General features: G+C 40.6%; 1 protein-coding gene and 2 pseudogenes across 1 annotated transcript; 1 reads left to right on the top strand and 2 right to left on the bottom strand.

The window, feature by feature from the left end:
- Gm45931 (predicted gene, 45931) lies at positions 3,620–4,146 on the bottom strand (annotated as a pseudogene).
- Positions 6,033–50,414, top strand: Gm31255 (predicted gene, 31255). Its single transcript, XM_030254963.1, has 4 exons — positions 6,033–11,642; positions 37,943–38,069; positions 38,312–38,372; positions 39,623–50,414. The coding sequence occupies exons 1-4, from the start codon at positions 11,613–11,615 to the stop codon at positions 41,094–41,096; spliced, it is 1,692 nt and encodes a 563-aa protein (XP_030110823.1). The 5' UTR covers positions 6,033–11,612; the 3' UTR covers positions 41,097–50,414.
- On the bottom strand, positions 49,231–49,773 carry Gm31345 (predicted gene, 31345; annotated as a pseudogene).
- Positions 50,415–63,252: the final 12,838 nt, after the last annotated feature.

A 63,252-nucleotide genomic window follows, 5' to 3' on the forward strand; every position in this document is an offset into this window, starting at 1 on the left:
GAAAGAAATTAAAGAAGATTTCAGAAGATGGAAAGATCTCCCATGCTCATGGATAGGCAGGATCAATATAGTAAAAATGGCTATCTTGCCAAAAGCAATCTACAGATTCAATTAAATCCCCATCAAAATTCCAACTCAATTCTTCAACGAATTAGAAAGGGCAATCTCCAAATTCATCTGGAATAACAAAAAACAAAGGGTAGCAAAAACTCTTCTCAAGGATAAAAGAACCTCTGGTTGAATCACCATGCCTGTCCTAAAGCTGTACTATAGAACAATTGTCATTAAAAACTGCATGGTACTGGTATAGCGACAGAAAAGTAGACCAATGGAATAGAATTGAAGACCCAGAAATGAACCCACACACCTGTGGTCACTTGATCTTTGACAAGGGAGCTAAAACCATCCAGTGGAAAAAAGACAGCATTTTCAACAAATGGTGCTGGCACAACTGGCGGTTATCATGTAGAAGAATGGGAATTGATCCATTCCTATCTCCTTGTACTAAGGTCAAATCTAAGTGGATAAAGGAACTTCACATAAAACCAGAGACATTGAAACTTACAGAGGAGAAAGTAGGGAAAAGCCTCAAAGATATTGGTACAGGGGAAAAATTCCTGAATAGAACAGCAATGGCTTGTGCTGTAAGATCGAGAATGGACAAAGGGGACCTCATAAAATTGCATAGCTTCTGCAAGGCAAAAGACACCGTCAATAAGACAAAAAGGCCACCAACAGATTGGGAAAGGATCTTTACCTATCCTAAATCAGATAGGGGACTAATATCCAATATATATAAGAACTCAAGAAGGTGGACTCCAGAAAAGCAAATAACTCCATTAAAAAATGGGGCTCAGAGCTGAACAAAGAATTCTCACCTGAGGAATACCGAATGGCAGAGAAGCACCTAGAAAAATGTTCACCATCCTTAACCATCAGGGAAATGCAAATCAAAACAACCCTGAGATTCCACCTCACACCAGTCAGAATGGCTAAGATCAAAAATTCAGGTGACAGCAGATGCTGGTGAGGATGTGGAGAAAGAGGAACACTCCTTCACTGCTGGTGGGATTGCAAGCTTGTACAACCACTCTGGAAATCAGTCTGGCGGTTCCTCAGAAAATTGGACATAGTACTACCAGAGGATTCTGCAATACCTCTCCTGGGCATATATCCAGAAGATATCCCAACCGATAAGAAGGACACATGCTCCACTATGTTCTTAGTAGCCTTATTTATAATAGCCAGAAGCTGGAAAGAACCCAGATGCCCCTCTACAGAGGAATGGATACAGAAAATGTGGTACATTTAAACAATGGAGTACTACTCAGCTATTAAAAAGAATGAATTTATGAAATTCCTAGGCAAATAGATGAACCTGGAGAACATCATCCTGAGTGAGGTAACCCAATCACAAAGGAACTCACACAATATGTACTCACTGATAAGTGGATATTAGCCCAGAAACTTAGGATACCCAAGATATAAGATGCCATTTGCTAAACGCATGAAACTCAAGAAGAATGAAGACCAAAGTGTGGACACTTTGTCCCTTCTTAGAATTGGGAACAAAACACCCATGGAAGGAGTTACAGAGACAAAGTTTGGAGCTGTGACGAAAGGATGGACCATCTAGAGACTACCATATCCGGGGACCCATCCCATAATCAGCTTCCAAACGCTCACACCATTGCTTACACTAGCAAGATTTTGCTGAAAGGACCCAGATAGAGCTGTCTCTTGTGAGACTATGCCGGGGCCTAGCAAACACAGAAGTGGATGCTCACAGTCAGCTATTGGATGGATCACAAGGCCCCCAATGGAGGAGCTAGAGAAAGTACCCAAGGAGCTAAAGGGATCTGCAACCCTATAGGTGGAACAACAATATGAACTAGCCAGTACCTCCCGGAGCTTGTGTCTCTAGCTGCATATGTATCAGAAGATAGCCTAGTAGGCCATCAGTGGAAAGAGAGGCCCATTGGTCGTGCAAATTTTATATGCCTCAGTACAGGGGAATGCCAGGGCCAAGAAGTGGGAGTGGGTGGGTGGGGGAGTGAGTAGGGGAGCATGTGGGGGACTTTTGGGACAGCATTGGAAATGTAAATGAAATAAATACCTATTAAAAATTATTTTCTATAACCATTTATTTCCTTTATCAGTACACTGTAGTTGTCTTCAGACACATGAGAAGAGGGCATCATATTCTATTACAGGTGGTGTGAGCCACCATGTGGTTGCTGGGAATTTAACTTTGGAAGCGCAGTCAGTTTTCTTTTTATTTATTTTTATTTTCTATTCATTTATTTTTGTAGAACATGTTTCTAATATTTTCAATTATTAATATTCAATGAACAGAATAGGTATTTTAAGGTATAGTTCCTTGTTATGTCTCCCTTCTCAATTCTGATTTTATTAATTTGGATACTGCCTCTGTGCCCTCTGCTTAGTCTTGTTGAGGAATTATCTATCTTGTTGATTTTCTCAAAGAACCAGCTCCTGGTTTTGTTGATTCTTTGTATGGTTCGTCTTGTTTATATTTGGTTGATTTCAGCCATGAGTTTGCTTATTTCCCATGGTCTACTCCTCTTGAATTTGCTTCTTTTTGTTGTAGAGCTCTTTTTCCTTCCTTCCTTCCTTCCTTCCTTCCTTCCTTCCTTCCTTCCTTCCTTCCTTCCTTCCTTCCTTCCCTCCCTCCCTCCCTCCCTCCCTCCCTCCCTCTCTCTCTCTCTCTTTCTTTCTTTCTTATTTATTTTTTTATTTTTATGTTTTTTTTTTTTTTTTTTGGGGGGGGTTTTGAGACGAGGTTTCTCTGTAGCCCTGTCTGTCCTGGAACTCACTCTATAGACCAGTCTCTCCTCCAACTCAGAAATTTACCTGCCTCTGCCTCCCAAGTGCTGGAATTAAAGGCGTGAACCACTATGCCCAGCATTCTAGAGCTTTGAGATGTGCTGTCAAGGCTGCTATTGTAAGCTATCTCCAGTTTCTATTTGGAGGCACTTAGAGCTATGAGTTTTCCTCTTAGCTAGCACTGCTTTCATTGTTTCTAGTGCTTCCTGCCATGGCTATATCTGACTGGAGCCTGTTCTACCTGTGATCTTGGTTGTGTTAGAACTCCTCAGAGTTCAGCTGTCTTTAGCAGCCTGTGATCTGGCATATTCTGACCCTGAGTTCCTGGGTCTGTAATGTTCTTGGGAGTCTAGCTGCCTCTGGGTCCCTGAGATCCTGGTGTCACCAAGCTCCTGGGATCCTGGGATCCTGTGTTCCTGAGCATATTAGCACCTGGGAGTGGAGCTTCTTCAGGGTGTTGTAGGACTGGCTGCAGAGTTTGAGCCCCAGATGTACTCAGGGCATCACCCCAGTCCAGAAGGAACCTGGGCACCTCCGCAGACCAGAAGGAACCTGGGCACCTCCGCAGACCAGAAGGAACCTGTGCTACTGCTCAGGTGGAGCTTCTGGGTGCCTGGGTCCCACTGGTGCCCTAAATCAGTGCTCTTAATCACTGAGCCATCTCTCTAGCCCTGGTGAAGAGTTCTTTATGATCCAGGTCGTTAGACTCTCATTGTGAGTCTTATGGGAAAGTCACCTGTCTTTAGCTTGTATAATGATTGTCCTTTTTTTTTTTTTTTTTAAATTTTATTTAGTAGTTACGAAAACGACAGTTTTGTTTACTTTATCAAACCATACTAATATTCTTTCAAGGACAAACATACATTCAAGGATGCTACAGTGAGAGAATCTTATTTTTACGAAAGAGACTTCTCAAGGTGCTGCTTCTTATCATTGTTCTGGGAATCTAGGAAACATTCATCCCTCAAGCTACCACAAATGCTGCAAACCCCCATTTGAATCTATTTAATATTACACTCGTGTAGGTGATGTTGCCTTCAAAGCCACCCATGTATCTCCAGCCCTCATTGTGAGCCTATGGATCCCTCAGCCCCCAGGAAGCAAGCTTCTTCCTCATCGTTTATAATGGCGTTCCTTCAATTTTTTGCTGTCTGTAATCTGGAAGTTCAATTTTACTATGGCCATGGCCAAGTTCATGTCCATGTCCATGTCCTTACCCAGCATCCATGTCTTACATCGATGTGAACTCCCGGGACACTCAATATTTAACCTTCCAGCTGGAGCCAACTGGAAACTGACAAATCAATTACCTATGTGCAGTTATTACAGCTTAAGATATTAGAAGTTCTTAGTTCCTGGGTAGGAACTTTTGACAGTTGTTTAAGAAGATGTGATTCCAAACTATCCACTGAATGTTTGTAATTATTCTCATGGACAAATGTTACAGACAGCATTAGCCAGAGAGGTTGCCTGTGCTGTCAACTGTGGTGAATGCAGAGACTCATGTCAGCTCACAGTATCAGGCTACAGAACACCCAATTGCTTAACTCCAAACCAGAAACCTAAAAGACCCCCTCTACAGCTCAGTGTGCATTATGGAATATAGGGAGAAAGGGTGCAGGGGCCAGAAGATGAGAAGAAGCAATGGAAATGCAATATAGTGCTCATGCACAGGCAAGGAAACCATGGTCTGTCTCTCAGCTCCGCAGCTCTCTGCACAAGAGTGGAGACCTCACCAGCACAGTAAGGAACAGTGAGGGGCTCAGTGGGCCCACCCCCCATTCTATTGAACTTTTGGCTACTGGCAGATCTTTGGACAGAGGTCAGCATGGATTGGACTCAAGTGGAAAGACTGAATCCCAGGATCTCGCAGACAACCTCTTTTAAACTCTGTGGGTCACAAGACAAGACCAAAGATGTGACTGTAAGAAAGATCCTTGTAAAGAAGAATATTTGAGGGGATTGTAAGGGAAATGAGAGAGGAGGGATGTAGGGGAAATCACAGAAATACATTATACATGTGTCTTAGTTAGAGTTTTACTGCTGTGAACAGACACCATGACCAGGGCTACCCTTAAAAGGTCAGCATTTTATTGGGGTTGGCTTATAGGTGCATAGGTTATCTGTTATCATCAAGGCAGAAACATGTCACCATCCAGGCAGGCATGATTCAGGAAGAGCTGAGAGTTCTAAATCTTCATCTGAAAGCTGCTAGCAGAATACTGGCTTTCAGGAAGGTATATTGAGGGTCTTAAAGCCCACATTCACAGTGACTCACCTATTCCAACAAGGCCACACCTCTAAATAGTGTCAATGCTTGGGCCAAGCATATACGAACCATCACATTCCACTCCCTGTCTTTTATAGGCTCATTCAAACCTATGTGTAGGGCCATGCCTACACATAGCATGATAAAAATATGCATTTAGTCAAACTTCCAAAGCACACAAAGTCTAAACTATGTTGTATCAACAATGTTAAAAGTCCAGTGATAAAGATCTCTTCTGAAACGCACTCAGTCACTTAACTGTAATCCCCAAAGCAAGACAGGAAACCATCTGTACAAATCCAAACTCTGCATTTTCATGTCTGAAGTCAAAGCTATCATATTCAGATCTCCAACTCCATTTTCATCTTTGTTGACAACAATACACTTCTTTCTCCTGGGCAGGTTCTTCTTGCTGTTAGCAGCTGTCTTCAGCAGGTATCCCATGGCCTTGACATCTTTAATATTTTTGGGTCTCCAAGGCACCTTCAACCTCACAGCTTCATGCTCCAGTGTCTTAGATCTACACATGATTTTCTGGGAACCTCCAAAGGGCTGGCATCAGTTTTTTGTTTCTCTGCCCTGTAGCACTCTAAGCTCAGGTTGATCCACTGCTACTGCCGTTCTTGGTATTCATCCCATGGTACTGGTATCTCCAATACACTGGGGTCTTCTGCTACACCATGCATTCACCAAATTTCCTCTCTTCATGGTGCCAAGCCTCAACCCTTTTTCTTTTTCTTTATTTCTTTTTTTACTTTTTTTTTTTTGGTTTTTTTGAGACAAGTTTTCGCTGTATAGGACTAGCTGTCCTGAATCTCAGTCTGTAGACCAGGCTGACCTCGAACTCAGAAACCTGTCTGCCTCTGCCTCCTGAGTGCTGGGTTTAAAGTTGTGCACTACCATGCCAGGCTTTTTTTTTTTTCTTTTTTTTTTTTTTTTTGCCTCAACTCTTTTTAATGACCCCTTCAGTCCTGGGCCATTAACTGCAACTGAGGCTGTACTTTTTACCAATGGCCTTCCATGGTCTCTCACAGTGACAAGCCTCAGCTGTTCGTCATGATGTCTTCATGCCTTCAAAACCAATATCACCTTGGCGACTCTTTCACCTTACCATGTACAGCTGTAGGACAAGGTACTATCTTGGCTATCTCTGGAACAGAGTATCTTTTTGCTCTTACCAAACACTTCCCAGAAGCTTTCACCTCAGTGATACCAGTCTCTTCTTAATCACCACTAAGTTCTTAGCTCCAGCTAACCAGCATCAATTGTCTCAGTAGTTCTTTCTGTTCTTGACTCTATAGACTGAGCCACGTGGCCAAAGCTGTTGAGTTTTGCTGCTTATGTGGGCTGGACATGGCCCCTTTTTCTATTACATTATCACCAGCTTTCTGTTTTCCAACTCTGTCCCTGAGTAAGTTTGGATTTCCTACAATTTACAGAGTAGATTGACCTTGAACTCAGAGATCTGCATGGATCTGTCTCCTGTAATGCTGGCATTAAATGTGTGTACCACTATGCTTGGATTTAAGCATTTCTTTCCCTAGAACCTGCTTTGTTCCAGATTGGCCTTGAACCCAGAGAACTGTTTGGCTTGGTTTTCTGGGATTAACGGTGTGTCCCACCATGCCTGGATGTAAATTTAGCTGGATGGAATCTTACTCCAATATCTCTTAATCTCTTAACAGTCTCCTAGAATGTAGGATTCAGTTCCAATTTACTTCCTGGTGCAGCTTTAATACTTGTATCATATATTTTATATTTTTCCTTTCTAAGTTTGCTATGCTTGTTTAAAATGCTCTTTGTGGTACTTAACCAGAGAACAATGACTCTGCTGAGATGTTTTTTGAGACTTTGTTTGTGAAACCATTTAATATAAATCTAAGGGTCAGGAGATACCACACATGAGAAGGTGAGGAATAGAGAGCATAGCCACCATGTAGGAGACAGAGAATAGTGGCCCTGAAAGGACTGTATGACTGTGTAAAGGACAGCAAAGTTGGAATATAGAGTTTTGGTAAGCAATAACTTAGGAAGATCAAAGGGAGATGGATTGGCCATATAGGGGCCAGGAAGTGGCCCTGCCATTGAGTTGTTTTAGGCATATAAAATATAACTGCTCTGTGTTTGTGTGTGTGTGTGTGTGTTTCATTCAGGAATGTAGAACACTGGGGCTGGTAGATAGTAACTCAGAGCAGCTGCTGCCACTGTGGTCAATTTGAGTAGTTTAATTGGGAACGGCTATAGTCCTTAACCTCTCCAACATGTTTAAAATTAGAAAAAAATAAGACTGCAACTCATCCTGGACCTGACATACTTCTTACTGGGGTAATGAGAAATCATCAACTCATCACAACTACAAAAACAAAGATCAAATGAGTATGTTATTGTTACTAATTAAGAGATTGTTTTTTATTTTTCGGTATCCTGATACTAAGGAAATAGTTGCAGTTTTAGCTTCATGCTCTCAATGGTCAAACATCAATGTCCCTTGGAATCTTAAAAATGTAAGTTGAAAAATTATAAGAATGTAAACATAAGGCTTGGAAATAAGGGGCAAGTCTTTAATCTGACCACCTCTGGAGCAGAAGCGGGAGGATCATAGAGTTCAAAGTCAACCTGGTCTGTGTAGTAATGAATTCCAGGACAGCCTGGGCTACATGGAGGAACCCTGTCTCAATAATAAAAAACAAAAACGAGGAGGAGGAGGAGGAAGAGAAGGCAATGATTGAGTTTTTTAATAAATAAAGTTTTATCTATGAAGTTTAGGATGGCTGTATGTTTCCAGAATGGAAAGAGAAATTAGAAATTTTATGAAAGTTGCAAGTGTCCAAGTAAGTTATTAAAGATATGTAAATGATAAACCTTAGAGATGATAGACAGGAACCGGGCATGGTGGCCCACGCCTTTAATCCCAGCACTTGGAAGGCAGAGGCAGGTGGATTTGTGAGTTCAAGGCAAGCCTGGTATAAAGAGTTCCAGGACAGCCAGGGCTATATAAAGAAACCCTGTCTCAAAAAACCAGGAAAAAAAAAAAGATGATAGACAGGATATTTTAATTTGTAAGCCAAGTACCAATGAATTTATGTCAAGCCTCTACTTAAATCAACAGAGTTCTCGTTAGCTTTGACCAATCCTGGTAACAGTTATAAACACTTGCTTCTAAAGCTTTATGTGAGCTGTTTCAATTATCACAGATACAAAACAAAGATACATGCAAACAAGATAATTATTGTGTTTTAAACTTTGTTATATTAAACGACTCTAAAAACAAAACCTGACCCGTCCAGCAGGTCCAGTTATTCGAGGGTCTGGAGGGGACCTTCTCCTAATAACCAAATGGGGGGGTAGAGAGAGATGAGGAACCGTTCTGATTTGCATTGAAGCCCCAAATGTATTGAGAAAGGCCCAAGACTTAAATGCACAAGCAAAAGGGGAAGTACAGACACTTATCAGTGGGAGGGGTGAGGCAATACAAGCAAAAGGAGAAGTACTTATCAGTGGGAAGGGGGGCAATAGAAATTCTTTATTTTGGCAGCTACACGGGGAAGCAGGAACTTGGTGGTATCAGGGTGTGGTCAGGACTTCGGAGAGGACTTAGGACTGGAACATCCCGTGGTTGTTCTCAGAATCAATGTGTCGGTGGCAAGCTTTTGACCCCCTTTTCTTCTCGGGGGGAGAGGCCCAATTTAGAGATCAAGAGTTGTCTTAATAGCTCCCAACAAAAACCAACCCAACATTCATTTTAAAATGTCTGAGCTTCATCTGCATGTTGCCCAGAGTTTAAGTGACAACACTGGGAAAGCTGCTATGGTATTTCTTTTTTGTTTGTTTGTTTTGGGTGTTTGTTTGTTTGGTTTGGTTTGGTTTTTGGTTTTTCGAGACAGGGTTTCTCTGTGTACCCCTGGCTGTCCTGGCACTCACTTTGTAGACCAGGCTGGCCTCGAACTCAGAAATCTGCCAGTCTCTGCCTCCTGAGTGCTGGGATTAAAGGTATGCACCACCATGTCCGGCTTGCTATTGTATTTCTAACAAACCTTGAAAACTACAGCAAAGAGGACATAATGTTCAGAGAAGACATGTAGTGTTTTGTCTTCCTAGGTCAGTCATGATGAAGGACAATGAAACCCTTCTGGTAAATGGTCGCTTTTAGAGAGGCCATGGAGAATAAACTCTAAATATCCTATACTTTACAGGAATTCAACTGTGGATCTGGCGCTATGTATGGGTGATACAATACATAGTTTATAATTGTGTGGGGTTTGTGCTGGGTACCTTATTGTCAACTTGACACATAGTCACTTCAGACTTTGTATAGGAGCAGACAGGAATTCACTGTCTCCTGGCTGAATGAAGTTCTTGTTTTCCTCTGGTCTCAGGTCTATAATTCACTGCTTCTGTTCTTGTACATGAGTGTGTACAGAATAAGCAAAATGCTGACACCACGTTTATCTCCTTGAAACATCTGTGTCATTAGGAAGCTGGGGTTTTCTTCTACAGGAGTAGCAATATTCTATCCATACTTTTCCCCTTTGTAGAGAGCAGCATTATAGATTTAGAAATGAACAACATTGTTGTGTCTACATAGTTGGATCATAGTGTTGCTCTGAGAACTTGCCAAGCTTATTAAGACTATTTCCAGTATGCTTTTGAGTAGATGTTGCAGCTATCTCGATTTTTATTGTTTTTGAAATAAACTAAAATACAAGATTCAAGACAATTGATGGATTGGCATAATGTATAACAAAATTGTAATCATATTGGGACTACTGTCAATTAAATAACAGGAAATGCTTGATAATGTGTTTTAACTATGTGTTTGTAAATGGAAGCAACAGTAAATATCCTGAATTAACTTTGACATTACCTTTGAGTGTGTTGTCTTACAGATGTGCTGGTGAAGATTTCTTGGAGACCCAGGGTTTCCATCTCTCATCATGGGGCTCCATGTCTCATCATGGGGTTTGTGAGAGAATCACCTGTCTTTAGCTTGTATAATGATTATCCTCTTAGCAATTAATTATGTACAATTGCTACCTCTTCAGAAAAGGATTCATTGTTAAATTACCATTTTTGATGTTTTCATATTTAAATTTCTGATTTGTTTGAAATATCCTGACAAGAGAGAGAAACTATCTTCTTTTTTCTCCTTCTTTATTTTGTACTCTAAATCCAGCAAATAAACCTGCAACTGACATGTACAATGGTGGGAATTGTCTAAAATTATTTAAAGAGTTGTGATTCCACAGTATCTTCTGAGCATTTATATTCATACTCACAGAAACTTTCTTGGTACCAATGAGCATGGGGGGAGGGAATTAAAGGAGCTTGCAGCAGTGTTTAGAGACCTTGCCCTGTCTTTCTACTCTGCTCCAGAAGTCTGTGTCCTTGACTCTCTGTCACCTCATGTCTAACACACAATGGCAGGTAAGGTCAGCCAGGAGTTGCAGGGGACAGGAAACAATGGTAGTGTCTTTGGATATGTCTTTTGAAATGGCCTTTAGTTGTTTCTTTTTTGTTTTCTCCTTTCAATTGTTCCTTCCTGTTTTAATTATGGTTTTACTGCTGTGAACAGATGTCATGACAAAGGCTACTCTCACAAGAACAACATTTAATTGGGGTTCGATTACAATTCACTGGTCCACTCCATTATCATCAATGCTGGTGCATGGCAAAGCCCAGGATGGCAGGGGGCCAGAGGAGCTGGGAGTTCTATATCTTGTTTCAAGGGCTGTCAGGAGAAGACTGGCGTCTAGGCAGCTAGGACAAGGATCTTAAAGCACTGTCATTCATGGAACAGAAAAACTTCATGTCATCCTCATATAATAAAGAGCTTCACCAAGGGAAGGCAGCAAGAAATTAACAGCGGCCTTGAAATACGTTTATGATGGATTGAGACCCAAAAAGAATAGATTTGCGTTTGTAAAAAGGCTTTAGAATTTATTCTTTACGAGGCTAAAATATTGTCAATACAATATGGTTACATAATTAAAAATCATATCACACAGGTATGTGCCCCAAGGGCCCTGACTCAGTTCTTGGCTCTTCTGGGACTCCCAGCTGTGTCTGAATGACCAAGAGTCAGAACCTCACCCCCACCCTTCAGCCCAGGTCGGGGACATATCACAGCCCAGGAACCCCCAACCAGCTCTGACCTACCCCTCATCATGGACTGCATTTCCCATCCCTGAGCAGAGTCTTGGCTTTCCCTGAAGCCCAGCACCAATCATGCTGCAGAAAGGAGAAAAAACTGTCATATATCCCCCGGTTTGGAGCCCAAAGAGGCTGAAACCAGCGGAAGTGAATAAATGAATTGACAGATTCACTGACCAATCAGAGCCTCCATACGCGCTTGCCAGTCAGAATAGGAGGAGGGTTCTTTCTGAAATCATGTGGCAGGTTCCATGCTACTGTGAGAGTTTAAGTGAATTGGTGTGTTGTGCTTCGACCTCAACTGCTGAGTAGTAAGGGAAGCCTAAGCAAGCTCTGAAGGTGCAGCATGGCCAGCATATGCTCACTGCCCACAAAGGTGAGGAGCGGGAGCCGTTGTGGTGGGTCCTACTCGGGGCTGGGCGGGAACCGGCAGGTTTATGCAGCCGCGTGTGAGGTCTCTTAGTGTAAGCCATTCCTGGACCCAGCAGTGGCATCTGAATAACTTCCCTCTCTGGGCTGAATCTGCACAAAGCATTTGAAGCAGGGCCTTGTGTATAGAAACATCCTTGACAGGATGCCAGTGGCAGGCAGGCTTGGTTCCTCTAGTAGAGTCTACAAGCTCTTCTCTAACATTTAACATTTTGTTTGTGATTCATTTGGAGTTATTTTTTTTTTCTAGGTTGTAAAAGGCATCCCAAATGTTGAGTGACTGAAAGCAGGTTCTTTCAATATGTCTCTGTTTTTAAAGAACAAAAATAGATGCAATGTTAATTTTTGTACATCTGTACCTTTAGCCTTTTAGAAAAAATGTTTCTGAGAGAAGCTATGTTGTCAAATGGATCCCAGTCTCTTTCTTCCCAGGGCAATGATCCTGCTTCCCTTTTTCATTAAACTTCTTTTTTTTTTTTTCCATTTTTTATTAGGTATTTAGCTCATTTACATTACCAATGCTATACCAAACGTCCCCCATACCCACCCACCCCCACTCCCCTACCCACCCACTCCCCCTTTTTGGCCCTGGCGTTCCCCTGTACTGGGGCATACAAAGTTTGCGTGTCCAATGGACCTCTCTTTCCAGTGATGGCCGATTAGGCCATCTTTTGATACATATGCAGCTAGAGTCAAGAGCTCCGGGGTACTGGTTGGTTCATAATGTTGTTCCACCTATAGGGTTGCAGATCCCTTTACTCCTTGGGTTCTTTCTCTAGCTCTTCCATTGGGAGCCCTGTGATCCATCCATTAGCTGACTGTGAGCATCCACTTCTGTGTTTGCTAGGCCCCGGCATAGTCTCACAAGAGATAGCTACATCTGGGTCCTTTCAATAAAATCTTTCTAGGGTATGCAATGGTGTCAGCGTTTGGATGCTGATTATGGGGTGGATCCCTTGATATGGCAGTCTCTACATGGTCCATCCTTTCATCTCAGCTCCAAACTTTGTCTCTGTAACTCCTTCCATGGGTGTTTTGTTCCCAATTCTAAGGAGGGGGATAGTGTCCACACTTCAGTCTTCATTCTTCTTGAGTTTCATGTGTTTAGCAAATTGTACCTTATATCTTGAGAATCCTAGGTTTGGGGCTAATATCCACTTATCAGTGAGTACATATTGTGTGAGTTCCTTTGTGAATGTGTTACCTCACTCAGGATGATGCTCTCCAGGTCCATCCATTTGGCTAGGAATTTCATAAATTCATTCTTTTTAATAGCTGAGTAGTACTCCATTGTGTAGATGTACCACATTTTCTGTATCCATTCCTCTGTTGAGGGGCATCTGGGTTCTTTCCAGCTTCTGGCTATTATAAATAAGGCTGCTATGAACATAGTGGAGCATGTGTCCTTCTTACCAGTTGGGGCATCTTCTGGATAAATGCCCAGTAGAGGTATTGCTGGATCCTCCGGTAGTACTATGTCCAATTTTCTGAGGAACCGCCGGACTGATTTCCAGAGTGGTTGTACAAGCCTGCAATCCCACCAACAATGGAGGAGTGTTCCTCTTTCTCCACATCCACGCCAGCATCTGCTGTCACCTGAATTTTTGATCTTAGCCATTCTGACTGGTGTGAGGTGGAATCTCAGGGTTGTTTTGATTTGCATTTCCCTGATGATTAAGGATGTTGAACATTTTTTCAGGTGCTTCTCTGCCATTCGGTATTCCTCAGGTGAGAATTCTTTGTTCAGTTCTGAGCCCCATTTTTTAATGGGGTTGTTCGATTTTCTGAAGTCCACCTTCTTGAGTTCTTTATATATGTTGGATATTAGCCCCCTATCTGATTTAGGATAGGTAAAGATCCTTTCCCAATCTGTTGGTGGTCTTTTTGTCTTATTGACGGTGTCTTTTGCCTTGCAGAAACTTTGGAGTTTCATTAGGTCCCATTTGTCAATTCTCGATCTTACAGCACATGCCATTGCTGTTCTGTTCAGGAATTTTTCTCCTGTGCCCATATCTTCAAGGCTTTTCCCCACTTTCTCCTCTATAAGTTTCAGTGTCTCTGGTTTTATGTGAAGTTCTTTGATCCACTTAGATTTGAGCTTAGTACAAGGAGATAAGTATGGATCGATTCGCATTCTTCTACATGATAACAACCAGTTGTGCCAGCACCAGTTGTTGAAAATGCTGTCTTTCTTCCACTGGATGGTTTTAGCTCCCTTGTCGAAGATCAAGTGACCATAGGTGTGTGGGTTCATTTCTGGGTCTTCAATTCTATTCCATTGGTCTGCTTGTCTGTTTCTATACCAGTACCATGCAGTTTTTATCACAATTGCTCTATAGTAAAGCTTTAGGTCAGGCATGGTGATTCCACCAGAGGTTCTTTTATCCTTGAGAAGACTTTTTGCTATCCTAGGTTTTTTGTTATTCCAGATGAATTTGCAAATTGCTCCTTCTAATTCGTTGAAGAATTGAGTTGGAATTTTGATGGGGATTGCATTGAATCTGTAGATTGCTTTTGGCAAGATAGCCATTTTTACAATGTTGATCCTGCCAATCCATGAGCATGGGAGATCTTTCCATCTTCTGAGATCTTCTTTAATTTCTTTCTTCAGAGATTTGAAGTTTTTATCATATAGATCTTTCACCTCCTTAGTTAGAGTCACGCCAAGATATTTTATATTATTTGTGACTATTGAGAAGGGTGTTGTTTCCCTAATTTCTTTCTCAGCCTGTTTATTCTTTGTGTAGAGAAAGGCCATTGACTTGTTTGAGTTTATTTTATATCCAGCTACTTCACCGAAGCTGCTTATCAGGTTTAGGAGTTCTCTGTTAGAATTTTTAGGGTCACTTATATATACTATCATATCATCTGCAAAAAGTGATATTTTGACTTCCTCTTTTCCAATTTGTATCCCCTTGATCTCCTTTTGTTGTCGAATTGCTCTGGCTAATACTTCAAGTACTATGTTGAAAAGGTAGGGAGAAAGTGGGCAGCCTTGTCTAGTCCCTGATTTTAGTGGGATTGCTTCCAGCTTCTCTCCATTTACTTTGATGTTGGCTACTGGTTTGCTGTAGATTGCTTTTATCATGTTTAGGTATGGGCCTTGAATTCCTGATCTTTCCAAAACTTTTATCATGAATGGGTGTTGAATCTTGTCAAATGCTTTTTCTGCATCTAACGAGATGATCATGTGGTTTTTGTCTTTCAGTTTGTTTATATAATGGATTACATTGATGGATTTTCGAATATTAAACCATCCCTGCATTCCTGGAATAAAACCTACTTGGTCAGGATGGATGATTGCTTTAATATGTTCTTGGATTCGGTTAGCAAGAATTTTATTGAGGATTTTTGCATCGATATTCATAAGAGAAATTGGTCTGAAGTTCTCTATCTTTGTTGAATCTTTCTGTGGTTTAGGTATCAGAGTAATAGTGGCTTCATAAAATGAGTTGGGTAGAGTACCTTCTACTTCTATTTCGTGAAATAGTTTGTGCAGAACTGGAATTAGATCTTCTTGAAGGTCTGATAGAACTCTGCACTAAACCCGTCTGGTCCTGGGCTTTTTTTGGCTGGGAGACTATTAATAACTGCTTCTATTTCTTTAGGTGATATGGGACTGTTTAGATGGTCAACTTGATCCTGACTTAACTTTGGTACCTGGTATCTGTCCAGAAATTTGTCCATTTCGTCCAGGTTTTCCAGTTTTGTTGAGTATAACCTTTTGTAGAAGGATCTGATGGTGTTTTGGATTTCTTCAGGATCTGTTGTTATGTCTCCCTTTTCATTTCTGATTTTGTTAATTAGGATTTTGTCCCTGTGCCCTTTAGTGAGTCTAGCTAAGGGTTTATCTATCTTGTTGATTTTCTCAAAGAACCAACTCCTCGTTTGGTTAATTCTTTGAATAGTTCTTCTTGTTTCCACTTGGTTGATTTCACCCCTGAGTTTGATTATTTCCTGCCGTCTACTCCTCTTGGGTGAATTTGCTTCCTTTTTTTCTAGAGCTTTTAGATGTGTTGTCAAGCTGCTAGTATGTGCTCTCTCGCGTTTCTTCTTGGAGGCACTCAGAGCTATGAGTTTCCCTCTTAGAAATGCTTTCATTGTGTCCCAAAGGTTTGGGTACGTTGTGGCTTCATTTTCATTAAACTCTAAAAAGTCTTTAATTTCTTTCTTTATTCCTTCCTTGACCAAGGTATCATTGAGGAGAGTGTTGTTCAGTTTCCACGTGAATGTCGGCTTTCCATTATTTATGTTGTTATTGAAGATCAGTCTTAGGCCATGATGGTCTGATAGGATACATGGGACAATTTCAATATTTTTGTATCTGTTGAGGCCTGTTTTGTGACCAATTATATGGTCAGTTTTGGAGAAGGTCCCGTGAGGTGCTGAAAAGAAGGTATATCCTTTTGTTTTAGGATAAAATGTTCTGTAGATATCTGTTAGGTCCATTTGTTTCATAACTTCTGTTAGTTTCACTGTGTCCCTGTTTAGTTTCTGTTTCCACGATCTGTCCCTTGATGAAAGTGGTGTGTTGAAGTCTCCCACTATTATTGTGTGAGGTGCAATGTGTGCTTTGAGCTTTACTAAAATGTCTTTAATGAATGTGGCTGCCCTTGCATTTGGAGCGTAGATATTCAGAATTGAGAGGTCCTCTTGGAGGATTTTACCTTTGATGAGTATGAAGTGTCCCTCCTTGTCTTTTTTGATAACTTTGTGTTGGAAGTCGATTTTATCCGATATTAGAATGGCTACTCCAGCTTGTTTCTTCAGACCATTTGCTTGGAAAATTGTTTTCCAGCCTTTCACTCTGAGGTAGTGTCTGTCTTTTTCCCTGAGATGGGTTTCCTGTAAGCAGCAGAATGTTGGGTCCTGTTTGTGTAGCCAGTCTGTTAGTCTATGTCTTTTTATTGGGGAATTGAGTCCATTAATATTAAGAGATATTAAGGAAAAGCAATTGTTGCTTCCTTTTATTTTTGTTGTTAGAGTTGGCATTCTGTTCTTGTGGCTGTCTTCTTTTTGGTTTGTTGAGGGATTACTTTCTTGTTTGTTCTAGGGCGTGATTTCCGTCCTTGTATTGCTTCTTTTCTGTTACTATCCTTTGAAGGGCTGGATTCGTGGAAAGATATTGTGTGAATTTGGTTTTGTCGTGGAATACTTTGGTTTCTCCATCTATGGTAATTGAGAGTTTGGCCGGGTATAGTAGCCTGGGCTGGCATTTGTGTTCTCTTAGTGTCTGTATAACATCTGTCCAGGCTCTTCTGGCTTTCATAGTCTCTGGTGAAAAGTCTGGTGTAATTCTGATAGGCCTTCCTTTATATGTTACTTGACCTTTCTCCCTTACTGCTTTTAATATTCTATTTTTATTTAGTGCATTTGTTGTTCTGATTATTATGTGTCGGGAGGAATTTCTTTTCTGGTCCAGTCTATTTGGAGTTCTGTAGGCTTCTTGTATGATCATGGGCATCTCTTTCTTTATGTTTGGGAAGTTTTCTTCAATTATTTTGTTGAAGATATTAGCTGGCCCTTTAAGTTGAAAATCTTCATTCTCATCAATTCCTATTATCCGTAGGTTTGGCCTTCTCATTGTGTCCTGGATTTCCTGGATGTTTTGAGTTAGGATCCTTTTGCATTTTGTATTTTCTTTGACTGTTGTGTCGATGTTCTCTATGGAATCTTCTGCACCTGAGATTCTCTCTTCAATTTCTTGTATTCTGTTGCTGATGCTCGCATCTATGGTTCCAGATCTCTTTCCTAGGGTTTCTATCTCCAGCGTTGCCTCGCTTTGGGTTTTCTTTACTGTGTCTACTTCCCTTTTTAGTTCTAGTATTGTTTTGTTCATTTCCATTACCTGTTTGGATGTGTTTTCCTGTTTTTCTTTAAGGACTTCTACCTGTTTGGCTGTGTTTTCCTGCTTTTCTTTAAGGGCCTGTAACTCTTTAGCAGTGCTCTCCTGTAATTCTTTATGTGACTTATGAAAGTCCTTCTTGATGTCCTCTATCATCATCATGAAAAATGTTTTTAAATCTGGGTCTAGATTTTCGGTTGTGTTGGGGTGCCCAGGACTATGTGGGGTGGGAGTGCTGCGTTCTGATGATGGTGAGTGGTCTTTATTTCTGTTAGTAGGATTCTTACGTTTGCCTTTCGCCATCTGGTAATCTCTGAAGCTAGCTGTTATAGTTGTCTCTGTTAAGAGCTTGTACTTCAGGTGACTCTGTTAGCCTCTATAAGCAGACCTGGGAGGATAGCACTCTCCTTGGTTTCAGTGGGTAGAGTATTCTCTGCAGGAAAGCTCTCTTCTTGCAGGGAAGGTACCCAGATATCTGGTGTTCGAACAGGACTCCTGGCAGAAGTTGTGTTCCACTCACTAGAGGTCTTAGGATCCCGTGGAGAATCCTATGTGGGCCCTTGCGGGTGTCAGGCAACTCCGCTGGCCAGGAAGCCCGCGGCTCGAGTGGAGCGGAAGGGGCTTTTGTCCCGGGTCAGGCCCGGGCAGTGTGCTTCCCTATGTACCGCAGTCTCAGGTTCTGCGCGATTGGATTGGGGCCGGCGCTGTGTTCCACTCACCAGAGGTCTTAGGATCCCGTGGAAAATCCTGTGTGGGCCCTTGCGGGTGTCAGGCAACTCCGCTGGCCAGGAAGCCCGCGGCTCGAGTCTCATTAAACTTCTTAAGTCCGTATGTTAAATGTATGTACAAGAGTGTTTTTAAAATTACTCATATACACCGTGTAATTAACGGTCCTTTTCAGTGAAAGGAGAAGTGCTTTCATGTGGAACATGTCTTCTGCCTTCAGACTAGAACAGAAGGAATAGTTTACTGTGTATACAGTAGGGTGAAACAATGTAGACAAGAGCTAGCTCACAGACTAAAGTTTAAGGGAGTCATCTGCAGGAGTCACCATTAGGAAGGAGGGGGCAAAGTGAGTGATTGCTTTAAATTCCTCAGCATTTATTAATTCATGCATGTTTATAGAAATTGTTCAGATTGGTGGGTATAAAAGTTGGGGAGGTTCTGTGGGATCAAACTTTGTTGATGTAATTATGTCAGCTGAGAAGCTGTGTGTGTGTCAGGTTATAGATCAGCAGCTAATATTACACATAAGGACAAGATCATACATCATCTTATTGATGGCATTTCCTCAGCAGGGAATGGCCTGCTCTTCTTTTTGTTTGGTTGTTTTTTTGTTTGTTTGTTTGTTTTTTTGAGACAGGGTTTCTCTGTATGGCTCTGGCTGTCCTGGAATTCACTTTGTAGACCAGCCTGGCCTCAAACTCAGAAATCCACCTGCTTCTGCCTAGGCATGTGCCACCACCCCCAGTTTAGGCCTGCTCTTCTTGAAAGTCCCTATTGTTATGCATTTTTCTCTTGTTCATGTACCACCAGCCACAACCCCTGGTTCCTGGAAATTAACTCCAGGGTGCTAAAGTAACTTTGAGTTTCAGAATTTTTTCATGTGTTCATGGTGCTTGGCAGGAAGCAGACATTAAATTGTTCTTCCAAGTAGTTTTCATTGTGGGTTTCAGAGTGCATGTTTTTTTTCTGAATTCACAAAGAAGCGTGACAGACTGCAGAGCCATAGCCACCATTCTGATCATCTCTATGCAGAGAGATCTGTAGAACATGGGGCCTCACTGTTTGAAGGATTGTGGATTGAAAGCAAGAGATATAACAGTTAAAGTCACTTTGAGTTATTTTTGTGGGAGTTTGTGGGCTTTGTTTTGTTTTGTTTTAAGTTTCAATACACATGCACTCATAGGTAACATTGTTCAAGTTAACATTTAAGGGACTCTTCCCTTATAAATTATCCCTACAATCAGAGCCCTATTTGTCATGAAAGAGCACACAATGACAGCTTAAGCAATGTCCTCTTGACCCTTTCTCCTATCTGATTTTAATCTTTTATAACATTGCCATTTGTCAGATGGATTTGAGAGCTTCAGCCATCTTGTTTACAGTATAGGTTGAAATTGAAAATGTGGTGGTGGGGGAGCACAGAATCTAGCATAAGCTTTCACATTCAAAGTGTTTTTATAATGTCTTGTAGTTGGTGTTTGGGGAAGCAAAAGTGAGTGTCAAGCTTTTACACCAGAGTGGCCAGATTGATGAGAAGCAAATAGCTAGTACAGCAGACTGTAAGACTCCAGAAAGTTGTTCTATTTGGATGCAAGGAGAACTTTCTGCCCATGAGTCACAGTGGATCAAAAAGTAAAGATGAGGTTAAGAAACAGACTGAATTGATTTTGTTTAAATTTAAATAATGGCAATAAATGATCATTGAGAAAAATGTAACACTTTAGACAAGTGACCCATTTCAATTCTTCTAAATAAGTAACCAGGCTTAGGTCATCACACATTTTTGATTTGGAGAATATGTTTATTATTGTTTAAGAATTGTTTTTTTTTTAAGATGTCATTTTATTTATTTATTTATTTAATTTATTTTTTATGTATGCAGTGTTTTGCCTGCATGTATGCCTGCAAGCCAGTAGAGGGCACCTAATCTTATTATACATGACTGTGACCCACCATGTGGTTACTAGAAATTGAACTCAGGACATTTGGAAGAGCATCCAGTTCTCTTCACCTCTGAGGCATCTCTCCAGCCCAACATTTAAGATTTTTACACTGGAGTTCCTGTTTAATGTTTGGTATAATTGTAATATCAATACCCTATAATATTATCTATGCATTTTTATTTTTGAATAGTTAATCAAACATTAATTTTTCTTAAAGAGAAGCAAGAGTGGTTGTTTAGAATTAAGTGTGCATTTTCTCTTCTCATTCCACAGTCCAACATAATGGAAGACATCACAAGACAATAACCTGTGTCTGTTTCCTGATATATATATATTTCAAATTGTTGAATAAAAATATGATTTTACAGGTCTACACAGTGTGTAGGAGTGGATTTGGCATGAATGCTTCTGTGATGGTCATCCTCTTCAGAAAGAGCATGAGAAATGTATCTGTCAAAAGTCATGGTTTCATAGTCTTCATTATTCTGGTTTTATTTCTTCATTACTGTTTCCCTTCTTTGCAGATTCTGTTTTCGCTTCTTCTTCTTCTTTTCTACTTCTTCTTCTTTTCTTCTTCTTCTTCTTTTCTTCTTCTTCTTCTTCTTCTTTTCTTCTTCTTCTTTTCTTCTTCTTCTTCTTCTTTTCTTCTTCTTCTTTTCTTCTTCTTCTTCTTCTTCTTCTTCTTCTTCTTCTTCTTCTTCTTCTTCCTCCTCCTCCTCCTCCTCCTTCTTCTTCTTCTTCCTCTTCCTCTTCTTCCTCTTCTTCTTCCTCTTCCTCTTCCTCTTCCTCCTCCTCTTCCTCTTCCTCTTCCTCTTCCTCTTCCTCTTCTTCTTCTTCTTCTTCTTCTTCTTCTTCTTCTTCTTCTTCTTCTTCTTCCTTTTCCTCTTTTCTTCTTCTTCTGCTTCTTTTTTTTTTTTTTTCAGTTTCATGAGACATTGTTTCCCTCTATAGCCCCAGCTGTCCTAAACTCACTCTGTAGATCAGGCTGGCCTGGAACTCAGAAATCCATGTGCCTCTGCCTCTCAAGTGCTAGGATTAAATAGCATATGCAACCACTGCCCAGCTCTTTGCATTTTCATTCAAGCAATAATTGAATTAATTTTCATTGAAACTAGATTCTTCTCTCATATAGTATATTAGGTCTACAGTTTTTTGTCCCTCCATTCCTTCCAGTTACACTGCCACCTCTTCTATCCTCCTCTCCCACAGATTTCCTCTCATTCTGTTTTCTCTTTAGAGGAGAGCAGGTTGCAAGGAGAGGAGAGCCAAGCAGATCAAAACAAGACCGAGAAGGCTTGTTAAAAGCCCTCAATTTGGGGTTGTCCATGGCAAGCCAATAGGAAGAAAAGAACATCAAGATCAAGCAAAGGAGTCAGAGCCATACTTCCTCCCAGTGTTAGGGTTACCACACATCACCAAGTTAACCACCATAACACAGAAGCAGAGGACCTGGCTGAGCCCCAAGCAATCCATTTTTGCTATTTAAGTCTTTGTGGGGTTTCTGAAAACCTTGGCCATGTAAGAATTGGGTTCCTGCTGATGTCCAGCTCCTCAAATTAAACCACATATTGGTTGGCCACTCAAAAAGGGTCATTAGCAAGTTTGCTCAGCACATTTTACAGACAGGAATGTGTATGTAGAGGTTTTATACCTTGTATTTTTTTCACGATTTTCTTTTCTTTCTGTGTCCTACTGACTACCTTCTCTCTGCAAAGAGACTAGAACATAGGAATTAAGGCTCCAAACAAGCACAAAGTTGATTTTGAGATTTAGTGAGTTGTGTGAAAGTTGTCCAAAAAATTAGTCCCTGTGCTTGGGTTGCTGAGAGCAAGATGTTTTCCACGGAATCAGCATGGGTAGTTTTGAGCCATCCTTGGCTAACAACTCAATGAAATGTAACCTGTTCCCAACACTGAATCCACACTGCTTATAAAGGACGAGCAGTTAAGACCCTGTCCTCCATTAGTAGGAGTGGTCACCAGGGTCACCCTCAGAGTGTCCTGAAAGTTCCCACGGCACTTTGTTCCTTTACAAACGTGCAGTTGCCCACTACTTGCAGCTCTTTCTCCCTGAACTATACTTTCTTCCTACATCCCTCCTCCAAATGACCCCTACCACTTCTTTCCTCATTTATCTCAGTCTACCCAGAGAGTCTATTCTATTTCTGCTTTGCAGAAAGATGTCTGTGTCACCTCTCCATCTCTTCTCTTTACATAACCTCTCTGGGCCTGTAGGGGATAGCTTCATTAAAATTTACCTAAGAGCTAATATCCACTTATGGGGGAATGTATAACATTACATCATTCTAAGTCTGGGTTACCTCAGGTAGGGTGCTTTTACTCTAGCTGCAGTCATCAGCCTGTTGTGCTGCAGTCATTTCATGTTGTCATATTTTTAGCAGCTGAGTGGTACTCATTGTACAGACATACCACATTTGTTTCTGCAGTTTTCAGCTGTGGAACATCTATGTGTTTTTACCTTCTGTCTAATACAAATAAAGCTATTGTGAACATAGGTGAGCATGTGTCCTGGGTTGCTGGATGGAGTACCTTTTTCATTTATGCCCAAGACTGATATAGCTTGGTCCTGAGGTGGATGCATTCCCAGTCTCCTGAGGAATCATGATACTGGTTCCCTTATTGGCTATATTTGTCTGCACTCCTACAAGCAGTAGAAGGTGTCACACTTGCTTTATATTCTCACTAATATGAAAATCATTTGTGTTAGTTATCTTCACCATTGTGACATGTAACATGGACTCACAAAGTAGTTTTCAATTGCAATTCCATAATGGCTAAGGATGGTGAACATTTCTTTAAGAGTTTCTCAGCCATTTGAGATTGTCTGTTGAGAATTCATGGTTTAAATCTCTACCCTATTTTTTATCTGGAGTTTTTGATTTTAGATCATCTAGTTTTGTGAGGTCTGTATATATTTTTGTATATTACAAGTTTATCAGGTATGTTTAAATTGTACAAATACTTTTCTCATTCCTTAGACTGTCTATTTGTCCAATTGTCTGGGCTTTGGCCTTAGAAAAACCTCACTGTTCCATGAGGTCCAATTTATGAATTTATCTTAGTTTCTGCACTATTAGTATTCTGTTCAGAAGGTTGTCTCCTGTGACATTGAATTCAGTGAGGTTCTCCCATTATCCTTCTGTCAGGATCAATGTGTCTGGTTTTATTTTAAATCTTTGGAAATCTATTTGGAAATGAGTTTAGTGCAGGGCAAAGAAGATAGACCTCTTTCCATACATCTCCATGTAGAACTACAGTGTAACAAGCACCACTTTGCTAAGCCAAGTGTGGTCCTGATAGGCCCAGGTAGACATGGTTCCTGCCCCTGGGACACTGGTGTGAGCCTTCCTGAGTGTTGATGGCTGTTGTAGGTATAAGTAAGGCTTGTTTATGTAATCATGTACAAATTTTCTGGACCCACTAACAGAGGACTCTTTTCTCTGAAAACAGGGGATTTCATTTTCAGAGGAACTTCTTCCCTGTGAATGTTAATGCCTCCATGCTGGTTAGAAACTGCTGGAGTCCTGGAATTGAGGGTGTAGCTATGTCACATCGAAGTTATAAAAACTGAGATTTCAGGTAAAAAACAGATTTCAGGACAGCTTTTAAGGCTACATGAGTTTGAAAATATATAATTTTGCAACTCTGCAAAAAGAAGGATGCAAGAGGAATCACATCAGGGGCTCCTTAAGGAATCTAAAGTAACCAAGTCAGTTACCCTGTGAGCCAGCAAGTGAAATAGATGCAAAGGCAGGGAGATATAAAGGCATGCACATTCCAGAGTTCAAGGTCAGTTTGAACAGGGGCAAGGCCATTGCCTGGAGTGGTAAAAATGGTAATTTGATGACCTTGTGCAATGGAACTGGCTTCTAAAGTATGCTTAAGAAAGGCTAATGGATCCCTGAATTCTTTTGCATTGTTAAGAAAAAAAATGTATGTTTCCTGTGTCTTAAGAATCTAAAGACTTGTGCCTGGGGATGGTGATTCCTGAAATGCTCAAAAGGAAATTTGAATAAATGATTGGATTGATATGTACAATAATGATTGGATCTGGGTTTTATGAGTTGATGCATCTAGAAACATTTTAAGGATAAAAGAGAAATACTTGGATATCTCTCTCTCTCTCTCTCCTCTCTCCCTCCTTCCCTCCCCATGGACAGAGAGAGATCTCCAGGGAAGAAGCAGAACATAGAGAGCAGCAGACTGAAAAAGCTGCCCCAAGCAGAACACAGGTCATCAGCTAGAATCCACAGTTTGACTTCTTGTCTTGTTTTTTTTTTTTTTTTTTTTTTTTTTTTTTTTTTTTTTTTTTTTTTTTTTTTTGCTATTCCCATGCACCCCTTGTCTCAGAACCCCTTTAAGGTCTTGTTTTTTTCAATGTGTCTAGGTGAATTCCCTAAGAAACTCCAGGTGTACATATGTGGTTTGATTTGTCTATGGTTCTTTAACTCTATTCCATTGATCAAGCTGTGTGTCTGTATGCCAGTACCAATGAAAAAGTATGATGTAAAAGCAAAATTCTAGGCCTTTAGGCCCAGGCTTGCGAATGTGACCTCTGTGACTCAATGCTGGAAGGTATACTAATTATAAAACAGATAGAGGCATTCCTCCACCCACCTGCTTCCTGGGTTCAAGGAGTGTTCATTCAAAGAAAGTCATCCTGACCCACGCTGACCATTGCTGGAACCCGCTATGCAAATGTGCTAGTGTTAGGGGCTCTGAGAAACTGTCTTGAGAAATAACCCACACAATTACCTGGTATTCCTTGTGACTCTTGTGACTTTGCACTTCCTTGTGACTCTTAACTGGTATTTTTGGTATTTTCCAACAATGCCCTTCCCACCCCCTTGAGTTGTGGTTTCTTCCTTTAAATACCCCCTTACACAGCTACTCAGGGTGCCAAGGTCCTCACATTTTGGGTCTTTCACATGTAGTTATTTTCCTACTATTTTCCTACTAGCTCTCCTGGGTTTTTGTCCTGGGAGCTGGAAATTGTCATTTCAAGGTCTGTAAACGTTTTTGGCATTTTGTCAGGGATTGTGTTGAATTTGTAGATTACTTTTGTGAAGATTTGTGTTTTGACTGCATCAATCCTACCAATTCGTGAGCATTAGAAAGTTTCCCATCTTCTTAGGTCTACTTCAATTTTTTAAAATGATTTAACTTGTCATACAAATATTTCATATGCTTTTTTAAAAAATGACTTGCTTTTTTAATTTATTTTTTCCCAATTTTTTTATTAGGTATTTTCTTCATTTATATTTCAAATGCTATCCCGAAAGTCCCCTATACCCTCCCCCCATCCTGCTCCCCTACACACCCACCCACTCCCACTTCTTGGCTCTGGTATTCCCCTGTACCTGGGTCATATAACGTTTGCAAGACCAAGAGACCTCTCTTCCCAATGATGGCTGACTAGGCCATCTTCTGCTACATATGCAGCTAGAGACAGGAGCTCAGAGGTTACTGGTTAGTTCATATTGTTGTTCCACCTATAGCGTTGCAGAACCCTTCAGCTTTTTGGGAGACTTTCTCTATCTCCTCCATTGGGGGCCCTGTGTTCCATCCAATAGATGACTGAGGGCATCCACTTCTGTGTTTGCCAGGCATGGCATGGCCTCACAAGAGACAGCTATATCAGGGTCCTTTCAGTAAAACCTGACTGGCATATGCAATAGTGTCTGTTTTTGGTGGCTTATTATGGGATGGATCCCCGGGTGGGGCAGTTTCTGGATGGTCGATCCTCTCATCTCAGCTCCAAACTTTGTCTCTGTAACTCCTTCCATGGGTATTTTGTTCCCTATTCTAAGGAGGGACAAAGTAGCCACACTTTGATCTTCATCCTTGTTGAGTTTCATGTGTTTGCAAATTGTATCTTGGGTATTCTAAGTTTCTGGAATAATGTCCACTTATCAATGAGGGCATATCATGTGAGTTCTTTTGTGACTGGGTTACCTTACTCAGGATGATAACCTCCAGAACCATCCCTTTGCCTAGGAATTTCATAAATTAATTGTTTTTAAAAGCTGAGTAGTACTCCATTGTGTAAATGTACCACATTTTCTGTATCCATTCCTCTATTGAGGGACATCTGGGTTCTTTCGAACTTCTGGCTATTATAAATAAGGCTGCTATGAACATAATGGAACATGTGTTTGTATTACCAGTTGGGATATCTTCTGGATATATGCCAAGGAGAGATATTGCTGGATCTTCCGGTAGCACTATGCCCAATTTTCTGAGGAACCGCCAGACTGATTTCCAGAGTGGAGTACAAGCTTGAAATCAATGGAGGAGTGTTTCTCTTTCTTCATATCCTCGCCAGCATCTGCTGTCACATGAATTTTTGATCTTAGCCATTCTGACTGGTATGAGGTGGAATCTCAGGGTTGTTTTCATTTGCATTTCTCTGATAATTAAAGATGTTGAACATTTCAGGTGCTTCTTAGCCATTCGATATTCCTCAGTTGAGAATTCTTTGTTTAGCTCTGTGCCCCATTTTTTAATGGGGTTATTTGATATTCTGGAGCCCATCTTCATCAGTTCTGTATATATATTGGATATTAGTCCCCTATATGATTTTGGATTGGTAAAGAACCTTTTCCAATCTGTTGGTGGCCCTTTTGTCTTATTGACAGTGTCTTTTGCCTTACAGAAGCTTTGCAATTTTATGAGGTCCCATTTGTCAATTCTCGATCTTACAGCACAAGCCACTGCTGTTCTATTCAGGAATTTTTCCCCTGTGCCCATATCTTCGAGGCTTTTCCCCTCTTTCTCCTCTATAAGTTTCATTGTCTCTGGTTTTATGTGGAGTTCCTTGATCCACTTAGATTTGACCTTAGTACAAGGAGATAGGAATGGATCAATTCACATTCTTCTACATGATAATCGCCAGTTGTGCCAGCACCATTTGTTGAAAATGCTGTCTTTTTTACACTGGATGGTTTTAGCTCCCTTGTCAAGGATCAAGTTTCCATAGCTGTGTGGGTTCATTTCTGGGTCTTCAATTCTGTTCCATTGGTCTACTTGTCTGTCACTGTACCAGCACCATGCAGTTTTTATCACAATTGCTCTGTAGTACAGCTTTAGGTCAGGCTGGTGAGTCCACCAGAGGTTCTTTTATCATTGAGAAGAGTTTTTGCTATCTTATGTTTTTTTGTTATCCCAGATGAATTTGCAAATTGCCCTTTCTAACTCGGTGAAAAATTGAGTTGGAATTTTGATGAGGATTTCATTGAACCTGTAGATTGCTTTCAGCAAGATAGCTGTTTTGACTCTATTAGTCCTGCCAATTCATGAGTAGTGGAGATCTTTCCATCTTCTGAGATCTACTTCGAATTCTTCAAAGACGTGAAGTTCTTATCATATATATCTTTCACTTCCTTAGTTAGAGTCGCACCAAGGTATTTTATATTATTTGTGACTATTGTGAAGGGTGTTGTTTCCCTAATTTCTTCCTCAGCCTGTTTATCCTTTGTGTAGAGAAAGGCCACTGATTTGTTTGAGTTAATTTTATTTAAATATTTATTTATTTATTTTTATTATATACACTGTAGCTGTCTTCAGACACTCCAGAAGAGGGCATCAGATCTCATTACGGATGGTTGTGAGCCACCATGTGGTTGCTGGGATTTGAACTCAGGACCTTTGGAAGAGCAGTCGGCGCTCCTAACCGCTGAGCCATCTCACCAGCCCCCTTGAGTTAATTTTATATCCAGTTACTTCACTGAAGCTATCTATCAGGTTTAAGAGTTCCCTGGTGGAATTTTTAGGATCACTTATATATACTATTATATCACCTGCAAATAGTGGTATTTTGACTTCTTTCTTTCCCATTTGTATCCCCTTGACCTCCTTTTATTGTCTAATTGCTCTGACTAGGACTTTGAGTACTATATTGAATAGGTAGGGAGAGAGTGGGCAGCCTGGTCTAGTCCCGGATTTTAGTGGGATTGCTTCAAGTTTCTCTCCATTTAGTTTGATATTTGCTACTGGTTTGCTGTATATTGTTTTTACTATGTTTAGGTATGTGCTTTGTATTCCTGAGCTTTCTAAGACTTTTATTATGGAATGTTGGATTTTTTCAAATATTTTCTCAGCATCTAAGGAGTTGATCTTGTGGTTTTTGTCTTTGAGTTTTTTTATATAGTGGATTATGTTGATGTATTACTGTATATTAAACCATCCCTGCATCCCTGGAATGAAGCCTACTTGATCAGGATGGATGATCATTTTGATGTGTTCTTGGATTCAGTTAGCAAGAATTTTATTGAGTATTTTTGCATTGCTATTCATAAGGGAAATTGGTCTGAATTTCTCTTTCTTTGTAGGGTCTTTCTGTGGTTTAGATGTGAGCATAATTGTGGCTTCATATAATGAATTTGGTAAAGTACCTTCTATTTTTATTTGGTGGAATAGTTTGAGGAGAATTGAAATTAGGTCTTCTTTGGAGGTCTGATAGAACTGTGTACTAAACCCATATGTTCCTGGGCTTTTTTTGGTTGTTGTTGGAAGACTATTAATAACTACTTTTATTTCTTTAGGGGATATGGGCCTTTTTATATCATAAATCTGATCCTGATTTAATTTTGGTACCTGGTATCTGTCTAGAAATTTATCCATTTCATCCAGGTTTTCCAGTTTTGTTGAGTATAGCCTTTTGTAATAGGATCTGATGATGTTTTGGATTTTCTCAGGTTCTGTTGTTATGTCTCACTTTTCATTTCTGATTTTATTAATTAGGATACTGCCCCTGTGCCCTCTAGTGAGTCTGGCTAAGGGTTTTTCTATCTTGTTGATTTTCTCAACGAATCAGCTCCTGGTTTGGTGGATTCTTTGAATAGTTCTTTTTGTTTCCACTTGCTTGATTTCAGCCCTGAGTTTGATTATTTCCTGCAAGCTACTGCTCTTGGGTGAATTTGCTTCTCTTTTTTCTAGAGCTTTTAGGTGTGCTGTCAAGCTGCTAGTGTATGCTCTCTGTAGTTTCTTTTTGGAGGCACTCAGAGCTATGAGTTTTCCTCTTAGGACTGCCATCATTGTGTCCCATAAGTTTCAGTATGTTGTGGCTTCATTTTTATTATACCCTAAAAAGTCTTTAATTTCTTTATTTTTTCCTTGGCCAAGGTATCATTGAGTAGAGTGTTGTTCAGCTTCCACATCAACTTTGGTTTTCTTTTATTTATATTGTTATTAAAGATCAGCCTTAGTCCATGGTGATCTGATAGGGTGCATGGGATAATTTCAATATTTTTGTATCTGTTGATCAATTTTGGAGAGGTACCATGAGGTGCTGAGAAGAAGGTATATCCTTTAGTTTTCAGATAAAATGTTCTGTAGATATATGTTAAATCTGTTTCCTTCATAATTCTGTTAGTTTCAATGTGTCTCTGTTTAGCTTATCTTTCCCAGTCCATTGATGATGTGTGGTGCTGAAGTCTCCCACTATTATTGTGTGAGGTGAAATGTGTGCTTTGAGCTTTACTAAGGTTTCTTTAATGAATGTGGCAGCCCTTGCATTTGGAGCATAGATATTCAGAATTGAGAGTTCATCTTGGAAATTTTACCTTTGATGAGTATGAAGTGCCCCTTCTTGTCTTGTTTGATAACTTTGGATTGGAAGTGAATTTTATTGGATGTTAGAATGGCTACTCCAGCTTGTTTCTTGATAACATTTGCTTGGAAAATTGTTTTCTATCCTTTCTCTCTGAGGTAGTTGTCTGTCTTTTTCCCTGAGCTGGGTTTCCTGTAAGCAGTAAAATGTTGGGTCCTGTTTGTGTAGCCAATCTGTTAGTCTGTGTCTTTTTATTGGGGAGTTGAGTCCATTGACATTAAGAGATATTAAGGAAAAGTAATTGTTGCTTCCTGTTATTTTTGTTGTTAGAGTTGGGATTCTTTTCTTGCGGCTGTCTTCTTTTAGATTTGCTGAAGGATTACTTTCTTGCTTTTTCTAGGACGTAATTTCCCTCCTTGTGTTGGTGTTTTCCCTTTACTATCCTTTGAAGGGCTGGATTTGTGGAAAAATCTTGCCCGAGCTAGTATCTCGCCGGCAAGAATTCACTTGGACAACCGGATCCTTCTATGGCAAAGCTTTTATTGCTTCAACATAAGGAAGACCCCGAACCCAGAAAATGGTGCTGCTTATATAGCCCGCAGCGTGACGTTTCAGCACCTGATGTGGCGTGACAGCACCTGATTAGTTGCTCGCCCATCACCCCAGTACTACGCCCTGAGATGGGCAGTGACTGGGCGTGAATTCACTCTTGCACTTGCGCATAAGGCTTGTTTACTAGTTAGGCGCAGAGGAAGCCAGCACCATCTTATAATGGCGATTGCTCATGGCACAGCTCTCCACAGAAAAATACTATGTGATTTGGTTTTGCCATGGAATACTTTGGCTTCTCCATCTATGGTAATTGAGGATGTTTCTTTGTGTAATAGCCTGGGCTGTGTTCTCTTAGGGTCTGTATAACATCTGTTCAGGATCTTCTGGCCTTCATAGTCTCTGGTAAAAAGTCTGGTGTAATTCTAATAGGTCTGCCTTTATATGTTACTTGACCATTTTCCCTTACTGCTTTTAATATTCTATCTTTATTTAGTGTATTTGTTGTTATTATTATTATGTGTCGGGAGGAATTTCTCTTCTGGTCCAGTCTATTGGGAGTTCTGTAGGCTTTTTGTATGTTCATGGGCATCTCTTTCTTTAGGTTAGGGAAGTTTATTTCTATAATTGTGTTGAAGATATTTACTGCCCCTTTAAGTTGAAAATCTTCATTCTCCTCTACTCCTTTTATCTGTAGGTTTGGTCTTTTCATTGTGTCATGGATTTCCTGGATGTTTTGAGTTAGGAGTTTTTTGCATTTTACATTTTCTTTGATGGTTGTGTCAATGTTCTCTATGGAATCTTCTGCACCTGAGATTCTCTTTTCCATCTCTTGTGTTCTGTTGCTGATGCTCGCATCTGTGTTTCCCGATTTCTTTCCTAGGGTTTCTATCTCCAGAGTTGTCTCCCTTTGGGTTTTCTTTATTGTTTCTACTTCTATTTTTAGATCTTGGATGGTTTTGTTCAATTCCATCACCTGTTTGGTTGTTTTCCTGTAATTCTTTAAGGGATTTTTGTGTTTCTTCTTTAAGGACTTCTATCTGTTTAGCAGTGTTTTCTTGTAATTGTTTTAGAGATTTTTTTCCTTCCTCTTCAAGACCTTCTAACTGTTTAGCCGTGTTCTCCTACATTTAATTGAGTTACTAATGTTCTTCTTAAAATCCTCTACCAGCATCCTGAGATATGATTTTAAATCCTAATCTTGGTTTTCGGGTGTGTTGGGATATCCAGGACTCGCTGTGGTGGGAGTGCTGGATTCTGATGATGCTGAGTAGTCTTGGTTTCTGCTAGTAAGGTTCCTATGTTTGCCTTTCTCCATCTGGTAATCTCTGGAGATAGTTGTTCTAGCTGTCTCTGGCTGAAGCTTTTTCCTCCTGTGATTCTGTTAGCCTCTGTCAGCACTCCTGGGAGTCCAACTCTCTCCTGAGTCTCAGTGGTAAGAGCACTCTCTACAGGCAAGCTCTCCTCTTGCAGGGAAGGATGCATAGAGGTCTGGAGGTCAGCTATGCCTCCTGGCTGAAGATGAAGTCCCAAAAGGGGTCCTGTCCGAGAAGCTATGTTCCTTCTGCAGCCAGCACGCTCTCCTGTGCAGACTGGTTTCTGAGGGACCCGGGATACAAATGTCGTTCTCACCTGGTCTCCTAGTCAGAGCCCTCCCTGGAAGCCCGTTCTATACTGACAGGGAAAGTGCGCAGAGGTCTGGAGGTCAGCTATGCCTCCTGGCTGAAGATGAAGGCCCAAAAGGGACCCTGTCCTAGAAGCTATGTGGATTTTCCATCCCAAGTGCTCTCCTGAGCAGACTGGCATATAAGTTCGTAATATGTATCTCTGGGTGCCATAGAACTGATCACATAGACCAGGCCATCCAACTCAATGAGATATGTTGCTTCTGTCTACCTAGTGCTGGGATTAAATGCCTGAGCCAGTCTAACCAGCATGCTCATTTTGCTTTTGTTTTTGTTTTTATTTTAAGTTGAATTTTATCTTTTTAACTTATTCACTTTACCTCCTGCTTACTGCCCCTCCCCACACTCCCACCCCACGTAACCCCCTCGTACAATCCTTCCCCCATGCCCTCATCCCATTCTCCTCTGACACGATGGGGGCCCTTTTGGTTATCCTCCAACTCTGGCACCTAAAATCACTGCTAGGATACACACTTCCTCTTGCACTGAGACCAGACAAGGTAGCACAACTCGAAGAACCAATCCTATATTTAGGCAACATCCTTTTGGATATGTTCTTTTCGAGTTGTTCGGGACCCGCATGATGGCCAAGCTGTACCTCTACTACAAATGAGCTGGGAGGCCTACATCCAGCCCATGTATGTTTTTTACTTGAGCGTTTAGACAAAGAGAACAATAAGAGTTCATGGACTCAGTTGGCCTTCCTATAGAGTTCCTGTCTCCTGGGAGGACTGTAATACTGGCTCCTATTCTTCCAATAGAATCCCCAAACTTCATCTACTGTTTGGCTGTGGGTATCTGTCTCTGTACAAACCAGCCCCAGGGTGGAGCCACTCAGAGGACAGCATGCTCCTGACTGTAAGCATAACAGAGTACTAGTAATAGTGTTAGGGACTGGTGCTTACCCATGAGATGTGTCGCAATTTGGGCTGGTAATTGTTAGGCTATTCCGTCAGTCTCTCCTCCATTCATCATGCATACATTTATTTTAGACAGGGTAAATTTTGAAATTTTTGTGGCTTGGATGGTGTCTCTACTGCCCCACTGGGGTTCCTGCCTGGCACCAGGAAGTATCCTCTGCATGATCAATATCCCCATTGTAGTGAGTTACAGATGAGGCCATCCCCGTTGATTCTTGAGAGCTTGTCTTACACCAGGTTTCTGTCTCTTTCTGGAGATGCTCCACCACCTCTTCACCCCCATGAGTTTTAGATTTCTATTCATAGTCATGGCCATCTAGTCATCTCTCCTTTACTTCCTCAAACCTGATCCTGTGCTGACTGTTCCCTTACCATCCTCTGACAATCCAATGCCCCTCCCTCCATCTGTCTGATTATGACTCCTATATTCCCACTCAGTGAGATTCAAAATCCTCACTTGGGCTTGCTTTCTTAGTTATTAACTTTTGGTTCTGTGTGATATAGCTTGGTAATTGTATTTTATGGCTAATATTTATGTATAAGTGAGTACGTACTATCAAAGGTCAATTTGATACTGTGTTCCCTTGGTAAGGATGATATTCTCAAGTGTCCTCCATTTTATTTTTATATTTTCTTCTTTCTTGTTAAAATATCATTGGATTCATTTATTTTTCTTTTTTGTTACATTAAGCACATTAATTATATTTAGTATTTTGATAAATAATACATAAAAATTTGTTTAACTCTTATGTTCATATCCTTTCAAATCCTAAAAATATCATTAATGAATGTTTAATATTATTCACAACTGAGGATTCTAAATCTAATGTTGAATACAAAATTGTTTAAAAACATATACAATATTTTGTGGGAATAAGAACAGTAAAAGGCAGGGCAGTGGTGGTGCACATCTTTAATCCCAGCACTTGGGAGGCAGAGGCAGGTGGATTTCTGAGTTCCAGGCCATCCTGGTCTATAATGTGAGTTCCAGGACAGCCAGGGCTATGCAGAGAAACCCTGTCTCAAAAACAAACAAACAAACAAACAAACAGAAAGAGAGAGAGAGAGAATAGTAAAAGAGCGTAAAATATTAAAAATGAATCATTAAGAAATATTTTCTAAAGCCCTTATATGATTCCATCTGTTTTAATAGATGATTATTTAAAATATATTATATATCTGTGTACGTAATGTAACAATCAGTTTACTTATAAAACATTATTAGTGTTTCTAGGACAGAAATTATCTTATCAGTTAGTATATTTTAAATTTTTCAATGCAATCCCCATCAAAATTCCAACTCAGTTTTTCACCAAGTTAGAAAGGGCAAATTGCAAATTCATCTGGAATAACAAAAAAACCTAAGATAGCAAAAACTCTTCTCAATGATAAAAGAATCTCTGGTGGACTCACCAGCCTGACCTAAAGCTGTACTACAGAACAATTGTGATAAAAACTGCATGGTACTGGTACAGTGACAGACAGGTAGATCAATGGAACAGAATTGAAGACCCAGAAATGAACCCACACAGCTATGGAAACTTGATCCTTGACAAGGGAGCTAAAACCATCCAGTGTAAAAAAGACAGCATTTTCAACAAATGGTGCTGGCACAACTGGCGATTATCATGTAGAAGAATGTGAATTGATCCATTCCTATCTCCTTGTACTAAGGTCAAATCTAAGTGGATCAAGGAACTCCACATAAAACCAGAGACAATGAAACTTATAGAGGAGAAGAGGGGAAAAGCCTCGAAGATATGGGCACAGGGGAAAAATTCCTGAATAGAACAGCAGTGGCTTGTGCTGTAAGATCGAGAATTGACAAATGGGACCTCATAAAATTGCAAAGCTTCTGTAATGCAAAAGACACTGTCAATAAGTCAAAAAGGCCACCAACAGATTGGGAAAGGATCTTTACCTATTCTATATCATATAGGGGACTAATATCCAATATATATAAAGAACTCAAGAATGTGGACTCCAGAATATCAAATAACCCCATTAAAAAATGGGGCTCAGAGCTAAACAAAGAATTCTCACCTGAGGAATACCGAATGGCTGAGAAGCACCTGAAAAAAATGTTCAGCATCCTTAATCATCAGGGAAATGCAAATGAAAACAACCCTGAGATTCTACCTCACACCAGTCAGAATAGCTAAGATCAAAAATTCAGGTGACAGCAGATTCTGGCGAGGATGTGGAGAAAGAAGAACACTCCTCCATTGTTGGTGGGATTGCAAGCTTATACAACCACTCTGGAAATCAGTCTGGCTGTTACTCAGAAAATTGGACATAGTAATACTGGAGAATCCAGCAATACCACTCCTGAGCATATATCCAGAAGATGTTCCAATCGGAAAGAAGGACACATACTCCACTATGTTCATAGCAGCCTTATTTATAATACCCAGAATCTGGAAAGAACCCAGATGTCCCTCAACAGAGGAATGGATACAGAAATGTGGTATATTTACACAATGGAATATTACTCAGCTATTAAAAAGAATGAATTTATGAAATTCCTAGGCAAATGGATGGACCTGGGGGGCATCATCCTGAGTAAGGTAACCCAATCACAAAAGAACTCACATGATATGTACTCTTTGATAAGTGGAGATTAGCCCAGAAACTTAGAATACCCAAGATACAAGATACAATTTGCAAACCACATGAAACTCAAGAAGAACGAAGACCAAAGTGTGGACACTTTGCTCCTTCTTAGAATTGGGAACAAAACACCCATGGAAGGAGTTACAGAGACAAAGTTTGGAGATGAGACAAAAGGATGGACCATCTAGAGACTGCCATACCCTGGGATCCATCCCATAATCAGCCTCCAAATGCTGACACCATTGCATACACTAGCAAGATTTTGCTCAAAGGACCCAGATACAGATGTCTCTTGTGAGGCTATGCCACGGTCTAGCAAACACAGAAGTGGATGCTCACAGTCAGCTATTGGATTGATCACAGGGCCCCCAATGGATGATCTAGAGAAAGTACCCAAGTAGCTAAAGTGGTCTGCAACCCTATAGGTGCAACAACAAAATGAACTAACCAGCACACACCCCCCCCCCCCTCAGCTCGAGTCTCTAGCTGCATATGTATCAGAAGATGGCCTATTCGGCCATCATTTGGAAGAGAGCCCCATTGGTCTTGCAAAGTTTATTTGCTTCAGTACAGGGGAACGCCAGGGCCAAAAAGTGGGAATCGTTGGGTAGGGGAGTGGGGGGGCTATGCGGGGATTTTGGGATAGCATTGGAAATGTAAATGAAGAAAATAACTAATAAATTTAAAACATGAGCTGAAAAAAATCAAAAAAGGAAAAACTCTTTGAAGTTAAACATTAAGAAAATGCTAATTGGAAGCACAGTGAGAAATATTATCAATGGTATTTTTATGATGTTTGTAGAATGTGATTTTAATACTTTCAAATGTTAAAACTCAACAAACTGAATAGTTATTTTAAGGTATATTTTGTTGTTATATCTCCTTTTTTATTCCTTATTTTGTTAATTTGGATACTGTCTCTTTGCCCCCTGGTTAGTCTGGCTTAGATTTTATCTATCTTGTTGATTTTCTCAAAGAACCAGATACTGGTTTTGATGATTCCTTAAATAGTTCCTTTTGATTCTGATTTTTTTTTTTTTTATTTCAGAACTGAGTTTGATTATTTCCTGCAGGCTACTCTTCTTGGTTGCATTTGCTTCTTTTTGTTCTAGAACTCTCAGTTGTACTGTGAAGCTGCTAGTGTAAGCTCTCTCCAGTTTCTTTTTGGAGGCACTTAGAGTTGTGAGTTTCCCTCTGTCTTAGTTAGGGTTTTACTGCTGTGAATAGACACCATGACCAAGGCAAGTCTTATAAAAAACAACATTTAATTGGCGCTAGCTTACAGGTTCAGAGGTTCAGTCCATTATCATCAAGGTGGAAGCATGGCAGCATCCAGGCTGTCATGGTGCAGGCAGAGCTGAGAGTTCTGTCTTCATCCAAAGGTGGCTAGTGGAAGACTGACTTCCAGGCAACTAGGGTGAGGATCTTATGCCCACACCCACAGTAACATACCCATTCCAACCAGGTCACACCTATTCCTACAAGGCTACACCTCCAGATGGTGCCACTCCCTGGTCCAAGGATATACAAGCCATCACACCCTCTTAGCATCACTCTCATTTTTTCCCATAAGTTTTTGTATGATGTGTCTTCATTTTCATTAAATTCTCAAAAGCCTTTAATTTTTTTTCTTTATTTCTTCCTTGACTAAGTAATCATTGAGTAGAGTTGTTAAGCTTCCATGTGCATGGGAGTTTTTCTTTGCTTTTGTTGGTATTTAAGACCAGCCTTAGTCAGTGGTGATCTGATAGGGTTCATGGGATGATTTCAGTCTTCTTGTATCTGTTGAGGCCTGTTTTGTGACTGATTATATGGTCAGTTTTGGAGAAGGTACCGTGAGGTGCTGAGAAGATGGTATATTCTTTTGCTTTAGGATGAAATGTTTGGTTCATGACTTCTGGTAGTTTCACTCTGTCTCTGTTTAGTTTTTGTTTCCGTGATCTGTGTATTGCTGAAAGTGGGGTGTTGAGGTCTCCAACTATTATTGTGTGAGGTGCAATGTGCGCTATGAGGTTTAGTAAAGTTTCTCTTATGAAAGTGGTTGCCCTTGTATTTGGAGCATAGATGTTCAGAATTGAGAGTTCCTTGCTTTTTGTAGTTTGTAATTATTCATAGACTCTATGGTGTCTACTTAGTGTTGTTGAACTGTTTGCTTGTCTCTTTATATCTGTTAATTGGTACTCTTCTTGCAAATGCATGTCCCATTCAAAAGGTGAGGAAATGCGAGATGTGAACCTCATAATTCAGTTTCTGTCTGAAATGACGTTGAGATTACATTATAACTTCTGTGTTAGGATGGAGGAAAAGGGAGTTAATTTGAATACATTGTTAATGAAATATATGTCCAATATGTGCGCACCATGCTTTCTATTATAAACATGTATGGGATGTTCTAGAATGCAGTGACATATGAGGATGTGCATGTGAACTTTACTCGGGAAGAATGGGCTTTGCTGGATCCTTCCCAGAAGAGTCTCTACAAGGATGTGATGCTGGAGACCTACAGGACCCTCAGAGCTATAGGTAAGACTGTTCATGTGGTTTTCCTTTACAAGTTAGAGGGAAACTGTTTCCTTAGATTTGAATGTGTGTTTGTCTTTTTGCTTGCTTCTTTTGTTGTTGATGATGCTCTTCTATAATTTAAGTTGAGAAGGAAGAATGAGGTGAACGAATCAGACATGGTTCTAAGGTTCACTGAAGATAGTATGTTAAACTTTGCGTCAATTCCAGTAATATGTCATACATTTTCTGGTACTATGTTTTAGGCAATTATTGGGATGACCACAGTAATGAAGAAAATTCTCAAACTTCTAGAGGAAGTAGAAGGTAATTTTTATTTACGTGCTGATCCAAATGTGCCTCAGAATAAATCTTCATGTGTTCTTGAAATTTTAGTTCAAGGCAACAGTGTATGTAAATAAGCATAGCTTTAAAGATACTGAGTATTAAATTCTCACAAATGCATTTACCCCTATGTCATGTACTCTATTTCAGTTGGCAGGGCATTTTTCAGTATAGAATACCGCCTTAACAGATAGAACTATTTCAAGCACAGCCCCATTGGCACTAAAATGCAGACCTGCCACTCGGTTTACTCTTATACTTCTTAGATATTGCAAAAAAGTATACACTTTGATAGTATGATGTGTATATATCCAAAAACTTCTCATAAACAAATAGTTCACATAACACATATGTAACTCATGTACTTGTAAAAAGGTGCTTAAGTTTTGTGATAGTGGAAGTTTATAAGGCTTGAGAAAGTTAAATAGAAAGCTTAGTAGAAATACCTCACATGTCTCTGGAGAATAAAAATTCAAAATTTGTGAGTGTAATGTTTTTACATTTTATTTGTTTTTGTACATTTCATAGGTATATTATAAGGCACCTATCTGTCTATCTGTCTCTATCTTATATAAAGGATTCAGGCCCCTTTTACTAAAGATATTGACAGAAACACTGAGTGTCTTTTTCTCCAAGGACATTTAGAAAATATGTTGTTATCACCCCTTAGAGTATATTTGTTGAACTAGGTATGATTTTATAGTTAGTTGATTTTCCAACTTCATTGGGAGTAAATCAACAAACTCACACTACAAAAGATTCTTAGGAATATTAGTAATGTAGAAATTTTCTGCTTTTTACTGTTTCACTGTCCAAATATAATATGGCTTAATCTGCAGGAAAATTTATGAATGCAGTCATTGTTGTAAAGCTCTGAGTGCTTGCAGGTTTTGTTAAATATGTGAAAAAGCCGATATAAGAAAAGATTGCTATGAATGTGAGCCATGATATAAATGCTTTTAGAATCACAATTATCTTCAAATATTTAATGGAACCCATAATGAGAGAAAACACCATGGATATAAACAAAGTGATGAATCTTCATTATATCTGATTTCTATTTCCATTTAGAAAACACTGTAAATTAATTCATACATATAAAAATATTCATTACAATAATACATGGTGTAAACCTTTCTAAAATGCCAATTGCATCTACAGGTATAAAAGAATTTATAATGTAGAGAAAATTGCTAAACATATGCAAATGCTAACAATTTTGTATGTCATAGGCATCTTCAAACGGAAGACAGAACTCACACTGGAGAGAAAACCTATGAAAGTGTGCAATGTAATGAAGTGCTTTCGAGTCACAATCATCCTCAGATATATAAAGGAATGCTTACTGGAGCCTTTGTACTTTATACTGGTCTTCAAATGCATAGAAGAACACAAATCCGGGATAAACCCTGTGACTGTAACACACTTGGTAAAGCCTGTGCATGCCACAGCCATCTGCAAAGCCATAAAAGAACACATACTAGAGGGAAGCCCTACAAATGTGACCACTGTGGTAAAGCCTTTGCATATCATGGTGATCTTCAAAGGCATGAAAGAACACATACTGGAGAGAAGCCCTATGACTGTAAAGAATGTGGTAAAGCCTTTTCATGTCACAGTGGTCTTCAACAGCATAAAAGAACACATACTGGAGAGAAGCCCTATGAATGTAACCTCTGTGGTAAAGCCTTTGCTCGTCAAAGCAATCTTCAAAGGCATGAAAGGACACATACTGGAGAGAAGCCAAATGAATGTAACCACTGTGGTAAAGCCTTTTCACAATACAGTGGTCTTTTGAGACATAAAAGAACACATACTGGAGAGAAGCCCTATGAATGTAACCACTGTGGTAAAGCCTTTGTTTGTCAAAGCAATCTTCAAAGCCATGAAAGGACACATACTGGAGAGAAGCCCTATGAATGTAACCAATGTGGCAAAGCCTTTGCTCGTCACAGCAATCTTCAAAGTCATGAAAGGACACATACTGGAGAGAAGCCCTATGAATGTAACCAATGTGGTAAAGCCTTTTCACAATACAGTGGTCTTTTGATACATAAAAGAACACATACTGGAGAGAAGCCCTATGAATGTAACCACTGTGGTAAAGCCTTTGCTTGTCAAAGCAATCTTCAAAATCATGAAAGGACACATACTGGAGAGAAGCCCTATGAATGTAACCAATGTGGTAAAGCCTTTTCACAATACAGTAGTCTTTTGAGACATAAAAGAACACATACTGGAGAGAAGCCCTATGAATGTAACCACTGTGGTAAAGCCTTTGCTTGTCAAAGCCGTCTTCACAGTCATGAAAGGACATATACTGGAGAGAAGCCCTATGAATGTAACCACTGTGGTAAAGCCTTTGCTTGTCAAAGCCGTCTTCACAGTCATGAAAGGACATATACTGGAGAGAAGCCCTATGAATGTAACCAATGTGGTAAAGCCTTTACTTATCACAGCCATCTTCAAGGGCATGAAAGTACACATACTGGAGAGAAGCCCTATGAATGTAAACAATGTGATAAAACCTTTGCTTGTCATAGTGGTCTTCAAAGGCATGAAAAGACACATACTGGAGAGAAGCCCTATGAATGTAACCAATGTGGTAAAGCCTTTTCACGATTCAGAAATCTTTCGAATCATAAAAGAACACATACTGGCGAGAAGCCCTATGAATGTGACCAATGTGGTAAAGCCTTTTCATAGAAGAATTGTCTTCAGATTCATAAAATAGCACATACTAGAGAGAATCCCTTTGAGTGTAGCCTTAGCTTGTCATAGCCATCTTCAAAGCCATAAAAGAACACATACTGGAGAGAAGCCCTATGAATGTAACCACTGTGGTAAAGCCTTTTCTTGTCATAGCCATCTTCAAAGCCATAAAAGAACACATACTGGAGAGAAGCCCTATGAATGTAACCACTGTGGTAAAGCCTTTTCTTGTCATAGCCATCTCAAAGCCATAAAAGAACACATACTGGAGAGAAACCTTATTCGTGTAACTACTGTGGCAAAACATTTGTAGAAAACACTAATCTCCAAAAGCATAAAAAAACCCTACACTGAAAAGACTCTCTATGTATGTAACCAATGTGATAAAGCCTTTGCTCATCACAGCTGTCTTCAAATCCATGGAAAGACACATAGAGGAAATAAACACTATGCATGTACCCAGTGTCGTAAAGTGTTTTCACATAACAGTAATCTTCCATACCATAAAAGACACATACTGAATAGAAGCCCTATGAATGTAACCAATGTAGTAAAACCTATTCACAGAAGAGTTTTCTTCAGTGTCATAAAAGAACACATCGTGGAGAGAAGCTCTATGAATGTAACCAATGTTGTAAAGCCTTTGCTCAACACAGCCATCCTCAAAGCAATAACCGGACACATACTGGAGAGAAACACGATTCATGTAACCAATGTGTTAAAGTGTTTTCACATAACAGTTATCTTCAGAGTTACTAAAGAACACATTACTTGACAGAAGTCCCATGGATGTAAACAACGTGGTAAAGCCTTTGCACATGTCGTCTTCAAGGGCATTAAAAACCTAGATTGCAGTGAACTCTTATGAATGTAGTCAACTTGATTAAGACTTTGCATATCAGAGTCTCCTCCTTTTGCATGAAAAGAATCATTTAGCACAGTGATATTGTGTGTTTGTGTGTTTGTGTGTGTGTGTGTGTGTGTTTATGCTTGTAACTCTTTTGTCTACTCATCCCATACTCTTTCTCTAGTTAATTACTTGCCTATCTTTGATATGAGGATTTGTTGTTTTTTTATTGTCATATGTTATGTCTTGTTTAGTTGATATCCACAAGAGGCTGCCCTGCTATTTTTCGAAGAGGATGGTTGAGGAGTGGATCTTGGGACCATGGTAGGTTTGGAATGTCATGGAGAAGTGAAGGGGAGGGAAAACAACCCAGGAATGAAACCTTCAGCCTATAAAGTTTCCTGCTTGCAAGGTGTACTGTGTCAATACTAGCACAGAACTTGTGGTAGTAACCAAATATAGTGGTTTAATTGGATGCACATGAAACAAGAAGGAGCCTGTAACTGACACTGGTTGATCAGAAACTAGAAGCAAGATAAGCAAGAATCATACTTTAGAACCAAACATTACTACCCGTTGTCCATCAACTCTTTCCCTACAAAAAACATGGTGATGTTCTGCTCTTTTCATAGTTTTGTGACTTGTCCAACTGTCATTAATGTCTGCCTTCAGTAGGGCATGGGAGTAATATAAATGACTCACAATTAAACAGTAGAAGCTAGGTTTCCAGTCTCTATTGTTTTCTTTGTCTATAAGCTTGGGGAACTGCTGAGAAGAGGGGGAGAAAGAATTGTGGAAACCAGAGGTTTTCAAAGGCACAAGGAAAGCACAGGCAACATAATTACCTGACTTGGATTCCTGGAGTTTCCCAGATATTGAGGCACAATTTTGGAGCCTGTACAGGTCTACACTAGGTACACTGCATATATGGTGTTGTTCCTGGATGGTGGTTTTGTTTGTGGGAGGTGTTGAGGAATACTGAGAGTAGGACTGAAAGTTTCTTTTACTCTTTTGCCTGCTCTTAGTACTCCTGTCCTCAAGTGTTGAAATAAGGGTTTGTGCTTGTTCTAGTTTTATCTAATCTTGTGTTTCATTACTGTGTCTGGTAGACCTAGTTTTTCCTGTGGTACATGTAAGACAGTCATTCTTGGAAAGAGTTGAGTTGGGGAGGAATTGGGAGTGCTAGAAAGAGGGATATTTCCAGTTGGAACAGATTGCATTAGATAAGAATAAATAATAATAAGAAGAGGGGATATAGGCAAAAAAATTAGAGACAAAAGGTTTTAAAGCTTACAGCAGATAAAGTTTAGATATAAGAAATTTGAGTATCATTTGTATGTGCTTACATGAGTGGCTCCCATATGAAATAACTTGTAAATCTAGTGTGCAAGTCTTTAACCTTTACTTGAGCTGTGATTAGGATAAGTGTTTTGTAGGAAGAAAGTGTGGTTTTAGGATCTTCTGATTCCAAGGCAGAAGAGATAGTCACACCAGGACCACAGGAGCATGAAGGAAGAGACAAAGAAGACACCTGTGAGAAGTAGGTGAGGTAAGGGGAGAAGTAAAAGTTAAGGGTGATCTAAAGAATATCCCTGGCTTCCAAATGGAGCGAAGAGGGAACAGAGTAGCAAAATACAGGGCCCTCCACCCAGTGATGGTTCCCATATCCTAGAAGCCTCGGGGGTTGGGGTCACTGAGAATTTATGGTACATAGCAGGCAATTTGCAATGAGAAATGAGGAGCACAGGGTTGCAATACTTAGGCCAGGTGCTAGTGAAGATAGATCAGGTAGCTCTGAAGAGGAGGAGGCAAGGATATGGTCACTTGTCCAAGAGGGCAGAATCAAGATGGATGGCTACACATCCTAGATGGAAGGAAGTTGAAGCCCCATGAATTAGCTCAACAAAAGATTTCAGAAATATAAATGTCCTGGTGTCTAGAATTTATATCTAGGGCAGCCCCAAGAAGAATAAGAGACCTGAAGGAGAGAAGTGTCTCAAGTCACAGACTAGAGTCATCTCTATTCATGTTAAGTGGGCAGGACTAGAAGGCATCCTTGTACACCAGTGTGACTTTTGTAATACTAGTAAGGAAAATAGGAACTTCTGAATTGACACTTCACACTAGAGGAGGAGAGACTAGCAGTCAGAACAGCTAGAGCAGATGTCTATTAAAAAGATGGAGTAGAAGAAGTCTCTGGGAAAGAAGAGGTTTCCAACACAGGGAGACAAGTTAACTGTCTTAGATGTCCCTTTGTTCCTGCCCACATATATTGTAGCAGGATCCAGAAGCCAGAGAGACTCAGAGTTGCTTGATGTGTTCCCAAGAGGTGGAACAGGCTTCAGGAACCAGTGAGGTGTTTATACTATAAATGACCAGAATTGAACTGTTAGAACAGGGCGAGAAGAGGCACACTCTCTTGGAGTCAAACTAGTTGACTGAGAGAAGCCAGCCACCTACACACCTCAGGCAAGTCATATGAGAAAGTTGTTTCAGAGAGACTGAGTCCCTTGCATGGGAAGTCCTGTATGCTCTCCCTCTGGTGTTGGTACCAGATGAATGAAAAGGAGGGCATGACCACTCGTAGGCAAGTTTGAGAAGAATGTTTTATTGAAGGGATGAGCAATAGCACAACTATGTGCATCTGGAAACATCCGAGCCTCAGCTGTGCAGAGTACACTTGGACTTGAGTTTATCATTGAAGGAGTTACAACTGAAAGAACCTAGTGGGGAAACCCCCACTCAATTCCTGATTCGGTGTGCACCCAAGAATCACGAACAGACGACCATCTTGATGTAAAAACAGGAGGTAGATTAATGGCAGAGCTCCAGGTTGAAATGTATCTCATGCAGGAGACAGTGGTTTCGACCATTTAATGTCGGAGCTCCGGGTCGAAATGTATCTCACGTAGGAGATAGTGGTTTCGACCTTTGGTGGAGACATAATGGTGGAGATCTGGGTCGAAACGTATCTCAGGAGACAGTGGTTTCAACCACGAGGCTTGGAGCTAGGGGTATTTATAGAAAAGGGCTGGGGTTGGGGGAGGAATTGGCGAGGTTTCACATGATTGGTCCATTTAAACATCAGCAGACTGTTAACTTTTAACTTAGGTCAGAAGGGCAGGAGATAGGGAGGCACCAGGCCAGTCGGCATGTCGTTCTCTTTATTTGTCTTTATCTTTATGGCCAAGTAGCCTCAGGAATATCTTAAAGACGGGCCTGCCCGGGCATGTCCTGGCCTGTTTCGCTGTGTTCTCAGCCCCAGGTTTCAAAACTCACAAACAACTCTTTGGGCTATTTGACATAAATTACATGAATCACAGGTCTCAAGTTTTATATCCTTTCACAACTAAATTGATGAGTGGGGAGAAAGAGTATGAGAAGCAAGTTCTATGGGAACCCACAGGTTTTACAGAAAAAGGGAAGTTATGGGTAGGGCAGCAAATGTCAGTGACAAAAACAAGTTTAGGGAAGTGGTGGATATGAGAGGTGCTCAGAAGAGACAGGATTTTATTACAGGTAATAGCAGCCAGCACCTGCTTTTGATATGTTAAATAAATAAGCCATTTGTCCCGAGTTTCTCTGTGATTTCACAGCATACATATAAATGAGTAAGTGTTTGAGTATTTCAGTCTATTTCATGGTATGTGTGTTAACCAGTCCTATGTTGTTTTCTGTGCAATTGCTTAAATGATATCTCTGCCTTCAGTGACAATGCTGTGCTCCTTTGGGAAATCATCAGAGTGCTGTAGTATATATCATGAACCTAATTTATCACTGATTTTAACTGCTTACATTCTACTTCTTAATTCTGTAGCCTTACATTATTACCTGTTTGTATTTTATATCTATGGAATTTTGCTTACATGTAGACCTGTGAACTGCAAGCCAGAGGACGTTTCAGATCAACTAGAACTAGTATTGCAGAATGTCATGAATCCCCCTTTGAGCGTGCCTACTATAACTGAGCCAGTGCCCTGTGGAGAAGCAGTAATTGCTGTTATGCTCTGAGCCACCACTCCAGAGTCATAGAACATACGTTAGATTCAAGAAGAATTACCTTGAAATAATGTAGAATATTGATATTTTTAGATACATGTGCCAACATTGCACATATTCACACTGTGCTCTGGGCCCTCCAAAGCTGTTCATTTTGTAATGATGACTGTGTAAATGAGTGCTATTAATTCTTACTAATTTCTTGATGACTTAGACATTTTACTAGGGTTGTTTTTGTAATGTAGTTGGAAAAAGTATCTGTCATCCATAAATGACGAAACTGTTTATCCCTTGTTCTTCAGGGAACAGTGCTTGACTGCACAGTTTCTAATACACCTTTGGTATCAATTTTGAAATAAGTCATTTAGACATAGATTTAATCTTGCTGTACTTTTATTAGATTAGTAATACCAACAATATTTCTCTCAATATTTGTTTGTCAAAAGGTGTCATTGTATTTGTTGGTTGATCACATTAGAGGGATTTCAAATTACTTTTTTTAGGTTCTGCATTCTCATTGTGAATATTAATTTTTTTTCCTGTTTACTTACATTAGTGTCACCATGTGTCTCAGACAGTAAAAAAAATCTCACCCAGGCAGTGGTGGTATATGTCTTTAATCCCAGCACTTGGGAGGCACAGGCAGGCGGATTTCTGAGTTCGAGGTCAGCCTGGTCTACAAAGTGAGTTCCAGGACAGCCAGGGCTATGTAGAGAAACCCTGTCTTGAAAAAACGAAAAAACAAAGACATAAACAAACAAACAAAAAAGACAATAAAAAAGTCTTTTAAAAAGTTAATCCAGTTTGCCATTCATTGAAGATTAATACAGCCCTCATGCCAGATTCCTTAAACATGCAAATACGTGTTCTACATTTGCAAATTAACTTTCCCATTAAGTCTCTCAAATACACTGTGAACAGAAGTTGTATGTTTCAATGAGAAGTATTGCTTTGGTTTGTGTGTGTCTGTGTGTGCATATAAAATGCCCTATCGGGATATTTTTCCTGCCATGAAAGAAACATATCTTAGTATGTTGTATAGGAAATCTCTGTTTATTCTAATGCTTTTAAAATGAAAACAATTTTTAATAAAATTAGTGTATATTGATTTAATCTTACAATAACTTTACTTTCTCCATCTTTTTTATTGATATGATTTGGATATATAACTTATAAGAAAATATACTGATATGTTATATCTTTTATGGATACACAAAATAAAAAAATAATAATACAAATTGTCAGTTTGAATCGATGACAAGAAATCCTGTATGTAGAGAGAATTTGTCTTTCTGGTGTGGCCTGGCCTCTTTCTAATACAACTTCCTTACCAGTTTCTGGTCAGGAGGGACATGGATGGGAAAGGGAAAGCAGAGGAGACCATCCACAGACTTCCTTATCATAGATTGTCCTCTCAAGACCAAGAAATCTGCTCTTTCAGGAGTTGTGACTTGCTACATGCTAAGAGATACAAAGGAATGGAGAGTCCCAGGGATGGAGAGGCAAGGGCAGCAATTGTAGCTGAGGAAGAGTTCTTAGCAGCAGCTCCTTTCCTAACCAGTGTGAGGCCCACTGCATGCTGCTGTGCCCCCACTGCTAACAAAGGCTCAGTCTGTCACCTGTGCTGCTGGGGACATCCTGTAGCTGACCAGTTGTGGCTGTCTTGTAAGTCTTAGTACAGGATCAGACAGAAATTCACTGACTCTTCCTTGAAACTCTTGATCTCCTCTGGACCCAGGTCTAGAATTCCATGCTTCTCTTCTTGTGCATGAATGTCTCCTGTGTCAGCAAAATGCTGTCAAAGTTTTCTTCTATAATTTTGTTGAAGATATTTAGTGGCCCTTTAAGTTGGGCAAATATTCACTCTCTTCTATACCTATTCTCCTTAGAATTGGTCTTTCATTGTGTCCTGGATTTCCTGGGTGTTTTGGGTTAGGAACCTTTTCCTTTTTGCATTTTCTTTGACTGTTCTATCACTGTTTTCTATGTTTTCTTCTGCCCCTGAGATTCTTTCTCTCTTCTATCTCTTTTTTTTCTGCTGGTGATGCTTGCATCTATGGCTCCTGATCTCTTTCCTAGGTTTTCTAACTCCAGTGTTTACTCCCTTTGTCATTTCTTAATGTTTGTATTTCCATTTGTCGATCTTGGATGGTTTTGTTCATTTCCTTCACCTGTGTAGTTGTGTGTCCCTGTAGTTCTTTAAGGGATATTTGTGTTTCCACTTTAAGGCCCTTTAGCTGTTTACATGTGTTTTCATGTATTTCTTTAAGGGTGTTATTTATGTCCTTCTAAAAGTCCTCTCCCATCTTCATGAGATGTAACTTTAGATCTGAATCTTGCTTTTTCAGGTGTGAAGGTGTATCCAGGACTTCCTGTGCTGGGAGAATTGGGTTCTGATGATGCCAAATGACCCTGGTTTTGTTGAATATGTTCTTAAGCTTGCCTCCTGCCTTTTGATTATTTCTAGTGTTTCCTGCATGGCTATATCTGCCTGGAGCCTGTTCTACTTGTGATCTTGGTTGTGGTAGAACTCCTCAGAGTTCGGCTATCTCTGGCCTCCTGTGATCCTGAGACCCTGGGTCTGTCAATGCTCCTGGGAGTCTAGCTGCCTCTGGGACCCTGAGATCCTGGTGTGACCAAGCTCCTGGGATCCTGGGATCCCTTGTTCCTGAGCATGCAAGCTCCTGGGAGTGGAGCTTCTTCGTGGTGTTGTGGGACTGGCTGCAGATTTTGCATCCAAGCTCTGTTTTGGGCACCTCTGACCCTATTATCCTGGGCATGTTAGAGCACCTGGGAGTGGAGCTTCCTGTTAGTGTGTGGGGCTGGCTTCGGAGTTTGCGCCCAACATCTGCTCAGGGCACCAACCCAGACATGAAGGAACCTGCTTCACTCGTCTGGCAGAGTTCCTTGGTGCTAGGGTTCCATTAGTCACAGTTTCTCCTGGTGTTAGGGCAGATGTTGTGTCCTCCTCACCTCTGATCCTGTGATCCTGGGAATGTTAGAACAACTGAGAGGGGATCTTCCTGTGGGTGTTGTGGGACTGGCTACAGAGTTCGAGCCCTAGATGTTCTCAGGGCATCACCCCAGCCCAGAAGGCACCTCTGCTACTGCTCAGGTGGAGCTTCTGGGTGCCTGGGTCCCCCTGATACCCAAAATCAGTGCTCTTAATCACTGAGTCATCTCTCTAGCCCTGGTGAAGAGCTCTTTTTGAACCAGATCATTAGACTCTCATTGGGAGGCTTCTGGGAAAGACATCTGCCTTTAGCTTGTATAATGATTATCCTTTTTAAAAAAATTTTATTTATTAGTTATGAAAACGACAGTTTTGTTTACTTTATCAAACCATACTAATATTCTTTCAAGGACAAACATACAGCCAAGGATGCTTAGTGAGAGAATCTTATTTTTACAAAAGAGACTTCCCAAGGTGCTCTCCAGTGATGCTTCTTATCATTATTATGGGGATCTAGGAAACATTCATCCCTCAAGCTACCAGAAATGCCACAAACCCCCATTTGAATCATTTTAATATTACACTCGTGAAGGTGATGTTTCCTGCATAGCCGCCCATGTAACTGCAAGCCTCATTGAGATCCTATGGATCCCTCAGCCCTCAGGCAGCAAGCTTCTTCCACATTGTTTATAATGGCTTTCCTCCAATTTTTTGTGGTCTGTAATCTGGGAGTTCCATTTTGCCATGGCCATGGCCAAGTTCATGTCCATGTCCATGTCCATGTCCGTACCCAGCATCCATGTCTTACATCGATGTGAACACCTGGGACACTCAATATTTAACCTTCCAGCTGGAGCCAACTGGAAACTGACAAATCAATTACCTATGTGCAGTTATTACAGCTTAAGATATTAGAAGTTCTTAGTTCCTGGGTAGGAACTTTTGACAGTTGTTTAAGAAGATGTGATTCCAAACTATCCACTGAATGTTTGTAATTATTCTCATGGACAAATGTTACAGACAGCATTAGCCAGAGAGGTTGCCTGTGCTGTCAACTGTGGTGAATGCAGAGACTCATGTCTGCTCACAGTATAAGGCTACAGAACACCCAACTGCTTAACTCCAAACCACAAACCTATAGGACCCTCTACAGCTCAGTGCATTATGGAATATAGGGAGAAAGGGTGCAGGGGCCAGAAAATGAGACGAAGCAATGGAAATGCAATATTGTGCTCATGCACAGCCAAGGAAACCATGGTCTGTCTCTCAGCTCCGCAGCTCTCTGCACAAGAGTGGAGACCTCACCAGCACAGTAAGGAACAGTGAGGGGCTCAGTGGGCCCACCCCCCATTCTATTGAACTTTTGGCTACTGGCAGATCTTTGGACAGAGGTCAGCATGGATTGGACTCAAGTGGAAAGACTGAATCCCAGGATCTCGCAGACAACCTCTTTTAAACTCTGTGGGTCACAAGACAAGACCAAAGATGTGACTGTAAGAAAGATCCTTGTAAAGAAGAATATTTGAGGGGATTGTAAGGGAAATGAGAGAGGAGGGATGTAGGGGAAATCACAGAAATACATTATACATGTGTCTTAGTTAGAGTTTTACTGCTGTGAACAGACACCATGACCAGGGCTACTTTTAAAAGGCCAGCATTTAATTGGGGCGGGCTTACAAGTGCATAGGTTATCTGTTATCATCAAGGCAGGAACATGTCACTATCCATATAGACATGATATAGCTGAGAGTTCTACATCTTTATCTGAAGGCTGCTAGCAGAATACTGGCTTTCAGGAAGGTATGTTGAGGGTCTTAAAGCCCACATTCACAGTGATTTACCTATTCCAACATGGCCACACCTCCAAGTAGTGTCAATCCCTGGGCCAAGCATATACAAACCATCACATTCCACTCCCTGGCTTCCATAGGTTCGTTCAAACCCATGAGTCTATGTGGGCCATACCTACACATAGCATGATAAAAATATGCATTTTGTCAAAGGTCCAAAGCACACAAAGTGTATACTATGTTTTATCAACAATGCAGTATCAACAATGTTAAAAGTCCAATGATAAAGGTCTCTTCTGAGACTCACTCAGTCACTTAACTGTAATCCCCAAAGCAAGACAGGAAACCAACTGTACAAATCCAAACTCTGCATTTCATATCTGAAGTCAAAGCTATCATATTCAAATTTCCAATTCCATTTTGATCTTTGTTGACTACAATAAACTTCTTTCTCCTGGGCAGGTTCTTCTTCCTGTTAGCAGCTGTCTTTAGCATGTATCCCATGGCCCTGACATCTTGAATATTTTTGGGTCTCCAAAGCACCTTCAACCTCACAGCTTCATTCTCCAATGTCTGAGATCTACACATGATTTTCTGGGAACCTCCAAAGGGCTGGCATCACTTTTTCTTTTCTCTGCTCTGTAGCACTGTAAGCTCAGGTTGATCCACTGTCCCTGCTGTTCTTGGTGATCATCCCATGGTACTGGTATCTCCAATACACTGGGGTCTTGTGCTACCACATGGATTCACCAAATAGCCTCTTTTCATGGTGCCAAGCCTCAACTCTTTTTCATGAACCCTTCAGGCCTGGGCCATCAATTGCAACTGAGGCTGTACTTTTCACCAGTGGCCTTCCATGGTCACTCACAGTGACAAGCCTCAGCTGTTGTGCAAGATGTCTTCATGCCTTCAAAACCAATATCACCTTGGCGATTCTTTCACCTAACCAAGTACAGTTGTAGCACAAGGTACTATCTTGGCTATCTCTGGAACAGAGTATCTTTGTGCTCTTACCAAACACTTCCCAGAAGCTTTTACCTCAGTGATACCAGTCTCTTCTTAGTCACCACTAATGTCTTAGCTCCAGCTAACCAGCATCAATTGTCTCAGTAGACCTTTCTATTCTTGACTATAGGCAGAGCCACGTGGCCAAAGCTGTTGAGTTTTGCTGCTTATGTGGGCTGGACATGGCCCCTTTTTCTATCACATTATCACCAGCTTTCTGTTTTTCATCACTATCACTTCCTAAGTTTAGATTTCCTGCAATTTACAGAGTAGATTGACCTCGAACTCAGAGATCTGCAGGGATCTGTCTCCTGTAATGCTGGCATTAAATGTGTGTACCACTATGCTTGGATTTAAGCATTTCTTTCCCTAGAACCTGCTTTGTTCCAGATTGGCCTTGAACCCAGAGAACTGTTTGGCTTTGTCTCTGGGATTAACAGTGTGTCCCACAATGCCTGGATGTAGATTTAACTGGATGGGATCTTTCTCCAATATCTCTTAATCTGTTAACAGTCTCCTAGAATGTGGGATTCAGTTCCAATTTACTTCCTGGTGCAGCTTTAATACTTGTATCATATATTTTATATTTTTCCTTTCTAAGTTTGCTATGCTTGTTCAAAATGCTCTTTATGAGACTTAACCAGAGAACAATGACTCTGCTGAGATGTTTTTTGAGACTTTGTTTGTGAAACCATTTAATATAAATCTTTGTATCTTAGACTCAGGTGGACTGTTCAGATAATGGCGAAAAGCAGCCACATTCTTCACCAAATTACCACAAAAACAGGCGCTAAACCACGTACTGAAATTCTTCTCCACTGAGCCCTCTTGGGCTTGGTCTGCACAATTCAAATGAATATCACCAAAAAGTCATTCCTATTCTTCCTAGGATATTGTATTGAGCCGAACTTAAAGCATTCCACTGCTTTCCAAATCCAAAGTCTCCCAATCCACACTCTTCCTGAGAAAAGCATGGTCAGGCGTATCACCCTCGTGATAGGCAAACCCTAGTCCCTGGTACCAATTTCTGTCTTAGTTAGGGTTTTGTTTCTGTGAACAGACACCATGACCAAGGGCACTCTTACAAGGGCAATGTTTAATTGGTGCTGGCCTACAGGTCCAAAGTTTTAGTCCATTATCATCAAGGTAGAAACATGGCAACATCCAAGCAGGCAAAGTCTAGGAGTAGGTGAGAGTTCTACATCTTCATTTAAAGGTTGGTAGCAGAATGCTGGCTTCCAGTTTGGTATGAAGAGGGTCTTAATGTACATACTCACAGTGACATACCTACTCCAACAAGGCCATACCTCCCCATAGTGCCAATCTCTGAGCCAAGCATATATAAATAATCACAATATACAACTGTATATTTTAATAAGTAAAAATGATAAATTTGAAACAGAAATATTTTTAAGATTTCTTTATTCCATGTGAGTACATTTTAACTCTCTTCAGACACACAAGAAGAGGGCCTCTGATTCCATTACAGATGGTTGTCAGCCACCATGTGTGTTGGTATCACCACATGTGAAACCCATGACATCACATAAGGGAGACCTGCAGAGATGTTGCCAAAGCAACAGCCACCATATTTCCAGAATCCACTTGGCTCACCTCCCACCTTTACCTGTGAATACATCATCATCCATATATGAAGAAAGCAACTACCCCCTGTTCTTTCTCTCTCTTTCTGCCTGTCTTTCCACTGCCACCTTGCCTCTTTCTCAATAAACCTCATGTGGAACATTTTGGACTTGTGTGGTCTTTCTGAAACCATGCAGTGTTCAAGATCATAACAATGTGGTTGCTGGAAATTGAAATCAGGACCTCAGGAAGAGCAGTGAGAGCTCTTAACCTCTGAGCCATCTCTTCAGCCAGAAACAGAAAATTTTATGTAAAGTATGTAATGAAATTTTTTTTTTGTATTTGGTATCTGTCACATTGTAAATCAGCAATTATTTTAAAAACAGAATATAACAACAAACTAAATTATAGATACCAAGCCCCACACTAAGGTTAGTCTGTACTGCATGTTACTTCATCTCATCTCTAATAATGAAAGATAATTACTATTTTTCACCTGATAATGGAGAATTTCTCCTAGAGAATCTTGCATTCATTGGTATCAATTTCTTCATCTTGTCAGTGAGGACTTAAGCTACCATCCTCCAGATGTCATAGCTAATAAATCTGATTAGTGTTGGGAAGATCAGGTTGCAATCCATTCTCAGCTAGACACTGTGGTTGAGGCTAACCTGGGCTCCAAAAGACACCACATCAAAACAAACCAATCAAACAGAAACCTATACATAATGAGTAACTATAAAAACATCCTCATGAGCTCATTAAGTAAGTAGGATTTATGGAGAGTATCTCAGAGTTTCTGTTGATTCAACAACAAAAGTGACCAAAAAGCAAGTTGGGTAGCAAAGGGTTTATTGAGATCAACTTAAGCATTGCAATGTTCATCACATAAGGAAAGTCAGGACAGGATCTAATGCAAGGCAGGAACCTAGAGGCAGCATCTGAAGGAGAGGCCATGGACGGTACTACATGCTGGCTGGCTTCACCAGAATTGCTCAGCCTGCTTGCTTTCTTTTCTTAAAAAATAAAATATTTATTTTATGATTATATGAGTATACTGTTGCTGCCTTCAGATACACCAGAAGAGGGCATTAGATCCAGTTACAGATGGTTGTGAGCCTCCATGTGGTTGTTCGGAATTTAACTCATGACCTTTGGAAGATCAGCCTGTGCTCTTAACCACTGAGCCATCTCTCTAGCTGCTCAGCCTCTTTCTAACAGCACTCAGGACACTAGCTCAAAGATGACACCACCACCATGAGCTGGGTGCTTCCCCATCACTCACTAGTTAAGAAAATGCCCTACAGCTATTTTATGGAGGCATTTTTTCCATTGAGGTTCCTTCTTCTCTGATGATTCTAGTTTGTGACAAGTTGTCATAAAACTAGCTAGTACAGAGGGATCCTTCTCTGGTGATGGATCGGGAGTCTTAACTTGGGAATTTGGGTATAGTTACAATAAAAAAGACAGGGTCCTTGTGATATGAAATGGCTCTTGTGGTATTTCAGTGTAAACTCTGGATGTGAAGTCACTTAACCTCCAGGATTAAGTCATGAAAGAAAATTAAAATTCAAGGTCCATGACTCATGCAGCTTGCTAGTTAGGAAGGATTTTTGGTCCTAGAGCAAAGAACAGAGGCTGTAAAGTCTTCCCAGGAACTGGCTAACCATAAATATAGGGATGTCATACACGAATGTCCGGACTGGCCCGGCAATTTCCTATCTCCTGCCCTTCTGACATGGGTTAAACGTTACCACATGCCCTGCTGTTACCTTGCTCTGCATGTACAGTTTGCTGATGTTTAAACTGTCCCATTATGTGAAGCTGAACCAATTCTTCTCTTACCCCCACTCTTTTCCTATATAAACCCCTAGCTTCTGAGCTCCATGGTCGACACCTCTGTCTCCTGCGGGAGATATGTGTTGGCCCGGAGCTCCGTCATTAAACTACCTTGTGTGTTTTTAGTTAGATAGTTTCTTGTGATTCTTTGGGTGCACGCTATCTTGTGACTGAGGTCGGGGAATCCCCACGGAGGTCTTTCAGTCAGAGGGATAGAATTTGGCAAGAAGCTCTCCAGAACAACCTTGCTAAGATAAAGATGTTTGGGCTTTGTCTTGTTGGTGTTTTTTGTTTGTTTGTTTTTTGTTTTTCAAGACAGAGTTTCTCTGTATAGCCCCGGCTGACCTGGAACTCACTTTGGAGTCCAGGCTGGCCTCGAACTCAGAATTCTGCCTGAGAATTCTGCCTGTCTCTGCCTCCCAAGTCCTGGATTAAAGGCATGCACCATCTTGTATATTTTATCTGTAGAAACTACCTCTTGGAATAATTGCCCACTCCCAGATCTGCTAGTTCTCAAGGTCCTTTGCAGTCCTACACATTACAGGCTATTGGTTACTAGGGGCTGTATCTGTACTTTGACAGGTCTGTCCCTTGTGTTTCTAGAATTTACTGTCATAACTTCTTCATTCAATCTTTTTCCACAAACGGAATGTACTCATCAGGAATATGAGAGTTTTTAAATATCTTAAAAATTGATGCATAATGTAAGAAAATATCCTGTTTGGCTCTTAGTGTAGACTAAGACTTCTCAGTCAGTTTATCTTGTCTTAATTTCCTGGGATAGAGTCTTAGCAGGATAAATTTGCCTGAAATCCATCTTGTCTTGACTACCTCCCAACCTGCTGGAGTTAAGACAGGATACCACTACATTTGGCTTAATGTTTAAAAATTGTATGCACATAGTGAATTTAGGAAGATTGTCATGGTTGTCTGAATATGATTGACAGAGGGAATAGTAGTATTAGGAGGTCTGTCCTTGTTTGGGGAAGTGCATCACTGTGGGAGTAGGCTTTGAAGCTCTGTCCAGTGCAGAAGAGCCAGATTTCTCCTAGCAAATTTCACAAAAAGGTGTAGAAATGTCAGCTACACCTGAGCCATACCTGCATAGATGGTGCAATACTCCTGCTAATTGATGATGGACTGAACTTGTGAACTTGTAAGCCAGCTCCAATAAATGTCCTATGTATGAGTTCTGAGTCACAGTGCCTCTTCACAGCAATAAAACCCAAACTAGGACCATGTATTTATTTGTGAGACCAAGTCTCACTCTTGGCTTGTACTCAGTGGTTATCCACGCTGATATGCTAGTGATTTCCATGTGACTCCACTGTCCCAGCATTACAGTTGCCGTGTGGCCACCCTCATGCTGGTGTTCAGTGGGTGCATATGCATGTGCAGCAAACACTTCACTGATTGAGTTCTGTCTTTCTCCTCAGTTGTCCTAGTCTGTTTTTCTGGGTTAATGGTTAGAGCAGGTGTGAGAGCCAAACCCTAGGAGAGCCACAGTGAAACAGAGCCTCCCAGCATGAACTCAGAAGGAACATAAGTGATCACTGTGTGTCAGACCCTGACTCTGTGTCCTTCTGCTGTCCTGACCTCCTCCTCCTCCTCCTCCTTCTTTTTTTATCTAAACAAGTCAATATTTTATTATATTTTTTAAAATATTTTTTTTATTATATACTTTCCTCAATTACATTTCCAATGCTATCCCAAAAGTCCCCCATAACCTCCCCCCCACTCCCCTATTCACCCATTCCCTTTCTGGCCCTGGTGTTCCCCTGTACTGGGGCATATAAAGTTTGCATGACCAATGGGCCTCTCTTTCCACTGATGGCTGACTAGGCCATCTTTTGATACATATGCAGCTAGAGTCAAGAGCTTTCGGGGTACTGGTTAGTTCATAATGTTGTTGCACCTACAGGGTTGCAGATCTCTTTAGCTCCTTGGATACTTTCTCTAGCTCCTCCATTGGGGGCCCTGTGATCCATCCAATAGCTGACTGTGAGCATCCACTTATGTGTTTGCTAGGCCCCGGCCCTAGTCTCACAAGAGAGAGCTATATCAGGGTCCTTTCAGCAATCTCTTGCTAGTGTATGCAATGGTGTCATCGTTTGGAGGCTGATTATGGGATGGATCCCCGGATATGGCCGTCTCTACATGGTCCATCCTTTTGTCTCAGCTCCAAACTTTGTCTCTGTAACTCCTTCCATGGGTGTTTTGTTCCCAATTCTAAGAAGGGACAAAGTGTCCACACTTTGGTCTTCATTCTTCTTCATTTTCAGGTGTTTTGCAAATTGTATTTTTTATCTTGGCTATACTAAGTTTCTGGGCTAATCTCCACTTATCAGTGAGTACATATCATGTGAGTTCTTTTGTGATTGGGTTACCTCACTCAGGATGATGCCCCCCAGGTCCAACCATTTGCTTAGGAATTTCATAAATTCATTCCTTTTAATAGCTGAGTAGTACTCCATTGTGTAAATGTGCCACATTTTCTGTATCCATTCCTCTGTTGAGGGGCATCTGGGTTCTTTCCAGCTTCTGGCTATTATAAATAAGGCTGCTATGAACATAGTGGAGCATGTGTCCTTCTTACCAGTTGGAACATCTTCTGGATATATGCCCAGAAGAGGTATTGCGGGATCCTCTGGTAGTACTATGTCCAATTTTCTGAGGAACCACCAGACTGATTTCCAGAGTGGTTGTATAAGCTTGCAATCCCACCAACAATGGAGGAGTGTTCCTCTTTCTCCACATCCTCGCCAGCATCTGCTGTCACCTGAATTTTTGATCTTAGCCATTCTGACTGGTGTGAGATGGAATCTCAGGGTTGTTTTGATTTGCATTTCTCTGATGATTAAGGATGTTGAACATTTTTTCAGTTGCTTCTCAACCATTCGGTATTCCTCAGGTGAGAATTCTTTGTTCAGCTCTGAGCCCCATTTTTTAATGGGGTTATTTGATTTTCTGGAGTCCACCTTCTTGAGTTCTTTATATATATTGGATATTAGTCCCCTATCTGATTTAGGATAGGTAAAGATCCTTTCCCAATATGCTGGTGGCCTTTTTGTCTTATTGACGGTATCTTTTGTGTCCTGACCTTCTTAATCACTTCCAGAATCACTTCTGCCTCCCTCTTCCAATTAGCAGGCTTTCCCTGGATCCTGGGATCCAAACCCAGTACCTCATACCTACCCAGTCAGGCAAGTCCCTGCCCTGCCTCCCAAACCCAGTACCTCATACCTACCCAGTCAGGCAAGTCCCTGCCCTGCCTCCCAAACCCAGTACCTCATACCTACCCAGTCAGGCAAGTCCCTGCCCTGCCTCCCAAACCCAGTACCTCATACCTACCCAGTCAGGCCAGTCCCTGCCCTGCCTCCCAAACCCAGTACCTCATACCTACCCAGTCAGGCAAGTCCCTGCCCTGCCTCCCAAACCCAGTACCTCATACCTACCCAGTCAGGCCAGTCCCTGCCCTGCCTCCCAAACCCAGTACCTCATACCTACCCAGTCAGGCAAGTCCCTGCCCTGCCTCCCCTTCCTTCCTGTGTATTTGGACTCCAGTAAAAGGTAACTTCAACAAATGCTTATAAATCTTTAGTTCTTTGTGAATTTCTAGAATTTTATATGTATGATGGATTTTAATTGTAGTCAACCTCACTCAGCCTCCAGTCACCTTCTGGAAGGATTCCCCTCAGAGTCCCACACCAACTGCAACTTCCCCCTCCTCCCCTTCTTCCTCCTCCTCCTCCTCCTCTTCTTTGTCTCTCTTTCCTTCTGCCCTCCCCATCCCCATTCCTCTCCTTCGTTTTCAGTAACCCACAGAGGGGTCCATTTAGCACTGCCCATATACTCCTCAGAGTAAAATCCTCTCCTGCTTAGCCAACACACCAAGGATCACTGTCCTGACGAAAACTGACTTTCACTCCCCTGGCATTCAGTCATCAAGTGTCAATATCTCCTCACCTAGAGGTGGGGTGTAGGGTGAGGAGAGGTCCAGGGGCAGGGGCAACTTGTATGTCCTTCCCTAATCCATGCTAGAACGTTAAAACTGATTGAGTAGTGAAACTTACTCTTCAACCTTTAACTTTACCGGGTCTATGATGTGTCTGATGCTGTACAAACAGCACAATCTGATCCATGTTAGCAGTCCATGCTTAGTCACCCTGCCCTCCTCTTGCTCTCTTGGAGATAAGAATTCAAATTTTAGCCAAGGTGCACAATCCCAATTCCCCTCCTTAGCTTCTCAGTTACAAAGATTACAATCATGAACACTGAATTGTTTCTCACATGCGATCAAAAGACTACCCAATACCAAGGATGTCCACGAGCTAAAGACAGTGTATTGTTCTCTTCATAACTGTTTCCGTTATAAATAAGTTGTGTATGGACATGTACATATATACATGTATGTACGTTTGTGTGTATAAGTATGTGTATAAAGGTGTGTGTATATGTATGTATGTTTGTGAATGTCTGCATATGTGGATTTGTATGTATAAGTGTGTGTGTGTGCATGCACACATGTGCAGATGTGTAGATGCTGTCACACAAGCTTGGCCTAAGTCTGAGAGAACAACCTTGAGCATTGGTCTTCACCTTTATCTTGTTGGAGACGGAGTCTCTGATTGTTCACTGCTGTGCATGGCAGGTTAGCAGCCTCAAAGCTTCTGGAGATTCTCCTGGCTCTGTCTCCTTTCTCCACAGTGCACTACAGTTAGAGATACCCTCCACCACTCCCTCCTTTATGTTAGTTCTGTGGGTTAAACTTCAGTCCTATCCCTTGCACTGCAAATGCTTCCCCTATTCAACCAGCCTTATAGTGTTCTACCTACAGCGATTCACGATTACAGTGAAATTAATGGAATAGAGGCCAAATGAACAACATGCCAAGAACCATCATATAACAAGCTATTAACTAATAGATTATCTTCCTGAGATGAGTCTGTCTTGGATTACAAAAAAACATAACATTTTGCTCTGATATGCAATGCCCTGGAGCAATCATTTTAGGAAAAATTACTGCTATTAATATGAGTTTCCTATTATTATTAAATATTTAATAATCATTAAGTATTAGCCCACCATTTGAACAGATTTCTGAAGAACTAGGAACACATACTGTCTTGAATTGATGCTTTATAGGCAATTAGATGTCTACCTAATTTTGTTTTGTTTTTTTCAAGACAGGGTTTCTCTGTATAGCCCTGGCTGTCCTGGAACTCACTTTGTAGACCAGGCTGGCCTTGAACTCAGAAATCGACCTGCCTCTGCCTCTGCTTCTCCTGGGATTAAAGGTGTGTGCCACTAACACAAATGTCTACTTAATTCTTAATGATTATCCTATAAAAATTCCTAAAATTATATCAGTATTGACTAAGCTCTCTTATAGGAGGATGGTTATTAAGTCTTTCTGATAGTGAAAATGGCAATGAGAACTCGGCCAGTCTAAAAGTATCACCAGTGAATTGTTTTCAGATGGTAAGCAGGCATTCTACTACTAAGAGCATATTCCAAAAGGCTGTAAAAATATTAATCAAATGTCATAAAAAGGGAACTATGATTTATTATGGGTGCTATGACAGAACATAAAATATTACTGGGTTTATCTAATCAAACATTTACTAATAATTTTGTTCTGCTTTTTGACTATCCATGAACCTGTGAAGCTGTGACAGTTCATGAATGTTTAGCCAGATAATTACTCCTAATGGACATGCATGTAAACATTCTGTGATGTAAACATTTTATTCAATCTCTAATAGTGAAATTGATAACTTATTGAAGTTGAGCTTCATACTGGGTGTGTTGTATGTGTGGACTATCTTCCATTTTTAGAGACTTAGTGATAACAATGTCTAATTAAAATTGCACTTGTCCATAAGAATGATGTGATGTTGGGCATACTGATGGCTTGATGGGGAAACACAATTTTGAGTTCTCAGCAGGTCTTCCTGAAGGCAGTGAAGTGCTTAACTTAATGAGGTGCTTGAATTTCTGTGTTTGTATAAACAACAAAATAGCAGGAAATGTGAGGGAAGATACATGCATATCTATGACCATATCATCTCTGTCTGTCTGTCTGTCTGTCTGTCTGTCTGTCTGTCTGTCTCTATATATACACACACTCAGAGATATGTATCTATCTATCTATCTATATACATGTGTATATATATGTATCTATATATATGTATACATATATATCTATATATACATCTCTCTCTCTCTCTATATATATATATATATATATATATACATACATATATATTTATATATGTGTGTATAGATAGACATACAGACAGACATAACTCTCCACAAGCCGTTTCCTGCAGTTTTTGTTGTCAAAAGCAGCTACTTTCTGTGTTAGGGTGTCAGTGACTGACTACATGATATTAAGGTGGAAATTAAGCTGCAGAACAGTCTAAACAATGATTAATTCTGGGAATGGGAAAATGATCCAGCAGGGAAAAGTGTTCCTAACATGGCCATTTCATTTTCTCCTCTCCCCTCTTCCTCATTTCTTTAGAGATATGCGGGTCTTTGAGTGTGTTAATTCATCCCCTAGAATACATGAGTTTAAAATGACCAAATAGCCGGGCGGTGGTGGCGCACGCCTTTAATCCCAGCACTTGGGAGGCAGAGGCAGGCGGATTTCTGAGTTCAAGGCCAGCCTGGTCTACAGAGTGAGCTCCAGGACAGCCAGGGCTATACAGAGAAACCCTGCCTCGAAAATAAAAATAAATAAATAAATAAATAAATAAATAAATAAATAAATAAACAAACAAACAAATAAAATGACCAAATAGTAACTTATTACCATGGCTTCATGTCAAACCTGACCTGAGCCTCATTCTGTTGTCTTGTTAGGAGAAAAACTTCCTTCTTCTCCCAGGTGCCCATATTTTGGCTCTTTGTGGTAGTGATATAACATAATCATATATTGCTGGAGTAAGTTAGTTCACCCATGACAGTGACTATGTTCGTGTTGATACTGATGGTCATTGGTGCTTTAGCATAAGTTCAAAAGGACCAGGATAGCAATGGAGCTGGTCACTGAGCATCCCTTGTTGTTCATGGATGAGCTCACCACTGACTTAGACTTCAGAACTACAACTCATATCATCTTAGTCCTGGAAGGTGTTGGAGGATATTCTCTGTCCACTCACATTAGGGCAGTGGAAGGCCTGTCAGTGGATAGGAGAAGGGAGGCTGAGCTAGGAGTTGGCAGGACTGGGAGAGAGGTCTCACGAGGAGGAGAAGGAGGAGGAATCCAACACAGAGGCAGACAGACAAGAAGAAGATCCTGATCTGCAGTGGTTTTAAACAGCTGCAATTAGCTGAGATTTTCACAAGGGTAGAATAATTGGGGTAAAGCTTTATCATTATCAGTTTTTTTCTGAAATTATTTCTTGGTATCTTGTAACTCATGATTATATTTAAACATAAATCTAATTGGTTAACTATCAAGCTTTAAGAGTCTTGTTTCTACCAGGAAAATATGTGGTGTTATGGCTGATCATGGGGTGCATGGGCATTGTCTGGTTGTGAGATAAACTCGTGAGGGGGAGGGGGCACCGTGGAGATGGTCAGCAGAGGGACACTGAGTAAGATGGCACAGTGGAGGCCTTGTGGCCCTTAGGGCCAGAGAGTTGGTGGGCAGAGGAACTGCCAAGTGAGAGCTCCTGCATGGCCATGGTGACTCCCTGTGGCCCCAGCAGGGGCGCTACAGCTTGCTGGTGGCCTTACAGGCCCTAGCACTGGAACATACAGGCTCCCTTTTTAAATATTTCCCACAAGTAGATATGTGCTAAAGGGCCATTAAGGGTTTGGTTTTTGTTTTTGTTTTACTTTTTTTTTTTAATTAGACATTTTCTTTATTTACATTTAGTTTTTTAAAAGAATTTATTTATTTATTTATTTTTTAAAGATTTATTTATTTATTATATGTAAGTACACTGTAGTTGTCTGCAGACACGCCAGAAGAGGGAGTCAGATCTTGTTACAGATGGTTGTGAGCCACCATGTGGTTGCTGGGATTTGAACTCCGAACCTTCGGAAGAGCAGTCGGGTGCTCTTATCCACTGAGCCATCTCACCAGCCCAAGAATTTATTTATTATATGTAAGTACATTGT

The sequence above is a fragment of the Mus musculus genome, chromosome 5, assembly GCF_000001635.26.
Source record: "Mus musculus strain C57BL/6J chromosome 5, GRCm38.p6 C57BL/6J".
NCBI classification, from domain to species: Eukaryota; Metazoa; Chordata; class Mammalia; order Rodentia; family Muridae; genus Mus; species Mus musculus.

Excerpts from the sequence above, each read along its gene's own strand:
- Gm31255 (XM_030254963.1), top strand. The coding sequence starts at position 11,613 with ATGGCCAGCATATGCTCACTGCCCACAAAG. Across the intron at positions 38,070-38,311 it reads CAGGACCCTCAGAGCTATAG|GCAATTATTGGGATGACCAC; the intron begins GTAAGACTGTTC and ends ACTATGTTTTAG. Across the intron at positions 38,373-39,622 it reads ACTTCTAGAGGAAGTAGAAG|GCATCTTCAAACGGAAGACA; the intron begins GTAATTTTTATT and ends TGTATGTCATAG.